Raw genomic sequence first — 72,089 nt, 5'->3', positions numbered from 1 at the left:
CAATAATCATTTCAATACCATAAGGTGGGGTTACTTTGGCCACCTGGGGTGACTTTGAACCATTAAGAAAAATAAAAATCAAGATAATACTGCGTAAATAATATATGATCTTTGCATTTTTCAACATAATTCTTGGTCCTAAACGATTTTACAATTTTACAGACACATTGAATTGCAGCAGAACACATTTTCTGTGGAGATTTTTTTTTTTTTTACATAGGATGGACCCCTGAGGGATACCTTCAATTTAAAATGGCTGCTTGACTGCATGATTTTCTCTGCTGAAATTTATATCTTTAAACTTCTGTGAGTACAAAAATATTTTTTATTGTTTTGTTAAGATTTGATAAGATTAAGCAGTAAAAAGGATAAACACTATGAAAATAAGTTAATTAATATGATAAAACACACTCTTGGTGAGATTTGGAGATGGCTAAAGTCACCCCCAGTGTGCGGACATGTGTGAGGTGAATTTGGCCACACCAGTTCTGCATAAAATTTAAAATTGAATATTTTATTTTGACAAAATATTTAATCTTTTAACTTTTATTTGTCTGTTAAAAATGGCAATAGTGTTTATACAATGATAATTTCTAGGTTTCAGCCAGAAAATACCAAGATCATATCGACCAGTACAAGGAGGGAGACGCTACAACTCAACTCTTCAAGAAGTGTGTTCAGTATCCAAAAAGAATTCGGCCCTGTCAGTGGGGCATTAGAATATGCCGACTGTCCCCCTTCAGAGAGTAAAAGTCCCTCAATGGGGGTCCTGGATATGACCTTAAACTATATCCAGTGGTGAGGCCCCAGCTTGTGGGCTTTGGGGAGTGTGGAGCCAACCTTTAATTACCATTGCTTCCAGGTCCACTCTGACCCGGAGTGGTAGTACCTGTTAGGGTCCCAACTATGGGTTAAATAGAAACTGACGTGAAAACAACAAATATATTCTATTCAAAAAAATTTTCTTCAAAATCTTTGGATTTGGCATTAAATAACCCGAAAAGGGTTGATATGCCGTAAAACAAAAACAACCAACCAACCAACCAAAAAGAATTATGAACAGTACAAAAAATTCTACAAGCCTTATACTAGCAGGAACAGTAACAGGACAAACACTGCCATCATACGTTGTGTACAAAGCAAAACTTGTTTGGTAAACATAGACTGAAGGTAGGCCAAAGTTCGCTATAATTGTTCCAAATCTGTATGGTTCGACCACATCACTTTCAAAGGTTGGATTGACTCGGTGGCACTTCCATACTGCATAAAGTTACAAGGAAAAAGTGGCCCTCATCTGCGACAACTTATCACACTTGAGCGAAGACATTCTTGGGCAATGTTAAGAGAATGACAGTCAATTCATTTGCCTTCCGCCAAATGCAACACTTGTGTCAGCTACTGGGTGTTGCTTTCTTTGCATCAAAGAAGGTGACGTGGAGTTGCTTCTCGCCATGATCATAAATGTACCCCAAAAATCTCAAAGCACTATTTCAAAAAACTTCTTCTCAAAACTTTTGAAGAACCTCATGGAAGAACTAAAAACCAAAAAGATCTTGTGGCGGTCTTCAAGAAATGTGGAATATTTCCTCTTGATGAGCATCAGGTTCTGAAACTCATTCCACAAATTCCATCTGATCGGCCGAAGTCAATCAGTGAGGTCTTTATTTCAAAGCTCAAGAGACTTCAGTATGGAGAAAAATTTGGAACAACGAATGCAAAGTGAAAAAAAAATGGAAATTGCTCCAGGAAAGAGCATTTCAACAAGGCCTGTAGCAACACCAATGAATAGCGGAGATGCTGCTCAAGATGTCCTCCGTGACAGCAAGTCTCCATCCCCTGGTCCTTCAGGGGTCAAAATAGTGCTAGTTCCCAGTTCTCCAGCAGCAGATCCAATATCTGAGATGGTTGTTTCCTCTTCAGATGCTGACACAAATACTGTTACCAGTCATACAGAGTCAGACGAATACGATTGGACACCATCCGTGAATGCTAAACCAAAAAACAGACAAAACATTTTCAACATTTGTGAGTGAAAAATGGCTGCTACCGTATCAGTATATATCACGTGTCAAATTTGTGCAGAATCAATAATGCTTGTGGTTTGTTAATAAATATGGAGAGTTCTGGTCATTTCAAAATATATACTAAAATCAATGCGTACACTCTAACTCTTGTTTTAATGTTTGATAGGTCAAAGTCACCCTATGCTGGGGTGACTTTACCCTCCTAGAATATCTGCCAACAATTGCTAAGCATGTAATATTTAACAAAATGTCCTTTGTTCTGCGTGTTTCTGTCCACTTTCTTTATAATTCAACACCAGCAAAAATTTTGTGTGTACCTTAATTAAAAAGATTACAGCATATTGTGCCTAATGTGGACCAAAGTCACCCCAGATTACGGTACCGTTATTCTATAAAGTAATTATGTCTATATTGCTTTAATTTTATAAGTATATATATATATTTTCTCCACGTTGCTCCCTTTCTGTCGAAAATAATTATTAAAGAGAACAACTTAGACACCGGTTAAACGCGATATATAAAAAAAAAAAAAAAAAAAAAATTCGTAATTTCACTTAATTTTATTATTTTTATTTTACTTATTTACTGTATTTTATTTTATCATTATCTATTTTTAGACTCCATTTTATCACCTCCTATTCTTATTTTGAGACACCATCTTTTAAGTTACTACGCTATTTTATCCCAATTCAATTATCTCTAATTTAAAAAAAAAAAAAAGAAAAAATTCTTTCGTAATCTCGTGTCATTTTATTTACTTAATCTATCACCGCTATATTTCCAAACACAATTTTTTTAATCTCTACGATATTTTAACTTTTAGATGTAATCCACTACACTAGTTTACTCTAATTTATTTTTTTTCTCTCATAAAATGTATATACATGTATATATGACATCTAATTTACATAAGGAAAACACGCTGCTCTCCCCCATCATTATATATAGCCCCAATCCTCCGACTCTCTCGTCAATGACCATCCCTCTTGAAGAAGCCCGCATAAATCGGGCGAAATGTTGAGTGTCCAGGTCCTTCCACCTCCATTTTATTTCATATATATATATATATATATATATATATATATATATATATATATATATATATATATATATATATATAGTTATATTTTTGTGAAAAAAAGGGTTCCAGCAGAGTGGTATATTATAATAAGAAAAAAAAATTCAAAATAGGAGCGTAATATATTTTTGTTTTCAGAAGTTTAGATAAGTCATCGGTACCATCTTATCTTATTCCCCGGGTTCTGACAGTCATGAAGGATGCACAATATACACCTCAGTTCATTCATTGTTGCTAATGTGTTTCTTTCATTTCAGCAGCTGACTGGCCTTTAGCCATCTAACTCCCTTTTGTCGAGTCTATAGTCCCACATTTGAATATGGCATGATGATGCAGGAGCGATGCTGAATGGAGACAGTTTTTTAGCGAGGCTAATATCCTGAACCCTGACTGTACCCAATATACAGACAATTACAATACACAAACCTTTGTAAAAAACCGTATCACAGAGAAAACCGTTCAAACACTAACTGATACAGTTTCGGTATTTGGTCTTGGTGACAGACTTGCTATCTTTGCTCTCACCTAAAACTATTCTCCGAAGATAGAGCTGTCCGTTGTTGTGAATTCTGAAACTTTCAAACTTCTCGTTGCCTCAATCAAACTTTATGACGAAAATGACCCATTGTCAGTTCTGAAAGTTTGTCACTGATTGGGGAGAGTACAAGAACATTACTAACATACACCCAACACAGGTTCAGAATCTTCTATACAGTTGGTGTGAGGATTCCGTACAGAATAGTGTCATTAGTTCATATCCAGCGTTTTTCAGCAGACCTAAAGCAACCCCCCCCCAAAAAAAAAACAAATTCCACGGATTAATATGGGAGGGGAGACTATCTTCAAATTCTATTCTAAACTGGGAATGAGCAAGGGACTTATACTAAGTAGATGTAAATAAGTCCCTCTTACCATTTTTTTTTTTTAATAGAGAGTAGATAATGCAGTGGATGTGTTATCAGCAGCTCCAGTAACTCTCGCTTCTCCTTTTTTGTCCCTCAGTCCTCATTTCTAATGGGTGATGTTTGTGACAAAGGGTGAAGAAAAAGCTGCTTCCCAGGTTGGTAGTACTTCGTGAATAGTAGTCTGAGATGCCGGAAATTTTCTGTCGGCCAAGTCACTAGTAAAGGTGCTGGAGGTAAACGTTTTCATCTGGGTTAACGTTAACCGCCTGATAGTCAGGGACCCGAACCTTGGAATAACCACTAAGGAGGCTGTCCTATCAGCAGGTGCAAAGTACTGGGGCTGCTGTATTGCCATTTGGTGAATGGATTCTGGACCATGCAGTGGTCTCTGGTGGGGCCTCTCGATGCCATACTAGTGGGTAATTGTTACGGCTTTACCTTATCATGTGCTACAAAAAAAAAAAATTTTTTTCGTCTTTCCTCTCTTACTTTCCCTCTCTGTTCTGCTCTAACCAAGTATGCTGACCTGTTCCACAAATCCCAAAATCCTCAACATGAAATATCTCAAAAAAGAAAACACGAATAAACCTAGAACCCCATCCTCCTACGTAGACCCCTACTACCATGTCTCCTTCTCCAACATCAGGGATCGACGTTCTAACCTTCCAGAGGTTGAAACCCAATTACAGGAGACAAAACCTGACATATTCTTTCTAAGTGAAACTGGAATAGGGCCAACCACCTCCCTAGATGAGTTCATAATTAAAGGATACTCTAACTTAACATCTAAATCTGACCCCCAAGATCGCCACGGGCATGGAATATGTGCTTACATTAAAGATGGCTTCCCATGTGGCAGGAATATCTCCAGAGAAGACCCTAATCTACCTTATATGTGCTTCCGGGTTGCACTTGCTTACACCACCGCATTTATATTTGCCCTCTATCGCCCACACAACAGCGGAGTTACTGTCTTTAAGAGTATATCAGAGAAAATTGACCACATCCTGTCTGCTCATCCCTCGGCTAACATTCACATTTGCGGTGACTTTAATGTCCATAATGTGGAATGGCTGACCCACTTAAATAAGACTGATAATGAGGGGAGGTTCTGTCCTGATTTTGACATTGCCTATGACCTCACTCAGATTGTCCGCGAGCCCACCCGTGTGCCCGATACTACCGGTCAGTACGCAAGCCTTCTAGACCTTTTTCTATCAACTTCCCTTGAGCTATGCTCATGTTCCATTCTATCTCTTTTGGGATCCTCCGACCACTGCGTCGTATCAGTTAAGATAAAAATGAAATATAATAAATCTACAGACGTACCTCTCCACCGTACTGTATACCGATACTCTACGGTGGACTGGGATAGCTTCCGTACATTCATATCTGATCTACCTCTCCATTCCATGTTTAAAAAGGATGTGTCCTCTATAGTATCAGACCTGACCGAATGGTTACTTGTAGGCATAGACCAATTCATACCATCCAAAAAATTCCCAAAAAAACCTAACAGCCAGCCATGGTTCTCCCCTGAATGTGCTGCTGCCATCACACAGAGAAATCACTTTCTCCGTAGCTACCAACGTAATAGATGCACTAAAACTAAAGCTGTTTTTAGGACCGCCAGCAACCACTGTAAAAGAGTAATAAAAAATGCAAGAGAACTATATGCTCAATCCGTTAAATCAAAAGTAGCTGAGCAGCGGCTTGGTTCCCACCAGTTCGTGCAAATAGCAAATAGGATCCTGAACAGAAACGTGCGTTCTATCCCAACCATTATCAATGGACCAGAGGTCATCTCGACAGCATCCGACAAAGCCAAACTATTTGCCAAAATCTTTGCGGCAAATTCTACCCTGTGCGACAAAGGCCATCAACTCCCCATATTTCCTCCTATAACAGACAACACGCTATGCAACATACAAATATCTGTGCGTGAGGTCGCCAAGCTCATCAAGAACCTTGACACCAGTAAAGCAACTGGTCCTGACGGTATTCCAATTATAGTGTTAAAAAAATTACTACCAGAACTTGTCCCCATACTTACCAAACTGTTTAAGCGTTGCCTTAAGGAGAAGTGCTTCCCAACACCCTGGAAAACCTCATCAGTATGCCCTGTATTTAAGAATTCAGGTGATAAGTCATCCCCCTCTCAATACAGACCAATAAGTCTCCTGTGTGTCATGAGTAAGTTGCTGGAATCCACAATAAATAGAGAAGTAGTCAATCACTTCAGCAGAAATAACCTTCTTAGTGACATGCAATATGGTTTCCGTTCTGCTAGATCTACAGCAGATGGGCTAACGGTTATATCTCATAGGATTAGCGAATCTCTTGACAAAGGCTTCATTTCTAGGGCAATTGCTCTCGACATATCAAAGGCCTTTGGTAAAGTTTGGCATAAAGGAATACTACACAAGATTTCCAGCTACGGTATAACTGGAAATATTTTCTCGATCATTAAATCATTTCTCTCAGATAGGCTCATAAGAGTAGTGGTTGATGGGCAGAAATCAAAGGCTCACAGTATTAATGCTGGAATCCGTCAGGGGTCCATACTGGGCCCAACTCTCTTCCTGATCTACATCAATGATCTCCCAAAACGCATACTAAAATCTTTCGTTGACATCTATGCTGATGACACGACCATCACAAAGGCCGTAAATGATGATGTTCTCTCTGATTCTCTCTCCTCTTATTTTGAGCGCGTAGTACAGTGGGGAAAGAGGTAGCTGGTTACCTTTAATGCATCTAAGACCAAGCTCCTATCCCTACATCATAAATGCTCTGATCCACATCTGGGGAGGCTTTTTTGATAATCTTTTGGGTTTGACCTTTACTCCTGATCTTAAATGGAACACATACATCAAGTCTGTGGCCAAGGTCGCTGGGAAAATGGTGGGATCCTTCTACCACTCCAGAAGATATCTCACTAATGGTGAAATTGTCTATCTATATAAGAGCCAAGTACGTCCAAAGATGGAGTACTGCTGCCACATCTGGGCAGGAGCTGCTAAAAACAGCCTATCCTGCCTTGACAGAGTACAAAATAGACTTCGTGGCTTAGTGGGGGATACCCTTTTCTCTACCCTGCAACCTCTTTCCCACAGAAGAGACGTAGCGAGCCTGTCGTAGTTCTATCGTTATTTCCATGGCAAGTGCTCGTCTAAGATCCATTCTCTGGTCCCCCCTTGCCAATCTTTTTCAAAAAACACCCGACTAGCTGAAACCACCGTCAATAATTTTCCCCACTCCTTATCTGTGCCTAAATCAAAACGTAGATTCCATGAACAAAGCTTCTTTCTTAGAACTGCACGCCTGTGGAACTCTGTTCCGCTTGCCTGTTTCCCTCCCGACTTCAACCTGGATGTCTTCAAGTCCAATACAAACAAATTCCTGATGAACCGCCTCCCCCTAAGTAATGACACCTTACCAATTCTCCAATACTATTGCTACACTATCCCTTTGATTACTGTACACACAATAACCCTTATATCCGAGTGGCCATTGGGCCTTGATAAGTGGTGAACTCCATGTAAAAAAAAAAAAAAAAAAAAAAAAGGCCAGAAGATGAAATCCTTGAGACAATTGAATCCTTGGTTATGCACCAACTCTGCTGTCCATCGCATGAATTTTGGTAACATCACTTAAGCTGAAAATGAATCTTTGAAGGACTTTTTAGTTCGTATGCGATTACTTGCGGTGGATTGTGAATTCGCTTGTCTTAGATACCATTTTAACATGTCTCTGATCAAGGACCAGTTTATTTGTGGGATAAACAATGCAACTCTCCAAACAAACATTTTGACTAAGGCTAGTCAGTTGCCGGCAATCAAAACAGTGGTCAGAGATCAGTCTCTGCCCAGCGAGTCATCTGATATTTGTGCTGTTAGACCAGTATCCAGCTATTGCAGAAACAAATCTCAACAACTCAAATCACCACAATCCTGTCAATGTGTGGTAGTATTTCCCATGGTATATTTGGCCGCCCCACTCTTCACCATACACATTGCCTTACCTAGGTTAAGACTTGCTCGGCGTACAGGAAACCAAACCACTCCAGTAATGTATGCAGATCTCCACAAATGTCTGAGAGCAATAGTCTGACAGCTCATGTACAGCTCAATAAAGACACTGACCTCTACACTGCCCTTTCCATTATGTTGATACCAAGGCATCAGTTTGACCAAATATGATTGGACAACAACCTGTTCTGGACATTTTTCCTGATAGTGGTGCAAACATATGCTTGGCTGGCCTGAAATAGTTGAGACAAATAGGGTTCAATGAATCTCAGTTGCTTCCTTACTTCAAAAGGGTGTTAGCTGTTGGCGGATTTGCCTTAACATGCAAGAGGTGGATCACTGCTGAGTTCAATATTGAGGGTCATCTCACCATGCAATCCCTCATTTTCTGTGACAAGGTTGATCACTTGTACTTCAGTAGGGAAGGGTGTATGAAAGCTAACATATCACCATCCAATGCAGGCATCACTCACTGTAAGAGTAGCCCAGCCATCTCGTGCTCCACCAGTCAAACCAGAATGCCTTTCGTTTGCACCAATTCCGGAGAATATGTCTAAACTTGAGATGGCCAGTGTTTCAGCCTTGAGCAAATTGAGTAGTATCACGTTTGATGATGTCACCAGTGCAGCACAGGCGAACTTCAACTATCAAGACCTGATTTTTCTCATCAAAATTGGCTTCCCTGATAAACGGAATCATGTTGTGGGTCACCTCCATCAATATTGGAAAGTTTGGCATCGGCTCACTACCTTTCATGATATTGTTCTTTTAGATCAGCGGTTTGTAATCCCACAAGCATTCTGCAAAATCGTCCTTGATAACTTGCATGCCACCAATCAGGGTGTCTCTGGCATGAAGTTTCATGCAATCAGTGTGTCTATTGGCCTGGTCTCGACTAGTATATCGAAAATTAAAGAGATCAGTTCATTTTTAGAATTTATTATATTGTTACTTTGAGGGGAAGTAATTATAGTTATAGCTTCGGTTGTGCAGAGGCGACATGACTTAGAGCCTGGAGTATAAGACTTAACTTTTTTATGATAGTCCATTTGATTGAGAAGGGGGTATTGTTAGAGTTAAGCTTTTTAATTAAAGTGGTTAGAGAAGTTCCTTTATTTTCTATTTATTTATTAATTAATTAATTTATTTATTTTCCATTTAGTGTTTTCTAACAACCTTTGCTGACCTTTTTTTAAGTGATGACCTGTACATTTCAGTTGACCTATATTATTTTGCCCTATATATATTTTTTCGCGCCTTTAACGTTTCCTGTCTGGGTCATTTTGACATTTGTTTCTCTATTTTATATTTAACTCTATCACCATTTTTTTCTCCTCTTTTTCTTCCCAGATCTTTCTTATTTATATTTATATCTCGGCAGTAGAATGAAAAGCATATCTTATTTTTCTTTTATTAATATTATTGGAATTTTTTCCTTTTTTCCTTGTACACATTTTTGTGAATTATTCCATGGATTTCTGCCTTTGGATTATTATGGACCATCTTCTTCACCATATTCCCTCTGCTTCACTTTTTTTGTTATCAAGTAAGATCTTTGGCTTACTTGTTGTTTCATCAAATACTTTTGCATGCCAAATCCGATCCCGCATTTTGTTAATTCCTACCCTCTGATGAGAAGGAAAGTATTTCTTTGAAACTCCGCGGAATAAGGACTATCCACGTATCTAGTGTTTCCTTTTCAGATTAAATATGTTTTTAACTCATTTCAAAGTGTTTTTTAACATGTTTTATTAACTTGTCGCGGCTTGGACGCTAACAACAACAGCACTACAGGCGACCAGCAATTAACAGCCTCCGCCGAAATCAGCAGTAGCAAGTAAACAACAACAACAACAACAACAGCACTACAGACGACCAGCAATTAACAACCTCCGCCGAAATCAGCAGTAGCAAGTAAACAACAACAACAACAACAACAACAACAGCACAACAGACGACAAGCCATTGACGGCCTTCGCCGAAATCAGCAGTAGCAGTAATGTCGGCGGCCGTCACGTGATTCCAGAGCCCCGTTGTAGAAAAGAAATTTAAAAAAGACATCTTTTCTACAACAAAAACAAAAACAACAAACTTTAATTTCCTGGAAAAACTTCGTGAAATACAAACAACGAACTCCTTCAGCATCGACTGTTTGTAAAGAACACATCCGGGAATTAATATTAACTGTTGTTTAGAAATAGAAACAAACTTCCTGCCCGCTCCCGGTGACTAGTAGCCCCCTGAATATTTTCGGCGATATTTTCACCACTCGGCGGCTTGGTTTTCGGCAAAGCTCTGCACTTGCTCACAGTTCTCTAACCGGTCGACGCTCGCGCAATTACTGTGACTCCAGTCTCTCCACTGTAGCAGTCCAGTCCACCACCACTACAGTGGCTCCGGTCTCCACGCCGGAGAAGTCCACCACCACTACCGTGGCTCCGGTCTCCACGCCGGAGAAGTCCACCACCACTACCGTGGCTCCGGTCTCCACGCCGGAGAAGTCCACCACCACTACCGTGGCTCCGGTCTTCACGCCGTAGAAGTCCACCTCATCACCACGACTCCGTCCTCCATGTCGTCCGTACCTCTCATACACTGACTCCTCCCTCAGTGTCAGTCCGATCCGAGCGCCCGTCCGTACCTGATGAATGCTGAACCCTCAGTGTTGCCAATTGTCCGTCCGTTCCTCTCATAACCTGAGGCTAATGCATCAGTACTATCCCAGTCGGACCCAAGTCGACCAATCACCCGCACCAGTTACCACGCCGATTCCTCCGACGTCATTCCAGCTTACGGCGAACCGACAAGCATCCTCCTGACAGAATACACCGGCGACGGATCCCGGACCAACGTCGCCCAGTGAGAAAATTCGCATTTGCCACCCTTTCGTTTGCTTAAATAAAAGGCGAATCTTCGTCTTTAAACTAAACTACCCGAGTTTGTCATTCTTCTTTGTCCTGTTGTTTTCTTCCTTGTCCTTGTGTCTGATGTTTATTTAGTTGCACGGTCAGTTGGCTAACCACCTTCCGGCCTCCCCGCAACAAACTGTTTACTCGTATTATAAGCTCTATATCCTATTTAGTTTTATCAAGCTTTTACATCTGGCTGAGATAACTTTATAAATATTAATTCTTTAATATTTATAATATACTTTAATTTTACCATCTTGGATCATTTTGATAAATTTAATTGTAATTTTTATTTTATATATATATATATATATATATATATATATATATATATATATATATATATATATATATATATATATATATATAGCCAGTAGAGTTTAGTTTCCTAGAAGTACATCCAATGAAACAACACGTGTCTACCAAAATAGTGCTCAATGAGTGAACAGAGCATGTATATTAATTTTATTTATACAAACATTAATGGCTACATATGTGCATACATGTTTCTGTAATCACCCACGTTGGGGGATTACGTCTTCAGGCCAAGAACCACCTTCAAAAGTGACATTTCCACCAAATACATTTTTCTACTTCGTTTATCAAGTTAAAAATACAACCTGGGTGGGAGTCAAAAAAAACAAAAAACGGTAAAAGGATGAGTGAGGTCTCTGAAGATGATAAACATCTTTTTTCTCTTTCCCTTCCCCCATCTAACCTAACTTTTGGCTTTTTATGACATAGGGTACTTGAGAGTTTAGTTTTCTTGTCTTAGAGTCTGTAAGTTAATAACCTTAGCTATGGTCAACCAAGTACTGACCGGTGCCTTTTAATCTACCTCCACCCACACATACACACAACACACACACATAACACATCCATACACAGACACTGCCAACACACACACACACACATTAATCAATATATTCAAAAGCGAATCCATGCTGAACACTCTTTGTTTTATTTACTGAAACTAGACAATGATTCTGAAACTACATAGAGGATAAAGTAAAAGTTACATTAAGGTAAATAAAAAAATATAAATGAATAAAAATAAAAATAAAATACATAAATAAATAAATAAATAAAAATAAATAAAAAATATAAAATATAATAAAAAATAAAAAATAAAAAAATAAAAATAAGTAAAATAAAAAAATAAAAAATAAAAAAATAAAAAATAAAAAAATAAATTAAGAATAAAGTAAAATTAAATTAAAACAAATAAACCAACAAAATGTGAATAAATATAAACCCGAAAGTTTTCTAAACCCCACATGTACCTATATGCGTGTATCAATACACTTATAAATGTCTAACATTTATCTACACCCGCGCATATATACACACACACATTACAGACATACAGAGACAAATAATAGTATTTTTCTTTACTTATGCAGCGTGGTAACATCTTCGTATATGCAATATTATGCTACCCGACTACAGACGGGTGTACATATATATACATATATATATACATATATATATATATATATATATACATACATATACACACATATACATAAACACACACATACATACATAAATACATACATATACATATATACATACATACATATAAACACACGCACACAACAGACATACATATACATATCAACACATACATACATATATAACATATATATAAACAACATTCGGACATCCATACATTTTTGTAATCTATATTGTTACAACAATTCTATACGAGGCCGCCTATTCTAATAGTTCAGAAATATACGTGTGTATACATACATCTACATACAATAGACACAGAGACACATCCACATACAAACATACACACCGATACATAGATACAGATATACATATATATATAAACATACAAACATACATGCATACGTAAAATACACCTATATATCCAAAGTCACACAAATATAGACATATATATATATATACATGCAAACCTGTACCGTGCCACCAAATGATACATCTAAAGTAGAAACAGACATGAATACACCTACTGTATAAATTCACTTTTTCTATCAAATTCCACATCTCTAGTTATGTTTCATGGCCCCTTCCGCTTGTTACACTTTCTTAAGTTGTAGGTTTTTACCGTAAAAATTGACACTACGTAAAAATTTATATTGAATTCAGTATGAAGTTCATAGGGTTATCCTCATATTTAACAAAGATTCTTTCGATGGTAAGGCAGATATACATAAGATGTATCACGACACAATAATAATATATAATAACATATGACAGAAATCAGAGTATTTAGGTTATATAAACCTAGTATATAAGCTTATATATTGTAGTACTTACCTTCATCTTTGCTTATTCACTCTAATACCCTTATTCCTTTCTCTTCCATTTACCCTTCATTCCTTACTTTCTTTCATCTATTTATTTCTTCTATTTTTTTTTTTTTTTTTTTTTTTTTTATATTAATAAATTATTTTTCCTACCCGGGTCTATAAAGATCATATATCCATACATGCACACACCCAAAAATATCCATATGCATACATTATTACGGGCTTCACTCAAAACGATCTATTACTCATTTAGTTCAAATATACCTTCATACAGGTGCTTATTTCGGCTAGTAATAACATAACTGCTCGATGAAGTAGAACATTAAGTGACTTACGTAACCCATATGGGTATGATTATAGTTGCGACCTCACTTATCCTCTTTTTTTTTTGGGGGGGGGTATTTGATGGGGGTTAGTTGTACTTATAGCAGTTCCATTATCCCAATTTAGAGTTCCTTAAGTGCATGTATTCTGAAATGTTTGCAGGATATAGCAGTTTCTTGTTTAATATTCAATAATTTTTCTCGGTCTTTAAACCTAGTTATCTCAAGTTTTTCTGATAAGCATAATAGACATGGTGAGTTTAATGAGTGGCAAGTATTGGCCCTTCTAATAATATTCCATTCTATACTAGGTGTTTTATTTTCTCTAACTAATTTCCAGTAATATAACGATAAGGAAGTGTCCTTTTCATATGTTTGATTATTCATCGAGCGTGTATGTCCATAGAATCTATTTTTGAAAGTCATTTGGGTACTCCCTATGTAGAATCTTTCGTCCCTTGGGTTCTCCATCGGGAATATCCTTGCTTGGTATACCACCGATGAGGTCAGACATTCATTTTTTATTGGGCATTCCTCAGGTTTTTTACAGTTACATTTATTCACCGCAGTGTTTGCACTAGTATTCTCCCCTTCTCTATTAGTCGTCTTTAAAATTCTTCCATTATGCTTTTTTATAATCCTTTCCAAATTATCACTACAGCTGTAACTTAATTTTAATGTATTTTTATTAAATATCTTATGTAATATATTATTTGGTGGGAAATGCTTATTAATAAGTTGTAAAAATTTTGCACCAAGTTTTGTTTTCAACATAATGTTAAAGGGGGGTGTGAACCAAATAATTTTCCTACCACGATTTCTAGATCCATTTGTGCTAGTGTTATTTATTTTATATTTTATCTCTATGTCCTTATATCCACTATTTTTAAGTGCTGTATTATAAATAGCTTTGCAATTATTGAAAGTTACTTCATTAGATGAATTGTTACTTATTCTACTTTCAATAGATAACGGTATATGTTTAATAATGGATGGTGGATGGTTAGACTGCGGGTGTATATAAATAGGATTAGCGTTATCCTTCATATATGGTTTATAAGCATTTAAATCCAGATCTAAAGTAACGTCAAGGAAATCAACCTGTTTTAAGTTAGCATTAACTTCTACTTTTAGGCCAAAATTTTTCATGTCCCTATGGATTGCTCTCCTAATTTGATCGCATTTAACACTTGTAGCATTCTTCACTATTATCAGCCCATCATCACGATATAGGCCCATGTCCCTTCTATCAATAATATTATCGTTCGTTAAATTATGAATGATATAAAGTCCAACGAGATCTGTTGCCTCTGCAGAGTCCAGCGATCCCATTGATACCCCGAAAAAGTTGTTTTGCCCATTTTTTGCCCATTGTTCCCCGTTATAGACAAGGACAGTTGTGCGGCATTTCATAATAATATCCAAATCCTCCTCGGAGACATTAGTATAGGTCTTGGCAAATTCAATTGCCTTTCCAAAGAGATCCTTTGTGATTGACGGGTAGTAATCCATAATGTCAAATTGCACAAAGGCGCAGTTTTTCTTGTTGGCAATGTTAAGAAACCATTTTACTGGATCCGCCGTATTTATCCATAGGTTCAGGTTGAACTGCCGTTTTAATTCTAGATTGATTTTCTCTAATATTCTTTTACTAATCTTTCCAATTTCGGGTCTGGTTGGGTTAATCAATCTTGTTGTTGGTTTTGTGTTGAAGCTAGGTTTATGATCCTTTAAAAGGATATACGCTTCGTTTTCTCTAAGTTTATTTACTCTATCGCTGATTTGTAATTCATCCGTGATTTTTTTACTGTCCTTATTTATCAAATGAATTACGTTGTGATAGTCTTTTTTCAAATTCTTCTGGACCAGGTCATTATATTTCTCCCTGTCTAATTTGTAAAAGTTTCTGGTCTTATCAGCCTTAACAAGGATATGTTGTGACTTGTTGATCTCCTTTACAATATCGTCGAGTTTTTTTTGGAATTGATTTTTAGTTTTGTGGAATTCTAAATTTCTAATTAGTGAATAGAGATCCTTCTAGATTAAAAGGCACCGGTCAGTACTTGGTTGACCATAGCTAAGGTTATTAACTTACAGACTCTAAGACAAGAAAACTAAACTCTCAAGTACCCTATGTCATAAAAAGCCAAAAGTTAGGTTAGATGGGGGAAGGGAAAGAGAAAAAAGATGTTTATCATCTTCAGAGACCTCACTCATCCTTTTACCGTTTTTTGTTTTTTTTGACTCCCACCCAGGTTGTATTTTTAACTTGATAAACGAAGTAGAAAAATGTATTTGGTGGAAATGTCACTTTTGAAGGTGGTTCTTGGCCTGAAGACGTAATCCCCCAACGTGGGTGATTACAGAAACATGTATGCACATATGTAGCCATTAATGTTTGTATAAATAAAATTAATATATATATATATATATATATATGTGTGTGTGTGTGTGTGTGTTGTAGTCTAAAATAAAAGGCACTGATATCACTTCCACAATATTCATATTAGACGTGTTCCTTTTGATGCCGAACATTTGATCCATTCTCTTCCACAATTAGTTCTTCTTATTGCAGTTACTCCTCTCATATGCATATATTTTGAAACTATACACACACACACACACACACACACACACACATACACACACACAAACGCAGTGCGCGCGTGTGGTTTAAAAATATAATTTGCATACACACACAAGAAAATATACACACAAGAAGTATGCACTCACACGCACACGTGTGTATTCTTCTTACAAAACAAAATTTAGTCTTTTCATTTCGAATATTTTGTGGATACAATTCCATTAATACTTTTTTGTAAATTTGTAAATACTTTTTTTTTTTTTTTCACAAAAGTATTAATGAAATTGTTTCAATCTGTAAATATTCGAAGTTGGCAAAATGAATTTTGTTTCTTCTTTTTAAATTCTTTGCTTTGATTTCTCTGCTTAAAACATTTGAATTGTTAGCGTGAATTTTCGTACAACCATCGTCAATATATTATTCAAGCCACGATCTACACAAGATAACAGTGTCGGCCTTCTTTTTATATAGGGACAATTTCAGGTGTAACACCGGTTTTTAATGACCGTCATACGCATGCGTTGTTTTGATTACACCGGAAATAAACTAACGATGGCTGACGTGGATTTTCTGACCGAACAGGTTAATCAATTTTTTACGATTTATTCTAATAATTAATTAATTAAACTGTTTTAACAAGTTTGTTTTGATAGAAATAAGATTTTTTTTTCAGGAATTTTTATGTGTTTTTATTTCATATTTCATGTATTTTTGAATGATATGAAAAATAATGATAGCAATTATTTGTTTGCAAACTATATAAACAAAATAAGGTCAGTGTGTTACTGCACAGTGCACTGCAGTGCAGCGCACTGTGCAGTAACACACTGCACTGGTTGCTCAACCTGGAAAGAGTGTTTATTCCGAAAGCCGTTCTTAACATGGGCAGATTGAAAATAAGAAAATACCTTTCAGAATAAACACCCCCAACCTCCCGATGCTAAGAACGGCTTCTTTTTTTTTTTTTTTTTACAAAGGCATAACCACTTATCAAGGCCCAGAGACCACTCGAGGATAGGGGTTAAGAGTGTACAGTAGTCAATTGGACAATATCGCAATCGTTAGTAATGGAAATTCAGTAAATTTGTTAACTTAAGTGGAACGACTCCTCAAGAACTTGTTTACGTTGGACTTGAAGACAACCATATTGTAATCAGCTGGAAAGCAGGAAAACGGAAGATAGTTCCACAGGCGTGCACGCGTGCAGTTATAAGAAAGAAACTTTGTTCATGGAATCTACGTTTAGGTTTAGGCACAGATAAAGAGTGGGGGAATTATTATTGATAGTGGTTTCAACTAGACGAGTGTTTCTTGTTTCTTGTGAAAGTTTGGGGAGGAGGGACCATAGATTGAAGCTCAGTCGAACGATAAAACAAAGACAAACTCGCTACATCTCTTCTGTGAGAAAGAGGTTGCAGGGAAGAGAAAAGGACATCTCCTACGAGGCTATTTTGAACTCTATCAAGGCAGGATAAGTTTCGTTCTAGCTCCTGTCTAGATGTGGCAACATATATCGTTGGAGACGTTGGATGTACCTGGCTCTTATATAGATAGAGAATTGAAATAAACACCCTTTGCAGGTTTGACAACCAGTGTAAGTGCGCATATAGACCCAAAATAATATTTGATTTGAAAAAAAGGTGCTTGTGAAGATCAGTTATATTTTAAGCTAACGCATTTCAGGTGGAAACATTACGTATCGTGTTGAAATTAATATAAATTACAAAAAAAAAGGGGGGGGTACATTTTTACGACGTGACCCACTGACCCAGCGTATTATAAACACCCTAACCTCCCCATGTTAAGAAAAGCTTTCGGAATACGCCCCCAACCTCGAAAGCTTTTTTTAACATGGGGTGGGGGTGGAGGGTATTTATTCTGAAATCCGTTCTTAATATGTGGTGGTGGTTGGGGGTGTTTATACTTCACTGATGCACTGAGGAGGCAGGTCGTAAAAAAATATAAATAAATAAATAAATAAAATAATCGAGTACGAAAATAATTACGAGTAAAAATAAAATTTATCGAATTTTATCGTATATTATAATGCGGAAAAGTTTTGCGACCAATTCTGTGTGATAAATTGGCGTGCTTATTCAGAATTGCACTTATGGCGGAAATTAAAAGCAACGAAAATACAGAAAAGGGTACTTTACTTATGCACTTATATTACCGTGTTGAAATATTATTTTGAAAGCCATTCTTAATATGTAGGAGGGTGTTCTTGTAACTATTCTGTACTTCCACCTAACAGTTTAATAATAAAAAAAAAAAATGCGCTTCTGCACTATTGAGACGAAATTTCGGAAATCGTAATAATGAATTTCGCAATGAAAACAATAGTATCTACGTATTTCCACACATATATATAAAAAAAAAAAAATTACGAAAATCGATAAGATAGAAAATTATTTATTAAAAAAAATAGAATTTGAAGAAAACGATCGTATTGCCTTATGTTAGGCACAGGAGAGTTCAAAAGGAAGGTAATTTTCTGTTTTGATTTAACCAAGATGGCCGCAATTTTTCACCTGTTAATACGATTAAAGTTGTTTTTCCTTAATTCAGTAATATTCAGGTAATTTCGACTGCATAATTTGGAAGCTAACATTGTAATTTATTAGAATTGACAAAAAATCAGAAATCATTGTTTTTTTTTTTTTTTTTTTTTAAATCTGAAAACTCGATTTATCGACTACAAAATTTCGTTCTGATAGTGTAGAAGCACCTACATTTTAAAAAAAAATATTTTTAAGTTAAATTCAATTTGAAAAAACAAAACAAAAAACTCTTTCCCCCTCCTACGTTAAGACATTATTTCTAAATAATAATGTTTTAAACAAAACAAATATAAAACAGATAAGTTACTCTTCTACCTATCTGAATAAGATTTTAGTGTTTAGCAGTAGCACCAACGCGTGAGCGCATGATTAATAATAATTAAAAAATAATAATAAAAAAATAATAATAATAAAATAATAATAATAAAGTATTAATAATAATAAAAAAAATAATAATTAAAAAATAATAATAAAAAAATAATAATAAAAATAATAATATAATAATATAATAATAATAAAAATAAAAATAATAATAATAATAAATAATAATAATAAAGAAATAATAATAATAAAAAAATAATAATAAAGAAATAATAATAATAAAGAAATAATAATAATAATAATATAATAATAATAAAAATAAAAATAATAATAATAATAAATAATAATAATAAAGAAATAATAATAATAAAAAAATAATAATAAAGAAATAATAATAATAAAGAAATAATAATAATAAAAAATAATAATAATAATAATAATAAAGAAATAATAATAAGAAATAATGATAATAAAAAAATAATAATAATAAAGAAATAATAATAATAAAAAAATAATAATAAAGAAATAATAATAATAAAAAATAATAATAATAATAAAGAAATAATAATAATAAAAAATAATAAGAAATAATGATAATAAAAAATAATAATAAAGAAATAATAATAATAAAAAATAATAATAATAATAATAAAGAAATAATAATAATAAAAAATAATAATAATAATAAAGAAATAATAATAAGAAGAAATAATGATAATAAAAAAATAATAATAATAAAGAAATAATAATAATAAAGAAATAATAATAATAAAGAAATAATAATAAAAAAAAGTAACAGTGCAGCATCTTTCCACCATCAAATAAACACGGTGGATCACTTTTCTATATTAATTTAACATAAAATGAGCACCCACTTTTTTTGTTGGAGGTGGGTTGGTCAATGTTAAATGGGTAATTGTGGCCTGGTAGACCAACACAAAACCTACTTTAAAAACTTGTTCTTAAGAGGTTTTCAGGTGTGCTGAAAACGAATCTGATCTCATCCCAGCTGTGCTATTAAAAAAGTGCTCAGCCGAAGTAGCTCCAGTTCTCTCCAAACTCTTCAACAAATGCCTTAATGAATCATGCTTTCCGGGCTGTTGGAAAACCACTTCTGTGGTACCAATATTCAAGAATTCTGGCAAAAGAACTGACCCATCAAATTATCGCCCCATTAGCCTCCTCCCACTTTTCGCCAAAATATTTGAGACCATAATTAACCATGCTCTAGTCCGGCACCTTACAGACGCTAAACTTCTGACTGACCAACAATATGGATTTAGACAAGCCCGTTCCACAGCTGACATTCTCACTGTAATCTCTGAACGTATATACCATTCACTGGATAAAGCGGGGGAGGGCAGAGCGGTAGCTCTAGATATATCTAAGGCTTTTGACAGGGTATGGCACAAGGGTCTCCTCAGGAAAATTAAATCATACGGTATCACTGGTAGAATACTTAGCATAATTGAATCCTTCTTAGACAAGAGAAAAATCCAAGTTGTCCTCGACGGTCGAACATCTAAACAGTGTGATATAAATGCGGGAGTGCCTCAGGGGTCTATTCTTGGACCTCTATTGTTCCTGATATTTATTAATGACCTCCCCGACAAAACTGCCTCTGAGATGGGTATATATGCTGATGACACTACACTCTATAAAAGGCATGACAGGAAAACAAATGAACACATATCTAAAGAAATGGCAAAAACATTAGAGGATGACCTCCAATCTGTAGTGGAATGGGGACATAAATGGATGGTCACATTCAATGCTGCCAAAACCAAACTGGTTTCCTTCAATAACTACAAGAAACCTTCTTTGCTACCAATAGCAATGGCCAGTGACTCCCTGTCTGAGAGTACATCTTTCAAACTGCTTGGCCTAACGTTCACAGGAAACATGAGCTGGAACAATTATATTGAAAACATTGCCAGGGCCGCTGCAAAAAAGGTAGGCTCTCTCTACCGTGCTAGAAAACTACTGACACCTGAAAGTACCCTGTATCTCTATAAGGCCACCATTCGCCCATGTATGGAGTATTGTTGTCACATCTGGGCTGGTGCGTCTACTACTAGTCTCTCGCTCCTAGACAATGTTAAAAAAAGAGTCGCCAATCTGATAGGCCCTGAACTGGCATCTAAGCTTCAGCCTCTGTCCCATCGACGAAACGTTGCACCCCTCTGCCTGTTCTACAAGTATTTTAATGGTGAATGCTCTGACGAACTGCAGACACTTGTGCCCCCACGTCGCAGACACCCTCGACAAACCCGACAGGCAGCTAAATCCCACCCCCACACAGTAGAGATTCCTAGATGCAAAAGATCCTTCTACTCCAGTAGTTTCTTCCACAGAACCGCTAGACTCTGGAATTCCATTCCAGGATCATGCTTCCCTAACTGTACTGACATGCAGAAGTTCAAGTGCAACGTGAACCGACATCTTGCTGCCCAAATCCCTACATAGTGCCCCCGTATTTGCTGACCCTGATAGTAGCCCCCTACACCTGAGTGGCAATGTGCCTTGTTTGGGGTGAAAATGTAATATAAAAAAAATTTAAATTTTCCGCAAATAAATATTTTCCAGATATTAAGCAATGTAATTGTTTGTTATAAGTAGTGGCCATTTTTTTATGAGAATTTAATTCTATAACGGATACGTACAATATAATTTTTTTTTTTCAATATTTTCATTTTTTAATTTCTTGATTGAATTAAACAAGTACCAAATTGTTAGGTGAAAGTGCAGAATAGTTACAAAACAACCTCCTCTCCCCATGTTAAATAATAGGTTTCTAAATAACTAACCCCAAAACAGAATACGTTCAACAACAAATACCCAACTGCTTATAGGTGGTCACCCAGCGCACTTGTACCGTCAATTTTTACTTTCCACCTTAACAATCCCCTTTATATTGACGAATTTTAAAGATTTTCAGGGGTGCTGAAAACGAATATCATATTTAGATTTTCTGCAAACAAGTAGTTTTCCGGATATGAAGCAATTGCACATACAACAATGATCACCACTGATAACATAAAGGAATCGCATTGCTTAATATCCAGAAAAGTACATTTTTGGGGAAAATTTAAATGCGATATTCGTTTTCAGCATACCCGAAAACTTATTCAGGTCGTCAATTTAAAGGTAAATTTTTTTTAAAGTGGAAAGTAATTGAAGATTTACCTCTTTAGTTTATTTTTAATTTTTTTTTTTTTTTTTTTTACATGGAGGTCGCCACATATCAAGACCGGAGGCCACTCGAGGATAAGGGTTAATGGGTGCGCTGAAGTCGTCAGGACAACAGTGTAGTAATTGTTTATAGTGGGAATTTGGTATAATTTTATTATTTAAGGGGACGGCTCAGCAAGAACTTGTTTACATTGGATTTGAAGATGACAATATTGTAGTTAGCTGGAAAGCAGGCCAGAGTTCCACAAGCGAGCAGTTCTAGGAAAGAAGCTTAGTTCATGGAATCCATGTTTAGTTTGAGGCACAGATAGAAAGTGAGGAAAATTGCTGATAGTGGTTGCAACTAGACGGGTGTTCTTTTTATAAAAGTTTGACAAGGTGAGGATCATAGATTGGAATTTAGACAAGCACTTGCCATGAAAATAATGATAGAGCAAAGAGAAGCTAGCAATGTCTCTTCTGTGGGAAAGAGATTGCAGGGAAGAGAAAAGAGCATCACCTATCGGGTTTTGAAACCGGTTTGGAACTCTATCAAAGCAGGGTAGGGTGCTCAAAGTAGCTCCTGCCCAAATATGGCAACAGTACTCCACTCTAGGACGTACTTGGCTCTCATACAAGTAAAGGATTGCATTGACAGTGAGATATCTACTGGAGCAGTACAATAATCTAACCATTTTTTTGGCGACCCTGGCAACGGATTTGATGTATGGACTCCATTTCAGGTCAGGGGTAAAGATCAGACCCAGAAACTTGTGAAAGCATGGTGCTTCCCTAAGACAAGAGCCATTCATTTCGATTGGAGTCATATGGAGGTCAAAGCGTTGATAGTGGAAAGAGAGAAGCTTGGTTTTAGATGCCGACTCTATTTGAAACAATGTAGCACTAAGAAATGTGTAATAACATTAATGCAAATACTTCTGTGACATTTTTTTTTTGTTACATAGGAGTCACCACTTATCAAGGCCCAGAGGCCACTTGAGGATAAGTTTTATTGAGTGTACAGTAGTCAATGGGACAATATCGTAGTAATCATTAGTAGTGGAAATTTAGTAAATTTGATTACTTAAATAGACGGTTCATCAAGAATTTGTTTACGTTGGACTTGAAGACGGCCAAATTGTAGTCAGCTGGAAAACAGGTAAAGGGAAGCGTTCCACAGGCATGCAGTTCTAGGAAAGAAGCTTTGTTCATGGAATATTCGTTTAGGCTCAAATAAAGAGTGGGGAAAATTATTGACAGTGGTTTCAGCTAGACGCATGTTTTTTGTGAAAGTTTGGCGAGGGGGGAGACCATAGATTGGAGCTCAGACGAACATTTGCCATGAAAATAAAGTTCAAGCATAGACAGACTCGCAACGTCTCTTGCAGGGAAGAGAAAAGGGCATCCCCCACTAAGATACAAAGTTTATTTTTAACTCTGTCAAGGCAGGATAAGTGTTTCTAGCAACTCCTAGCCAGATATGGCAGCAGTACTCCATCCTTGGTCATACTTGTCTTTTATATAGGTAAAGATTTGCATCAGCTGTGAGATATCTAACAAAGCTGTAGAAGGATTCCACCATTTTTTTCAGATCAGGATTTTCAGATCAGGAGTAAAGGTCAAGCCTAAAAGCTTGACCTTTACTCCTGATCTCAGTTGTTGCCAGATGAGGACCAGAGCGTTGATGATGTAAAGATAAAAACTTGGTTTTAGATGCATTAAAAGTAACCAGTCACCTCTTTACCCATTGTACCACGTGCTCAAGATCAGCGGAGAGAAAATCAGAGAGAATTTTGTCATTTACGGCCTTTGATGTGTTGTAATAGATGGTAGTGTTGTAAGCATAAACTTAGGATGTGTTTTGGGAGATCATTGCTGTAGATCAGGAAGAGAGTTGAACCCAGGATGGATCCTTGAGGAACTTCAGCATGAATACTGTGAGCTTCTAATTTCTGCCCATCGACTACTACTCTTATGAACCTATCAGAGAGAAATGATTTAATAATTGAGAAAACATTTCCAGTTATACCGTAGCTGGAGATCTTGTGAAGTAGACCTTTATGCCATACCCTATCAAAGGCCTTTGATATGTCAAAAGCAATTGCCCTAAAAAGGAAGCCTCCGTCGAGATTCACTAATCCTATGAGGGTATAACCGTAAGCACATCTGCTGTAGATCTAGCAGAACGGAAACCATATTGCATGTAACTAAGAAGGTAATTTTTGCTGAGATGGTTGACTACTTCTGTATTTAACAGATTCCAGCAACTTACTCATGAAAAAAAAAGAAAAATACTGATGAGGGTGTTGGGAAGTAATTCTAAAGACAACGCTTAAACAGTTTTGTAAGTATAGGAGCTAGTTCTAGTTGAAGCTTTTTCAGCCCTATAATTGGAATGCCGTCAGGGCCAGTTGTTTACTGGAATCAAAGTTTTTGATTAGCTTGGCAACATCATGCACAGATATTTGTATGTCGCATAGCGTGTTTCCTGATACAAGAGGAAATATGGGGGTTGACGGCCTTGGTCGTATAGGGTAGAATTAGCCGTTGCTTGGGATAGAGCATATGCTTCTGTTCAGGACCCTGTTTGCTATTTGCCAAAACTGGTGGGAACCAAGCCACTGCTCAGCTACTTTGGACTTGACAGACTGAGCATACAACTCTCTCTTTTACAGTGGTTGGTTTAGTCTCAGTACATTTATTACATTAGAAGCAATGGAAAAAGTGATTTTGTGCACAATGGCAGCAGCACATTCTGGAGAGAACCACGGATGGCTGTTATGTTTTTGCTGGAATTTTTTGGAGGGTATGAAGTGGCCTATACTTATAATTAACCATTCCATCAGGTCTGATACTATATACTTTTTAAACACTATGCAGAGGTAGATCTGATATGTAAGCTATCCCAGTCAGCTAGAGAGTATCGATATACTGTACGATTGAGAGGTACATCTGAGGACTTATTACATTTCGTTTTTATCTTAACTAATACAACCGAGTGGTCAGAAGATCCCAGTAGAAACAGAACAAAAGATGAACATAGCTCAGAGCAAGTTGTGAGAAAAAGGCCTAGGAAACTTGCATATTGACTGTCAGTGTCGGGCACACAGGTGGGTTCATGAACAATCTGAATGAGTTTTTTTTTTTTTTTTAAATTTATTGCAGACAGTTATCCTCATCCTCATTAGTTATTTCATGATGTTTCGGCCAACTTTTCCTCTAGCTTTTGTTAGAGGAATAGTTGTCCGAAACGTGAAACAACTAATAAAAGATGAAGATGATTGTCCACAATAAATAAAACAATAAATAATACTCATCGTAATGAATTCCAATTAAATAAAATAAATCTGAATGAGGTCATAAACTATGGAGAAATTGTGACAGAACCTCCCCTCATCATGTGTCTTGCTTGAGTGGGCTAACCATTCGATATTGTGAACATTGAAGTCTCCACAGACGTGAATGTTAGCTGAAGGATGAGCAGACAGGATATGGTCAATTTTCTCAGATATGCTCTTAAAGATAGTAACTGTTGTTGTGGGAGCAATAGAGGGCAAATATAACTGTAGTGGTGTGAGCAAGTGCAAGCCGAACTTGAGGCTTTGAGATTCTTGTTTGTATTGCCATTCGGACTTAGGGTTAGTGGTAGGGTTAAAAAAGGGCATATGTTTTGACATCTTAACAGGACAATGTAGCACTAAGAAATGTGTAAGAATATTGATGCAAATATTTCTTTGCTGTTTGTTCCATTTAGCTGACACTAAAGAAATTTCTCTACGTCGCTTGATAATAATGAATCTGTCATCTTATCGTTATATCCGCTTTGTACATATCTGCCCTATCTTTTTGCTTTTGGTATTGCCACTCAGACTTAGGGATATTCATAGCTTTAAGGAAAGGTATTTGTCTTATGTTTTTCATTTGACATTTTTTTCTGCTAAAGTTTGTTAACATTAACAATGAATTGTTCCTCAATATGACAGTCTAAAATCTGATTTTGAAGTCAATTCAAACATGGATTAAATTTTATTTTAACAAGTCATAAATAAATCAGATGCCCTACCTTAATTCTACCACTAACCCTAAGTCTGGTTGGCAATATGATAAAATAAATAAAAATAAAAATGATAGAAAAAAAGTGCACATGAAAGTTCAATTTGTCCGATCATATGTAGATGCACTAAATTTATAGAACGACGAAAATAAATTGTACATCATTCACTATGACTATGCCATTCATGCACTCACACACCTCGGAGCTATTAAACCTGGCATAGTGATATGGGACAAGGAGAAAGAAGCAACCTTAGAAGAAGTTAGTGTCCCCAATAGTGCTGGGTTAAACAGAGCTGAAAAGGTAACATGGTATTCCAAGATCTTCTGTACGACATGAAAAGAAATTGGAATCTTAGGAAGATTTCCAGCATTCCAATAATTATAGTAGCAACTTCACTCTTGAAAAAAAAAAAAAAAAATACCTGGCAAATATACTTGGTGAACCAATACAAACAATAGATCTCTGTCGGAATATATGAAACAGTGGGTGAATTGTTGGTATCTAATAGGATGCTCCATCCCTAGCTAGAACAAAATGATAAAAAAAAATAGAATGTTGAAATAAATCAATAGATTTTTTTTTTTGATACCAATATTTTTTTTTTTTTTTGATACCAATATTTTTTTTTTTTTTTGATACCAATATTTTTTTTTTTTTTTTGATACCAATATTTTTTTTTTTAATACCAATATTTTGTATTAAATACCAATATTTTTTTTTTTAATACCAATATTTTTTTTTTTTGATACCAATATTTTTTTTTAATACCAATATTTTTTTTTTTTTGATACCAATATTTTTTTTTTAATACCAATATTTTGTATTAAATACCAATATTTTTTTTTAATACCAATATTTTTTTTTTTTTTTTTTTGATACCAATATTTTTTTTTAATACCAATATTTTTTTTTTTTTTTTTTGATACCAATATTTTTTTTTAATACCAATATTTTTTTTTTTTTTTTTGATACCAATATTTTTTTTTTTGATACCAATATTTTTTTTTTTGATACCAATATTTTTTTTTTTAATACCAATATTTTTTTTTTAATACCAATATTTTTTTTTTAATACCAATATTTTTTTTTTTAATACCAATATTTTTTTTTTTTTTGATACCAATATTTTTTTTTAATACCAATATTTTTTTTTTTTTGATACCAATATTTTTTTAATACCAATATTTTTTTTTTAATACCAATATTTTTTTTTTGATACCAATATTTTTTTTAAATACCAATATTTTTTTTTAATACCAATATTCAATTCAAACAAAAATTGGTGATGTAAGCGCCTACTGCGAATTAGACCATGCTTACGGACAAAGTAGGGAGTTAAGCAGCAAGATATATTTTGTGGATAAACAGACGTGCACATACTGTGAATAAAGTAACCAATTTTTCCCCAGGTGGATAAAGGTTTGGAGGAAGCGTTGCTCTTTACTGAACCTAAAGTTCCTGGTGATGGTAGTAGACCACGTATTAAGGTAGGTGATATCATGAGTGTATGATCATTTCAATAACAATAGGCATGACTTTATTTTAATAATAATATTATAGATTATAGATATTGCAGCTAAACATTTGAATGGCTTTTCATGAAAATACAAAGCATGTATTGAGTTTGGGTTTTTTCTCTTTTTTACCCTTGTTTTTAATTGGCCCCCCCCCAAAAAAAAGCTTCACACACACGTATATATATAATTTATAAAATAAAATAGACGTTTTTTGTCTATGAATTCTATATCCGATCTTTTCCAACTTCTGGATAACAGTCTTCACTTCTGGCAGGAACTGGCTGATGTAATCACCATATTTATAAGTTTAAGAACTTTCTTTCCTAATCTTCAGGATTCGTCATCAGGAATAGATTAATCTAACTGGTTATGCACATCAGTCAGTTTCTGCCAGAAGTGAAGACTTATTTGGAAGTTTGAAAGGATCAGAAATAGAATTAATAGACAGAAAAAGTTTATTTTATTTGATGAAATTTGCTTAGAAGAAAAAATGCTGCCTAAATATCCAGTTCAGTTCTCAGTGCAGATGATACTAAGAATACACTTGCAAATTAAGACTTTTATCCAATCATGGCTGATGGCATGAGAGCAAGCTACCTCCATGAATTAAACATTCCATTCAAAATATGTATAGATTCCCAAGTTTGATGTCAAGTTTTTCAAATTTGACGAGATACACTAAAAGAATTTGTATTATTTGAATTATTCGGACTACGGTTCTCATCTCATAAAAAAAAGATGTTTTTGAATTTTGCGATAAAGATTGATTATTTGTTTTATATGGACTCTTCAGACTACTGTTCATAACTCGGAAAAAAAAAAACCCCAACAAAAACTATCTCAACTAAATACATAGCTTGGCATTAAATGACCCACAGTGGTTGATATGCTGTGAAGCCCCAATAAACTAACCAACCAACCAGACTACTGTTCTCATCTTGTTCTTTTCACAACGTTTCAATTGATGTAACCTTCGACTTTCTTCAGGTGTATCTTGTCAAACTTGGGATCTCCACATAATTTTGGTAAAGATTCCATCCTCGATGTGAGCGACACTCGAACTACCTAGTCATGGCTGACAGAACAAGAGCATGCAGCCCCCGTAGATTAAATAAAGAGTTCCATTCAATATTTTGTGCAGATTTCTGAGTTCAACAGAAACATTCCCAAGTTTGACAAGATACACCTGAAGAAGGTTGGAGGTTACATCGACCAAAATGTTGTGAAACTAACACTCAAGATGAGAATCTGTAGGGGTGCCACCCCAGCAATAATCTGCCGATTTATTTATCCTCATCTTCATAGTTGTATTGTTTCACCAATTTGACCAACTATTCATCTGGCCTTCTTCAGTTAACAGTGATGAGATAGGAATGCTGAATCTCTTAACTGTATTCTCATTAATTACTGCCTTGTTGTCTCACCATGTTTATTGGCCAACTAATCCTCTGGCCTACTTTGAGTAGGATTGAAACCGCTATCTTCAGACAATGCCCTCCTGGAACTGTAGAGATTCAATGCCTCTATCCACTGTGCCACAGGCCTCAAATCCGGCCAGAGGATTAGTTGGCCAAAACGTGGTGAGACAACAACTATGGAAGGTAGTAATTGGGATACAGATAAGACTCAGCATTCCTATACCATCGCAGTTAACGACCTGAAGAAGGCCAGAAAAATAGTTGGTCGAAACGTGGTGAACAACAACAACTATTAAGATGATAACAGTTTGCAAATAAATAAATAAATATACAAATTACTCATCTACGAAAGATTCCAATGAAAATAATACATAATTTGTTATTTTTTAATTTTATTTTACAAGATTGACTTGTTCTGCAACGTATTTGTCTGGATTGCATTTCTTTTTTTCTTTCTTCTCTATGGCACCCACTTCATGTTCCTCCCTCTTTTCTTGTTTTCTTTCTCTTCCTTTTCCTTTCTATGCTTTGAGCAAAAGATGTGGGTTGGAGGAGGCAAAATATTTTTGTTTAATCAGAAGATTTTGTCTCTCATACTTACACATACTTGGGATCTTTCTCTTGCTAACAGCATGCATTTTTTTTTTTGTTTGTTTATTCCTCAAAGTAAACATTTTTTTTAATTTCTGAATTTTATTGCAAAATAATCCTTGAATATTCGTTTTACACAAAACTTAATTTTAATCAAATTAAAATCGACTGGCTTTATTTGTGCCAATTAATGAGTAAGAGAGGGGGGGGGGCATCTCTCAGATGAATTTTATCCACACTGGCATTGATTTTTACATTGAAGACAACTTTGAGATATCTCAGTTGGGCTTTCAATACTTCCAAGTCATTTATATCTTTTCAACAAACTTTACAGAACCACCATGCTTGATAAGTCGAAAAATCACTCTCCAATTTAATGACTCCCACACTATCAACCAAGCTCTAATCCGTCACATTGCCACCAAGTTGCATTCCTATGCGAGTTTTACAAGTATGTGTACCTCGTCAGCATATGATTAGCCCATCTAGAAGCAAAATCCCACCCCTTCACTGTATAGACCTGCAGATTCCGGAAACAAACAGGAAAGGAATTCCAAAGTTTAGCATTTCAAAGGAAAAAACTATTAGAGTGCAAAGGTTTCCAACTTCTAGGGGCCTCAGCAGTAAAGCAGTGTGATTTTGTTGCTTGTCAGTGAAGGGGTGAGATTTTGCTGCTTGTGGGAGTATTTACATCGAGGGGGGCACAAGTGCTAAGAGTTCATCAGAGCGCATTCCATTAAAGTACTTGTAAAATGGGCACAGGATGGAACATTGCAGTGATGGAACAGAGCTTAGTTGCTAATAAAGAATTAGATTTGAGACTTTTTTTTTTTTTTTTTTTGACCCTGTCTAAGTGAAAAACTAGTTGCATATGCATCAGATGTCTTAATAATATTCTGTGCATCGACGGATTGTGGCTTTATAAAAGTCCTAAAATACTCTTTATTTTTTTTGCTGCCATTTTCTAAAATTGACATTTTTAAAAAATTTTTTTACTTGGGAGTCACCTCTTATCAAGGCTTAAAGGCCACTTGAGGATAAGGGTTAATGAATGTAAAGTGGTGGTGAAATAATTGTTAATGGTGTAAATTGGGTAGAATTTGATTATTTAAGGGGACGGCTTAATAAGTATTTGTCTACATTGGATTTGAAGGTTACCATGTTGTATTTAACTGGGAAACAGGCCAGCAGAACAGTGCTCCGCATGCGGCAAGTTCTGGGTAAGAAGCTTTGCTCATGAAATCTGCGTTTAGATTTAAGCACATATTAAGAGTGGGAGAAATCGTTTATAGTGGTTGTAGCTCGTTGAGTGTTTTTAGTGAAAGTTTGGCAAAGGGGAAACCATGGATTGGAGCCCAATCAAGTTCTTGCCATGAAAATAACAATAGAGCAGAGAGAAGCTTGCAACATCTCTTCTGTGAGAAAAAGTTTGCAGGGAAGAGAAAAGGGCATCACCTATAAGGTTTCGAAGCTGGTTTTGAACTCTATCAAGGCTTGATAGGGCGCACCGAGCAGCTCCTGCCCAGATGTGTCAACAGTACTCCATTTTAGAGCTCACAGATAGAGGATTGGAATGGTAGTGATCCATTTTCAATGCATTAAAATTAACCAGCCACCTTTTTCTCCATTGCACCACGTTCTCAAGATCAGAAGAGAGAGAATCGGAAAGATCTTGGTCATTGCTGGCCCTTTAAAGTGTTGTCATAAATTATGGTGTCGTCTGCATAAATGTCTACGAATGACCTAAGAATGTGATTTGGGAGATCATTGATGAAAATCAGGAAGAGAGTTTTGCCCAGAATGGAATCTTGAGGGACTCTAGCATTAATGCGATGAGTTTCTTATTTCTGCCCATCAATAACTACTCTTATAAGCTTATCAGAGAGAAAGTATTTAATGATTAAGTGGAAATTCACGTTATTCCATAGTTGGCAATCTTGTGAAGTAGATCTTTATGCCATACTCTATCAAAAGCCTGTCCAGATATGTCAAGAGCTATTGCTCTAGAAACGAAGCCCCTGTTGAGATATTCACTAATCCTGTGTGATATTACAGGTAGTACATCAGCTGTAGATCTCGCAGAAGAGAAACCATATTACATGTCGATGAGAAAGTTATTGTTGCTGAGGTGGTTGACCACTTCTCTGTTTATCACAGATTCCAGCAACTTACTCATGATGCACAGGAGACTGATTGGTCTGTATTGCGAGGGAGATAATCGATCCGTGGAATTTTTAAATACGGGGCAGACTGATGAAGTTTTCCAGAGTGTTGGAAAGCACTTCTCCTCAAGGCAACGTTTAAACAGCTTTGTAAGTATAGGAGCTAGTTCCGGTTGAAGCTTTTTGAGCACTATAACTGGAATGCCATTGAAGCCAGTTGTTTACTAAAATCAAGGTTTTTGATAAGCTTGCCAACATCATGCACAGATATTTGTATGTCACTTACTGTGTCTTTAGTCAGAGGAGGAAATCTGGGGTGTAGGTGACCCTGATCGGATAGTGTAGAATTAGCTGCAATGTTCTTGGCAAAGAGTTTTGCGTTGTTAAATGCTGACGAAATTACTTCAGGTCCATTGATGATAGAGGACACGTTTCTGTTCAGGAACCTGTTTATTAATTTAAATTTTAAATAAGAATCCATTAATACATTTACTAAATAATGAATAAAAATTTAAAAAAAGTAAAATTTAAAAAACTTATATAAAAAATTATTCAGAAAAATATTTATTGAAAAAAAAAAAATATATATATTCATGGGTGTTTCATTTTACTTTAGTCGAGTTCTCAGAAATCAAGAGACCCCTTTCCTGAGGCTAACACTTAATCTTTACATGAGATTTGTAGATTTTTGAATATTCCAGTAAAGTTCTCCTTTACCAATCAAACCCTAAGTTAGTAAAGAAATTGCAAACATAATTTTCCTCTCCGCAATTGACTGTATAAATATGTTATAGTATATCTTGTGGTCTATAGTCTATACCAGATTCCAGGACAAGAATTCATCTAGTCTTCTTTTTTTTTTTTTTTTATTTTTTTATTACATTTTCACCCCAAACAAGGCACATTGCCACTTTGGTGTAGGGGGCTACTATCAGGGGAAACATCTACTGGGGTACTATGTAGGGATTAGGGCAGCGAGATGTTGGTTCACGTTGCACTTGAACTTATGCATGTCAGTACAGTTGGGGAAGCAGTGACCTGGAATGGAATTCCAAAGTCTAGCAGTTCTGGGGAAGAAACTACTGGAGTAGAAAGATCTTTTACATCTAGGGATCTCTACAGTGTGGGGGTGGGATTTTGCAGCTTGTCGGGTCTGTCGAGGGTGTTCACGTCGTGGGGGCACAAGTGCTTGCAGTTCTTCAGAGCATTCACCATTATAATACTTGTAGAACAGGCAGAGGGATGCAACGTTTCGATGATGGGACAGAGGCTGAAGTTTAGATGCCAGTTTAGGGCCTATCAGATTTGCGACTCTCTTTTGAACCCTGTCAAGGAGCGAGAGACTAGTAGCCGATGCGCCGGCCCAAATATGACAGCAATACTCCATACATGGGCGAATAGTGGCCTTATAGAGGTACAGGATACTTTCGGGTGTTAGAAGTTTTCTAGCACGGTAGAGAGAGCCCACCTTCCTTGCAGCGACCCTGGCAATGCCCTCGATGTAATTGTTCCAACTCATGTTTCCTGTGAACGTTAGGCCAAGGAGCTTGAGAGACGTACTCTCAGATAAAGAGTCGTTGGCCATTGCTATAGGTGGTAGAGAAGGTTTCTTGTAATTATTGAATGAAACCAGTTTTGTCTTGGTGGCATTGAACGTTACCATCCATTTTTGTCCCCATTCCACTACTGATTGGAGGTCATCCTCTAGTGTTTCTGCCATTACTTTAGATATATGTTCATTTGTTTTCCTGTCGTGCCTGCTATAGAGTGTGGTGTCATCAGCATATATACCCATCTCAGAGGCAATTTTGTTGGGGAGGTCATTTATGAATATCAGGAACAGCAGAGGTCCAAGGATAGATCCCTGGGGCACTCCCGCATTTATATCATATTGTTTAGATGTACGACCGTCGAGGACAACCTGGATTTTTCTCTTATCTAAGAAGGATTTAATTATGTTAAGTATTCTACCAGTGATACCGTAAGATCTAATCTTCCTGAGGAGACCCTCATGCCATACCCTGTCAAAAGCCTTAGATATATCTAGAGCTACCGCTCTGCCCTCTCCCGCTTTGTCCAGTGAATGGTATATACGTTCAGAGATTACAGTGAGGATGTCTGCCATGGAACGGGCTTGTCTAAATCCATATTGATGGTCGGTCAGAAGTTTAGCATCTGTAAGGTGCTGGACTAGAGCATGGTTAATTAAGGTCTCAAATATTTTGGCAAAAAGTGGGAGGAGGCTAATAGGGCGATAATTTAATGGGTCAGTTCTTTCGCCAGAATTCTTGAATACTGGTACTACAGAAGCAGTTTTCCAACAGCTCGGAAAGCAAGATTCATTAAGGCATTTGTTGTAGAGTTTGGAGAGAACTGGAGCTACTTCGGTTGAGCACTTTTTTAATAGCACAGCTGGGATGAGGTCGGGTCCACATGCTTTGGAAGTGTCAAGGTTTTTTATGATAGCATGCACCTGAGCAGGGGTGATTTTCAGATCGTCTAGCGTGGCGTCTGTCCGCATAGGAAATTGAGGTAGGGGGTGGTTTAGAGGGTCCAGTGTGGAGCTTGAGGCAAATCGACTGGCAAGCATGTTAGCCTTCTCGGTTGCTGAGCAAAGAACCTCGTGATTGTTAGTTAGTGGGGGAATTGTTGATTGCCCATTATTTACTACACTGTTGTAGATTTTCCAGAAGTCACGAGTTCCTAGTTTTTGTGCGTCGATGCGTTTTTTAGTGGTTTCCGTAAATTCCCTCTTAGCTGTCGCTATTTCTTTCTTAACGTTACTTCTAGCTTCTATGTACTTCTGTCTGTTTGAACTGGACTTATGTCGGTTAAACCTGCGGAATGCATGCTGCCTTTGAGCAATGGCAGTTGCGCAAGTCGAAGTAAACCATTGGGGAGAGTGGGGCTTGCTATAGAATTTCCGCATGGGAACATGCGCTTCGATTGCAGTTTTGAACCATTCAGTGGTCTCGGTTGCACACTGTTCAGCAGGAAGAGAAAAAATATTTCCCCATGGGGCGTCTCTGATAAGATCTCTGATAGCTTCCCAGTCAGCCTTTTTATAATATCTCGTTGTTTTGAGCACTAGTGAATTATCCAACTTCATGTTGTTATTTGAGGCAGCACTACTTGGAAATAATGCATCATTCCTCATAAAAGCCAGTGTAGGTTTGCCGTAGCAAGATCTTATTTGGGTTGTAAATACTATGAGATTTTGAATATTTAGTCAAGGTTTACTTTCACGGAAAGTATACTCATGCCACGTTGTCTTGACCAAACCCTTGTATAGATAGACCTTAGACACTCGAGAATAGTGTCTAGTCCGCATAAAGAAAACAACACTACAACTTTAATTTAAAACTTTTATTGAAAAAATCAATTCAGGTAACTTGATTACATAGTAGAGCTGACATCTATTCAATGTAGCCTCCTTCAGCCTCACTCACAGTTTCAACACAAGTCCAAAACTGGGAGCATGCCTTTTCTGCAAGTATCTGCGAGAGCTCAACGAATACTTGACAGATGGCAACGATCAGGCTGGCTTTGGTGTTGTGGGAGGTCATGTTGGTGATGTTCTTGACATATGACCAAACAAAATAGTCAAGCGGGTTCAAGTCAGGGGAGGAGGGAAGGCCCAGTGAGAGAAGGGTACAAAGTCGTAGCACTCCTTCTGAAGCCAAGCTTGGATATCTTTGTACTTATGGGCTGGTGCTGAGTCCTTTTGCCACACCCTGAGTCTGCCAGCAGCCACCTGATTATGCTAGGAGATCACCACACTCTTCAGCACATCCAAATAAACTTTGATGTTGACTTTCAAGCCGATGTGCAATGGTATATGGTCCTCACTTGAAACCACACCAAACACCATAACCATGGGTCATCCGATGTGTTGAGCTGTGCTGTCAAGCGTTGAACTGTTTGGATCTGCATTTTGAGGGTGCTGGCAATGGTCCTGTTGTCATAACTTGAATTGGTAGAGAGCATGAGTTTTACAGCCGTGTACCTATTTACAATGCCTCCCCACAGGACAGAGTTAGATACCAAGGTCGTTTTTTAACGTGGAGAAAAGGTACAAAAATAAAAATTGTCTCAGTCGGGAAGGATTTCTCCTCCACTGAAAGAGAACGAGAAATGGAAGTGCCACATCTGAAGAACAGATACTACACTTTGATCTTGGCCAAATCTCTGGTCTTGCTTGTTGAACATTGTGTCACTTTCAGACATGATAAAAGGCTCCTATTTCTCTTGGGATTTGTACACAACTGGCCAACTAGTAGATGGTCTGCAACAAAAAAAAGAAAACCGGTTTTCATCAAACGGAAATGGAGTCATATCATCTTTTCTAGGGCGACAGTTTTATCATTCCAACTTATATATATGTAATTCAATATTAACATACACATATTTAAATTTTAAAGTGGATGAAACGTTAATGTAAGAATGTTTCAAGTTAAAAATGTATAGTTTTATTAATTATCAAAAATAAATTTATTACATGATGCAATAAAATAAACAAAAATAATATAATTATGAAAAAAAAACGTATAAATTATTATAAACAATATTTTTTTTTCTCCCTATTATATCTTATATTATACTAGCAGGCCGCCCGGCATTACCCGGTCGTAAAATATGCATAGATATTATATTTTAATTCATATAGAAACTGAGACACATGCATGTGAGTAATAAGTTTTTTTTTAAACAATTCATTTCTTGTAAATAAAATGAAAAAAAAAAAGAAGAAAATACCTGGGTTGAAATCGAAACCAAAACCTAAAGTAAAGTAGGATAGCCATTAAGTCAGGTTGACACGATCTTTAAAAAGTGTTTTCAAACCTAGAAATGACATATGAACCATTCACAAATGCGCATTTGTGAAACAGCTAACAGATAAAAATTTGACAACCCCCACGTAACAGTTTTTCAATTTTGACCACTTAGCAGCCCCGTTTCTCAGATGAAAACTGCTTAAAGTTTTCCACATGTCTGATTATCCTATATACTAAATTTCAAGTTTGTATATTAAAAATCCATTGAGTATATAGGTTGAGAAGTGTCCTCTTTCTCACACACTCACACATTCTCACTTTTATAGATACACTGGACTCCCCGCAACCTGTTGGGTCAGTATATTTTATGGCTAGCTATGGAATAGTGAATATTAATTATGGCAATAATATGCGCGCTTGTGCATGCAACAATGGCCACCACTTTTAACCTAAAGAATCACATTGTGTAATATCTGATAAACTACTTATTTGTGAAAAATTTAAATGCGATATTCGTTTTCAGCATACCTGAAAACCTATAAAAATCGTCATTTTAAAGGAAAATGTTAAGCTGGAAACCAAGTAGAAATTTGGCAAAACTTGTATTTTTATATTTGCTTAAAAAAATTATATACGGTATTAAAATTTGTCTGACGTCACTTCCGCCGAATGGCTTTGTAAACAAAGAAGTGCGACTCTTAACGAAAAGACTTACCACAAATCAACGACTATAACTTTTGCCGGCGCTGTTGCATATGTCGTCACTGATCTAAGGGAGATAACTCTATTTTATTATTATCATACAGTGATCACCCATTTTTTTGGCTACTTTTGCTCCCTATTTTGTATGATTGTTTTTGTCTTTATTCCTGTGAAAAACTTATTTTTATTTAAAAGAAAAAAAAGTTGATAGTTGGGTTTGACAATGAATTCTCTGGAAAAGTATGCAATGCAAATTGCAGTGTGAATTAATATTTATTAAACAAATTTGTCAAAAGTTTTTAGTATGATTCTTTAATTAAAAACCTTTTACTAATCTTTTTTTATTTAGTTATTTTTTGTCATATTTTTTTTTTTTTTTAGAACAGTTTGAACTTTTTTCATTTAGTTTTATTTAGAATTATTTTGATTTTTTTCATTAAAAGAAACAAACAATTTTGTTAACGTTTTTGTAATGTTAAATGTTTAGCATCTCAAATTAAATGTCTTGCATTTGTTTTTAGTGTTTCAAACTGTTGTATGAAAAACTGAATTAAAGAAGTTTTAAACTGTTAAAAAATGAAAATTTTTTAAAATTAATTAAAGAATCATTTTTTTTTAATTTAAGAATCATACTCCAAACTTTTATGGCATTTCTTTAAGAGTCTTGGATTGGATTCCAGTTGTTTCTTTTAAATAAAAATTGTTTGAAAACGATTCCAACTTGCAATGAAAGTTTATAACATTAGGTAAAAGTGAAATACCATCTAAAAATCAAGTTCTAAAAGGAAAAAATTTAGTTGGTCCTCTGGAGCATTTCTACCTAATGTTATAAACATTAAAACACATTAAAAAACAGTAACGCTGTAATTTTTTTTTTTTAATGAAAAATCAAAATCATCTTTAAGTTTTTTTTCTGGAACTTTCATTGGAAGATGGATTCCACCCAAGGTATCAAAACAAAAGTTTTACAGAAGTAATTTTTACTTTTTTATTTAATAAAAAAAAGTACATTACATTCTGTTTTCCAATGTGTTCATTTTAACTTTATGAAATAATTTTTTCATAAGATATGATTGTTTCTATTGAAAAAATTTTTTTTTTGACTTTCAAACAATGTCGTTAACTCCTATTCAAATGTACGCGTTAACCATGTGATGTACGTCAGTCAGATTTGATACAAGATTGGACGTTCAACTTTGTTTTAGAGCAATCGCTCATGAACTTAACCACCACCAAAAAGAGAAAAAAACATGTATTACATATTAGGATTCAGGTGGATTTCACTGAAAGTCTCAGACAAAAAGAAAAAATGATTTTCATTTTCCATTTAATAAAAAAACATTACAGTATTACTCGGTTTTCCAACTTTTTCATTTTAACTTCATGAAATAATTTTGTGATGTGGCTTGCTTGTTATTTAATTTATTTTTTTGACTATTTTTTCTTTTTTTTTTTCTTTTTCAGGACGAGTTAAATTTAAATGATGTTCCTTTGGAAGGAGATATCACGGTTCCAAAATCTTTTGAATCTGAAGAAGAAGATGTCATGTCTACGTTGGATGAGCCTGTCAAAGACACAATTGTAAGATTCATTTTGAATTTATTTTCTATCAAGAAATACAAATCCCCTCTTACACCCTCTGAGAAATCAGTATCTGCATATTTATATCATTGTTAAAAAACTCTTGTATCTTATGATGCAAGGTGTGTTTGTTCAAGATGTCAGGATCAAACAGTTTGATTATCCTTGATTTTTACAAACGACTCCTGTCAATCGCATGCTGAAAAACGTTTTTTTCAAAAAAATAATCTCATATATATATTACATGGGAGTCACTACTAATCAAGGCCTAAAGGCCACTTGAGGATAAGGATTAATGCATGTATCGTCGTCACTGAGACAACAGCATATTAATAGTTAGTGGTGGAAATGAGGTAGAAATAGATTATTTGGTGGGTGGGGGGGGTCTCAACAAGAACTTGTTTACATTGAACTTGAAGATGACCATATTGTAGTCAGCTGGAAAGCAGGTCAGTGGAATGGTTCCACAAGCGAGCAGTTTTAGGAAAGAACCTTTGTTCATGGAATTTGCATTTAGATTTAGGCACAGAAAGAGAGGGGAGGGGAAACTGTTGGTGGTTGTTGCACCTATTTACAATGCCTCCCCCACGGGACAGAGTTAGACACCAGGGTCGTTTTTTTACGTGGAGAAAAGGTACAAAAATAAAAATTGTCTCAGTCGTGAAGGATTTCTCCTCCACTGAAAGAGAACAAGAAATGGAAGTGCAGCATCTGAAGAACAGATACTACACTTTGATCTTGTTGTAGCTAGACAAATGTTTTTTGTGAAAGTTTGGCAAGGAGGGGGGGGGCATAGACTGAAACTCAAACAAACACTTACCAGATACATATATATCTATAGTTTAAGGAAGTATTTTATAAAAAAAGATAAAATAAAGAAAATGCAGTTTGAATTCCTGGGGATACTAAATTAAACGTATCCCAGACTTGGCACATGCATAAGCCAACTTACTAGTAGAAAATTTACAATTACAAAAGGAAATTTAATGATATAACAGTGAAAAAATACAAACAAGAAACTTTAGCTTTAATTGTTAAATATAAAATGAGGATTATCAGCTTTTTACCATGTAACTGTTTTAGAGATTTAAAAACAGAACAGGCGTTAAATTAATAACTCTTCGATAAAAAAAATACCATTTTCTCAATAACAAAAAAAAGGTAATCACAATCCAGTTAGTATTTTACTAATATATAAATTTAAAAAAATTAACATTATGTAATAACCACAGCAATAAGCACCAATGGTTGGCATGTGCCTTCTGGAAAGAAGTGCTGGCTTTCGAACCCAAAACCCGTCCTATATGAAAAATAAGGAGATAAATGCAAATTTAGGTGCTATTTTGGTTTGAAGTGACAGTATAAAAAGACATTTGTTTTTGCTCCACAGCAGTGACATCTATCTCCTCCATGTGAGATTGCTACAAGTTGGGAAGAGAACGAGAAGAGAATTACAATGGTGGTGGCATACAACATAATTCATGTTGACCCACCGGTTCCTGTAAGATCACCAAAGTTAAGCAAAGTTGAGCCTGGTCACTACTAAAATGAGTGACTATTTGGGAATTCCAGGTGCTGTATGTGCTCTCCGCTTATCTCGGCATTGTTTCCAGTCGTCTTGCACATTTCCTTGCCATTGGACTCGAGCAGTGCTGATTCCGAAGAGGTTAGGGATTGTGCAACCCTTGCTTTATAATTACACATGCAACTACCTTTACAAAGGTATCCATTGTCTCTTGAGACTAAATGGAGGCATTGCAAATGGAGACGAGAGAGAAGGAACAGAATGCTGATTATTAAGATGGATCATGAACCTGACCCCCTTTTTTTTTTTTCTATCACTGTTTTGAGAATAAAACGTTTTGTCGAACGCAAACAAGACTTGTACGTCAAACGAATTTAGGTGACTAAAATAGGGATTATTATAACATAATAAGTATAATAATATTGTTAAAACATTCTTAAGAACTATTCTGTGATAAATTCTATATGGATAAAGATGTATATAAAAAATAAGCTTAATTACCTTTGACACCAGATAGACAAATAGGTAAGAGAAAGGAAATCTAGCCATACAAATCTAAAAACTATATGTATCTCGCTCTCTCATATATATATATATACCAGATTAAAGGTATTCAGGACTGATAGCTAATGAATTTAACGAGGTAAGAGTGCTGAATAAAAGAAGAGCAAGATATATTTTTTATTAATATAAACAAATTTACATGGTTGCGACACTGGACATGCTACTGTTTCAGACAAATGATCGGTTAAAACCAAAAGTCCTTGTTAGGCGACTTAATAAATGGTTGCTTTCCACAAAAGAAACCAATCCTCAAAGTATTAATGCTGAAGTCCCTCAAGTGTTTATTCTGGGCCTAACTCTCTTCCTGATCTACGTTAATGATCTTCCAGATCACATCCTAAGATCATTCATAGACATTTATGCTGACGACACTATCATCTATAGCAACACTTCAAAGGCCGTAAATGACCAAGTTCTCTCTGATTCTCTCTCCTCTGATCTTAATCATGTGGTGTAATGGGGAAAGCGGTGGTTGGTTAATTTTATGCATCTAAAACCAAGCTTCTATCTTTCCATCATCAATGCTCTGATCCGCGTCTGACATCAATTGAAATGAATGGCTCTTGTCTTGGAAGGCTCCATGTTCTGAAAAGCTTCTGGGTTTGACTTTTACTCCTGATCTGAAATGGAACACATACATCAAATCCATTGCCAAGTCTGCTGGAAAAATGGTGGGATCATTCCACCACTCCAGTAGATATCTCACTGCTAATGCAATTCTCTACCTGTATAAGAGTTGAGTACGTCCAAGGATGGAGTACTGTTACCACATCTGGGCAGGAGCTGCTAAAAGCAGCTTATCCTTCCTTGACAGAGTTCAAAATAGACTTCGTAGCCTAGTGGGGGATGCCCTTTTCTCTTACCTGCAACCTCTTTCCCACAGAACAGACGTTGCAAGCCTATCTCTGCTTTATCCTTATTTCCATGGCAACTGCTCGTCTGAGCTCCAATCTATGGTACCCTTGCTCTAACTTTCACGAAAAACACTTGTCTAGCTTAAACCAATATCAATAATTTTCCCCACTCTTTATCTGTGCCTAAACCTAAACATAGATTCCATGAATGAAGCTTCTTTATTAGAAATGTACACCTGTGGAACCTTGTTCCGTTTTCCTGCTTTCCAACTAACTACAAAATAGTCATTCTCAAGTCCAACGTGAAAAGTTCTTGATGAGTCATCCCTTTGAGTAATCCAATTTACCAAATTTCCACTACTAACGATTACTATAATATTTTCCGACTGACTACTGTATACCATTAACCTTTATCCTCGAGTGGCCTCCGGGCCTTAATAAGTGGCGACTCCTTTGTAAAAAACAAAAAAAAAAAATGTGGAGCTTAGATACAAGAGGGAAAGATATCGACAATAGAAAAATATATACTGTTGCATGTAGATGTATTCATCAATTTGATAACAGCGACACCTTTTATTGTATTCCCTTATTTTAAATTGATTAATAAATCTATATGTAACAGTATATATTTTTCTATCGTCAATATCTTTCCCTCTTTTTATATATATACTAGCATGGGTGCCCGGCGTTGCCCGGGTGTTTGGAGGTGTATGCTGAGCAAAAAAAAAAAAACAGTCAATTTTTTTAAACTTTGACCTCTATTATGACCCCTTAACATTTATTGTTTTGTGCTCAAACTAAGTTATTAAGTTAGATCCATGTCCAAGGAACCTATATCTAAAATTTCAAGTGTGTAGACCCAAAATTGTCGGAGGAGTTTGGGAGAGTTCTCAAAGGTCAAATCGTTGAACTTTGACCCCTTAACTGCCAAATTTATGGCCGAAAACCGATCACAAAGATTTTCCCAAATCTCAGTACCCTGTATATTAAATTTCGAGTCTGTAGACTAAAAATTGACAGTTATTGCATAGGGAAATGTACACAGACACACACATGTTCACTTTTATTTATTTATATATATATATATATATATATATATATTAACTGTAATCTACCCGGTGTATTTTAGAAGTTTTCTTTCATTTTTGTTTCACCCTCTTTTACCTTTTTTCTTAATTGTATGAAGATGTTTAAATTATTGGAATTTGGTCTGGAGGTGAGGGGTAAATTCTTGTTAAATTGTTATTGAAAAATGACCCCCCCCCCCCCCCGTGTTAAAAAGTCACATCTTTCTTTTCTAACAATTCCTCGAAGTTGCGTTGGTTTCAGTGTCATAAATTCTCGAATTAAATAATGAACGAATCTATTGATAAAATGGAGTTTTTGACCTCCAACAATAATGCGTTATAGAAAAGTACCAAAAAGTGTTGTTTTCCTAATTTTATTTAAATAAAATGTTGTTTATTTAAAATTTAATTTAAAAAAAAGTTATTTAAAAATTTTTGTTATTTGTGTTAAAAGGACATTAAATGCAAAAGATCTAACTTTGTTAGACTAAATGAAATAAACATACGTTGAAGAGCCAACTTGGGATCCTGAAAGCGTTTGAAAGTTATGGTTAAGTAGTTATTGAGTTTGACGTCTAATAAGTATAAACACTCTTTTAGAAAACATGAATACTTATTACAATTAATGAAACACTGAGATAACAATTTTAAATTATTTTCTGATTAGCCAACAAAAACAACCAATGAAAACGTTATGGCGCTTTTGCATAATTCGCCATTTCTCTAAGAGGGATAACTCTGTTTTAAGAGAAAAAAACAAAAATGTCGGATGTTGAAACCAAGCAACGTTGAGAAATTATAAGAAAAGAAAGCTGAGACTATTTTTTTTTTTTCATAAATGTTCACCCTAAAAACAAAGAATGAAAAGATTACAAGAGAAAAAGAAGTTGCAACAATTTAAAAAAAAAATCACATAGTTTGATTTTAATAACACAAAAATATAGTCTTTATCATTACTAAAAAGAAAGGAAATGCGACAATAGTAGCAAAGGAAGTGGAGTTTTTATTAAAGAAATCTACGACACAAATTTTTTTTTACTGCATTTTTTTATTAAGAAATAAATGTTAAGATTTTTAAATTAAAAAAACAAAGAATGAAAATATTGCAAAAGATAAAGTAGATGTAACCTACTCTTTATAACATACTTCCATTCTTTTTTAATTGTTAACAATTGTTTTTTGTTTTAAGGTTAACATTTACACAAAAATAAAATAAAAAAAAAGTAGAAACACCTTCCAACTTCCTAAATTCTCTCTAAAAAAAAATCTCTTAGTAAAATGGAGTTATCTTCCTTAGATCCATAACAAACTATATTTCTGTTTAAATTACTTTTTCTTTACATAGCTGATAAAAGGTTGTTTTCCTAATTTTTGACTCTGTATTAAAATCTGAGCTAAGAGGCAATCAACCGCTAAAAGTCTCTAAGTTGTATACGTTTTCGGCGTCCCCGCTTTGTAAATGTAATCTTGTTTTTGTAGCATTCATAAAGAGTGAGTAATCTCCCCTTTATTAACAGCATTGGTCATTTAATATAACTTTTCGTAATTTGAAGTTATCTCCCTTATTTAGATTTGATCACACAACGTTTCTTGAACTCTTCATTAAGAGTCTAGATCATTTTTGAGGATGGCTTGCTCTCTTTCCTGTGCAATTCGAGGAGGCCCACCCTCCAAGACTTTACCTTCTCTCTTTTTTCTAATCGCCTGAGGTGCCTCTACCAGGCTTCCCACAGAGAGAGGAAGGTAAATACTAACTTCATAAACAAACACTTTTTGCCCACTCACACACACATATATATATATATATATATATATATATATATGTATGTATGTATGTATGTATGTATTAGTGGCCTGGCAAGGTCACAGGGAAGACAACCAAAGCTCGCCTGCCAGGACACTATATATACAAATGTAAACAAATTTGGGAATATTTTATTGGTTTGAAAATACGTTCTTTTTTACCAATTGTCATAAAATTTTAATCATAGAATAGTATTAAAATCTTCAAAAAGCCTGCAAATTTTCATGTAGTTTCGTCACATAGAACCAAAGATATGAGCATTTCAGTATTCAATTTGGCTATCAGTCTTGATATATTCATATATAGATATACCACCTTTTTTTTTTTTCAATTTTATAAGTTCCAAGTCTTAGCGACTATTGATCAGAATTTAACAATGGAGGCTCGTTGGAAAGATAATGACCTGAATTGTGTAGTGGGCTGTGTTACATTTGCCCTTAAGGTCGCATATTAAGGGGATCATCGATCATCCAGAGCCTATTTTCGGAACTTTTATACAGCCATAAAATGTTTCAATTATAGTCATTTGTTTTCCTAGTTTTGAAGCATAGTTATGGAGCACATGAATTACAAAATATCTGATATTTCCCCCAAACCTCTGGCCTTGATTGAGGAGAGACTAAAACTTGCTGCTATGGTTTTAAATGATCTGAAATAACAGCAAGGGGAGACTTGATTCCAAATATTTCTCATATGTTATATCTCCCCTCTTTAGTTTTCATACATAAATTTCAGTGTCTAAGGATTATTTGATATTGGAGATATTCATAATCGTACCCTATTTTCAAAAGAGAGGATATATAAGATATGAGAAATATTTGGAATCCAGTCTTGCTGTTATTTCAGATAATTTGGAACCATAGCAGCAAGTTTTAGTCTGCCCTCCATCAAGGCCAGAGGTTTTAGGGAATTAATATATATATGATTGTCTGCAACCTCGGACTATGTATATCTCCCAGGCATATAAAACCTCCTCAATTTAAATAAACTGTGTTTTTGCAAATAGACTAAGATAAGAGACAACAACAACAACATATGGACCATAATAAAAGTATATAAAGATATCCTACAAGCACGTCACAATTTTACTTTTCTAAATTGTTCTTTTTAGTTTAATCAATAATATTCAGATGAATAAAAACATTGTGTTATCCTTAAAATTTTGCTAATCCAAAATATTAATTATGCTGTATGTATTTTAATGAATAATCCGTTTTATTATAAAAGTTTAACCAATTGTATTTTGTTGATTGTGGTAAACTGTTAACATTGATTTGTGTACAAACAATATGCTCCCTGTGAAGTCCCCCACGTTATTTATTGGCAGGTGGTGCATGAACTCCTAGCACTAATATTGTCATAAAATTCAATCGTAAGATAGTCTCCATTATTTGTGAAAAAAAAAAATATTTGACTATATATTTTTTTATTTTTATTTTTTTCTAGTTACGTGACTTGAAGGCTGTAGGTGTGAAATTCTTCCATGTGCTTTATCCAAAGCAAAGTGAAATGCTGCTGCGAGAATGTAAGCATTCGTTATTTAAAACGTTACAATATTTTCTGATGCGTGACATACTTTAAATGGTTCTCAATCTGCACATCCCCTACAACAAGTCGTCCATAAATACCTGTCTTTGATATGCCCTTAAGATATCCAGTGGTGAGGTTCCATTTGGGAGGTGTCAGGAATCTGGAGTTACCTCTTAGTTACCATTGCTCCTGGGTCCACATTGGCCTGGGAGCAATGGCAGCTGGTGTGGTAATACTTGTTAGGCCATCTAGTGCTACCAGATCAGGCTGTCCGAAGATACTGGCTTCCTGACTAATTTAAATATGTATTCATTTTATTTGCAAACTGTTATCCTCATCTTTATAGTTGTTGTTTTACCATGTTTCGGACAGTTCATCCTCTGGCCTTCTTAGGTGATTAACCGCTACTGGATAGAAATGCTAAGTCTCTTAACTGTATCCCCAGTAATTTCTACCTTCCATAGTTGCTGTTGTCTCACTGGCTTTGGATAAGATTGAAACCGCTATCTTCAGACAATGCTCACCTGGAACCGTAAAGACTCAACACCTGTATCCACTGCGTCACAGGCCTTGAAGGGTGATTAAGGTTGGATTTTTTGGTCTTATAAATCCAAGTTTTCATAAGGATTACAATAAAAAACAGTAATATACAATTTTAATATGTTAAAAATAAACTTACATTTAAGAACAAAATCTGAATATGTTGAAAAAAAAACCCAGCCTAGTTTAAATGAAAAAAAGAAGACTTCCAAGTAATTTTTTTTTAGGAACAGCTGATACAAAATTTAATAAAAAAACAGAACTGACTCATATTTTTATTCACAAAAATATCATTTGATGAAAAAGAAGAGTCTGGTGTTACAAGATCAAGCTGTCTGAAGATATTGGTTTCCTGGTCTAAAATGCACGAAGCATTAATTTGATTGTTTTTTTCTTCTTTCTCTTTGGAAAACTCAATCATGTTCAACACAATCAAAAACAAAAACAATTTTCCTCTGCAAAACAGCCAACCCAAGCACCATGAATAAAGATATAAAGAATGTGAAGCATACAAACTTTTTTTTCCAAAATTACTAGATTTACCATTAAATAGCACAAAAGAAGATTTACCATTAAATAGCACAAAAGAAGATTTACCATTAAATAGCACAAAAGAAGATTTACCATTAAATAGCACAAAAGAAGATTTATCATTAAATAACACAAAAGAAGATTTATCATTAAATAACACAAAAGAAGATTTACCATTAAATAGCACAAAAGAAGATTTACCATTAAATAACACAAAAGAAGATTTACCATTAAATAGCGCAAAAGAAGATTTACCATTAAATAGCACAAAAGAAGATTTACCATTAAATAGCACAAAAGAAGATTTACCATTAAATAGCACAAAAGAAGATTTATCATTAAATAGCACAAAAGAAGATTTATCATTAAATAGCACAAAAGAAGATTTATCATTAAATAACACAAAAGAAGATTTATCATTAAATAACACAAAAGAAGATTTACCATTAAATAACACAAAAGAAGATTTACCATTAAATAGCACAAAAGAAGATTTATCATTAAATAACGCAAAAGAAGATTTACCATTAAATAGCGCAAAAGAAGATTTACCATTAAATAGCGCAAAAGAAGATTTACCATTAAATAGCGCAAAAGAAGATTTACCATTAAACAGCGCAAAAGAAGATTTACCATTAAATAGCACAAAAGAAGATTTACCATTAAATAACACAAAAGAAGATTTACCATTAAATAACACAAAAGAAGGTTGATATGCCGTAAAACAAGCAAATCAAACAACACGGATATTTTAAGTAAAAAGAAATGGAAGCATACAAACTTTTTTCCAAAATGACAAAAAGTTTTGGAATTTCTGCAAAAAATGTTGATATGCCATAAAATAAAACGACCAAACGTGTCGCAATTTGTTTACAAATACAATTTCTATTTTGTTGATGAGGAAACCTTTTCTTTGGGCAAGATCAACAATTCATTCTTCGTTTTCAATTAAAAATAAATTATTTAAATCAATGAGTTTAACTGTAATTTCTTCAATAACTAACATTTTCTTTGAGATGATAAAAAAAATTGTTCTTTTCAACATTTAACATACGAGGTGTCTTAAATAAGTTTCTTTTGACTTTTTTATATGGGTGCATTTATCGATAGTACACACGTGAAGCGCTAGTCCCCTTCAAAGTAATCTCCTCTGGCTGCAAATGCACTTGCACTTTCAACAACTTTTTTATGGAAGTTTTCTTGTGTGAGAATGTCAATGACTCTTGTCACAGACTCTTTTATCTCCTAAATTGTCTCATAACAACAGTCTCTAAGGTTTTCCTTGAGTTTAAGTTATAACTAAAAGTCACAGGGAGCAAGGTCTGGACTATAGGGAGGGTGAGGAACTGTCTTCAAGCCCATCTTGGTCAAATAGTTTGACAAGGATGGCATTTTGGACTGCACTCTTGGGACAAATTTTTTTCAAATCTTTCGTATCTTCAGTTCCTCATAAATAATTGTGTGCACAGTTCCCACACTGACATCAAACTGTGCACTTATTGTCTCTGTAGACTCAGGACGGTTCTTGTCCATGAAATTCTTTATTTGGCCAATCAACTTTGGTTTTCTTCCTTCATTAACTCCTTCCACACCTCTCACCATCCCTCACAGACTCCTTGTCTTCCTTGAATCTCTTATGCCACTAAAAAACTGTAAGAAGGTTCAAAAGCAGTCTGAAGCCTTCCACATGTTTCTGTGGTATTTTTACCAAGTTTAAAACAGAATTTTTATTGCATATTATTCTTCTAAAGTGTCCTCTTATCCAGATTGCATTTTTTAAATTCACCAGCTGTGACAATTGGGCTTTAGTAGGGTATATTCCAATTCCAGCTGTAGCTGTTCATTTGAATCTGAAATCATAAAAATTGGTCAGTCATCTCATAATATATATGACATTAACGTACTGAATTTTCAAGAGTCTACAACAATTTTAAATGCCTGTACAAAAAAAAAAAACCTGGAAACTTATTTAATGCTCCTCGTATTTTCTATTTTATTGACAGTATTTAGTTTTTTAATTTACAAAAATTGAGTTTTTATAATTTATTTTAAAATATTCAAATTTTCTGTATTAAATTATTAAAATGTTAATTTCAAACTATTATAAACACAGATTTGTAAATCTCAAAAGATTTTTTTTCTAAGATGTTCACCTATAACTGTGGTTGCTTTTAGATAAAAAAAAATAACTTGCTGTGATTCCTGACTCTTGCAAAATTTGCTGACGGAATCCTGGCTTGAGTAGTTTAATCTAAGTCATTAATATCTTGCTCCAACTGTGGGTAAAAAGCAACTTGGATTCAATGAAGCGTTTACTATAAATATTTTTAGTACTAAATAACTCCAAAATGTTTGTTATATAAATAAAATGCCATTTAATATATATATATATTTTTTTTATTCGTTTTTTAGGGGATTTGTGGGGACCGTTGATCCTCTGTGTGGTGATGGCTTTGTAAGTAAAATTTATTTTATTTTTTTTTTTTACATTTTCACCCCAAACAAGGCACATTGCCACTTTGATGTAGGGGGCTACTATCAGGGACATAAGCTACAGGGGTACTATGTAGGGAGTTGGGCAGCAAGATGTTGGTTCACGTTACACTTGAACTTCTGCATGTCAGTACAGTTGGGGTAGCAGGGATCCAGACTGGAATTCCAAAGTCTAGCAGTTCTGAGGAAGAAACTACTGGAGTAGAAGGCTCTCTTACATCTAGGGATCTCTACTGTGAAGGAGTGGGATTTTGCTGCTTGTCTGCTTTATTTACGTCGAGGGGATACAAGTGCTTTTTCCTCATATTAAAAACCGACTTTGTGGCTAACTCTGCCCTTGTGGGGAGGTAAGTACGGTGAGACAATCAAGTGATATCAAATTCCTCGTTCTTTAATTTTTTCTTTGTTATTATCTAAATTTTCAAAGACAGTGAAAATTGAGTTTTGCTAAATTGGCTTAAGATTTTCAGTTTTCAGAAAATAATTATCTCCCTTGTCACGATTTGAACTCTGTTTTTTGTTTTAGCAAAACTCAAAACTATTTTCATTAATAATTAATTTTCTACCTAATCATGTTTCATAATTTTGGGATATTTTCATTACTATGACATGACAGTTAAGTAGATATGATTGATTTTACTTTAAATTCAATATTTGGATTTTTAAATTTCGTTCTTACAACAAAGAAGCAGCAAGAAATAATTTTCAAATGTAACTTCCAACCGTCTTTGCGTGTATTTTTTTAAACTGTACAGAAACAACTAGTAAAAAAGTATTATTTTGTGTTTTGAAAATTGAAAAAGTAAACAACAATTGCTAAACAAAAATATTGACTTGAATTTGGGAATAAAGAAAAAAACAATTATTTTGCAGAAAGTAAACAAAAATAATCATGAAGGATTTCTAGAAAATTTGAAATTCTTGGCAAATGAAGCTTCCTGGTCGAATAAATATTCTGGATTGCAAAACAAAAAAAACAAGAAAATGATCAGAATGCCTATCCTGTAAATATTCTAATCCATTAATTTATTTTTAAAACAAGATGACAAATAATGAAAATCTCAACTTGCCAGTTTTATTAATAGAGTTGCCACCCCTGTCCATCATTTCCTGTGCAGATTTGTTAGGATTTTCTGATTCCAAAATTTCGACTTCACTCCCACTAACCTCATAGCTGCGCATGCCGATTGACCCCATAAGCTGTAACAAACTCAATTTTGGTTTGCTATGTGAAAAATTTTCTATCCTAAATAAATGCCATCACAAAAAAATATATCCACAACAGTCTTGCCTTGACAGAATTCAAAATAAACTTTGTAGCCTAGTAGGGAGTGTCCTTTTTTTTTTTTTTTTTTTTTTTTACACAAGGTAGTCACCACTTATCAAGGCCCGGAAGCCACGCATGTACAATATGTTAGTGTTGAGATTTAATAAAGTGTCTGCTTAAGGGGGGGGGGCGGTTCTCAGGAATTTGTTTGGTTTCAGCTAGACGGGTGTTTTTGTAAAATGTTTGGTGAGGGGGGACCAGAGATTGGAGCTCAGACGAGCACCTGCACTGGAAATAACGATAAAACAAAGATAGGCTTGCAACATCTCTTCTGTGGGAGAGAGGTTGCAGGGAAGAGAAAGGGGCATCCCCCACTAAGCCACGAAGTCTATTTTGTACTCTGTCAAGGCAGGATAGGCTGTTTTTAGCAGCTCCTGCCCAGATATGACAGCCGTATTCCATCCTTGGACGTACTTGGCTTTTATATAGATAGAGAATTGTATCAGTAGTGAGATATCTTCTGGAACGGTAGAAGGATCCTACCATCTTTCCAGCGACCTTGGCAACAGACTTGATGTACGTGTTGCATTTCAGATTAGGAGTAAAGTCAAGTCCAGAAGCTTGTCAAAACATGGGCCTTCTCCTAGACAAGAGCCATCCATTTCAATTGATGCCAGATGGGGATCAGAGCATTGATGATGTAAAGATAGGAGCTTGGTTTTAGATGCATTAAAGCCATGTCTTCCCCCACTGAACCATGTGCCTGTGATCAGAGGAGAGAGAATCAGAGAGAACTTTGTCATTTACAGCCTTTTAAGTGTTGCCGTAGATGGTCGTGTCATCAGCATAGATGTCAACGAATGATTTAAATGTGTTTAGGGAGATCATTGATGTATATCAGTAAGAGAGTTGGGCCCAGGATGGACCCCTGAGGGACTCCAGCATTAATACTGCAGGCCTCTGATTTTTGTCCATCGACCACTACTCTTATGAACCTATCAGAGAGAAATGATTTAATGATTGAGAAAACATTTCCAGTTATACCGTAGCTGGAAATCTTGTGAAGTAGGCCTTTATGCCATACCTTGTCGAAGGCCTTTGATATGTCAAGAGCAATTGCCCTAGAAAGGAAGCCTTTGTCAAGATATTCCTTCTCTCTTCCCTGCAACCTCTCTCCCACAGAAGAAACATTGCGAGCCTGTCTCTGCTTTATTGTTATTTTCATGGCAACTGCTCATCTGGTCTCCAATCTATGGTCCCCTTTGCCAAACTTTCACAAAAAAAACACTCGTCTAGCTGAAACCACTATCAATAATTTCCCCCATTCTTTATCTGTGCCTAAACCTAAACATGAATTCTATGAACAAAGCTTCGTTTTTTTTAGAACTGCATGACTGTGGAACTCTCTTCCGTTTCCCTGCTTTCCAGCTAACTATAATATGATCAGCTTCAAGTCCAATGTAAACAAATTCTGAATGAGTCGTCCCTTTAAGTAATCCAGTTTACCAAATTTCCACTACTAATATTGTCCCATTGACTATAATGCACTCATTAACCCTTATCTGTGAGTGGTGACTCCTTTGTAAAAAAACAAAAAAAGACACTGGCATAATGGATACAGTTGCAGATTATGAAATCTATCTCACATTCATATTCAACGACCTCTGACACAGCTTGAGTAGGTGCCATTGTACTAGTTGGGCATACAACTTTGACCATTAATTCAACAGTGATTTTATTGCTGTCGGGCTGAGGTATGATTCCGTTCAGTTCTGGAAGGTGCACTGTCCCAGGCTTTATCTTCTCTCACTGAGAAGGGCTTAGTTTGTTGCTGATCGTCTGAAGCACTTCTACTGGGTAATGCTGACTGGGTTTTTCAGGAATTTTTTGTAGAACAGAGTGCACTTCACCTAACTTTTCAAAATCCATCCTTAATCTGCAGAGAAGATAAATAAACACTAATTGTGTTTGTAAAGACATGAACATCCGATTCTCCCCCATGTATAAAAATAGCAACTTGCGTTCAATTAATTGTACTAGCAAAAATATGCAGATGATGTTTTTATATAACAAACGAATATATACTATGTTGCCCCCTCTCCTCTTGACATAAGTTCCTGGAAGGATGGTCGCATGACAACAGAATAGATACTACACTATCCTCCCCTCCCCCAAAAAGGTAATCCCTGGGAATATAGGATGATGACAATACAACAAATACTATATTCCCCCCTCCTCCACACACACAAAAAAGGAGGAGATAATGTTTGGGTGGATGTTCTTATGATTACAGAACAGATGCTACACTACCCTAATTAATAAAAACAGATACTGAGTTTATATATGTACAAGCATAGACTTTATTTAAAACAAGTAGAAAATATTTATACATTTTTTAAAGACAATATATTTTGATGGAAAACGTATAAAACCATGTGTGTGTATGACATACGTGTGCATTTGTTGATCTCTGCAGAGTTTGTTTATAATTTTGCAAATGTTTAGCTTACCTCGGTAAGGCTGAATCAGTATGCAGAATTTTTTTCATCACAGTCAGTTTGCATGTGTAAACCAAACTTGGAACGTGTGGCACACTATTCGTCATGTTATGTGCCACAGGGAAAAAAGAGAAAGAAAAGGAGAGAGATGGAAGAGGAAAAAGATTTAAACGGAAGGTAGTGTCGATGCCTGTTTGTCAGAGATGAGGTCAAAAAGGCGATAATTGCTTATTCTTTCCATTTTGCAAATTGTGTCTATGTGTTTGAAACTGTTTGACAGACTAGTTTTTGCAAATGTAACTTTATATGCTTGGCTGAAATTGTAAACTGAATTGAATAATAAATGAAAACAAAATTCTATTATTGAATGGTGGGGGGTATTTCAGTCATTTACAATAGGTGTTGTTTACTGGCATTAAACAACCTCAAAGGGGGGTTGATATGCTGTAAAACACGAATGAAACGGAATCACATTAATGAAAATTGTTCATGTTTAATTTTCAGAATGTTACAAAGTTCACCTGAAGATCTCGATAAGAAACAAGTTGGTGGTCCAGAGTTTTCAGAAGTGTTTGTCATATTTTGGGCGGGATCTGTTATTGTGACGCTCAATTCCAAACTGCTTGGAGGAAAAATGTAAGTAAGAAATTCTACTTCATATTATTTGGATTATTCCGACTACTGTTTTCATTTTGAATGTTATTTTCACAACTTTCTTTCGACCTTCTTCAGATGTATCTTGTTGAACTTGGGAATCTGCACAAAATTTCGAACGGAGCCCTATATTCAACCCCAGGAGTATCATACTCGTTTCACCAGCCTGGGTAGAAGTCTTAAGTAATTTGCAATTGTATTTTGAATGTCACCCGCACTGAGGATTGAATTCTTCAAAAGGAGTGTAATTTATGACTGAATTTTGCCAAATACTTTATCCACTATGCCATGGGCCCTTGCATAAGATTTTTAAGTTAAAAAAAATGCAACAATTCTAGTAAAAAGTTTGAGAGCTTTAAACGACTTACCACCATACATTACTATTTATTGTTACAGATTACTATTATATATATATATATATATATATATATATATATATATATATATATATATATATACATATATATATATATATATATCCACTCTGATTTTTTTTCACACTTTATTTTCCTACTTTTACTCATGACTCCGGGTTTGATCCTTCCTACTTACCTACCATAACATTTTTTAAAACTCCCCCCCCCCCCCGTCCCAGAAACAAACACTCGGGCAACGCCGGGTACCCCCGCTAGTATATATATAAATATAAAAGCGAAAATGTATGTATGTATGTTTGCTTTTTGTGCATGTCTGTAAAAGGCTTTTCTCGCTGGACTTCTCAGTCGGCTCATTCCTTCTTAAAACTTTGTATATCACGTTTAAATGATAATATCTAAGAGTTATGAACAGGGATCGCCTGTCTATTTAATTTTCCCAACTTTCACGCGTTATTTTTTTCCAGATTTTTAGAGCGTCCCATGTATCTTTCGCTTTTCAGTATAAAACAAGCGAAAACTGGCTTGCAGCCGCGTCATGTTTCAAGGTCAAACATCACACGACTTAAGTTTCTCGCACCTGTCAATTTCATTTTATAAACGTTAAATTAAGATGCTTTTCATCCCTCTTCTCTCGTGGCCGAGATGGCTAGGTCCCAGGGTTTTTTTCCATTTCGTTTCCACCTCCACGTCAAAAGTTTTGGGGTTCAAGCCAACTTTCCTACTAAAACTTATTTTTTCTTTTACGCCTCCAAACACCCGGCCAACGTTTTTTTTTTAAAAACAGGGTTGTTTTGATCATCACCCCCCCCAACGCACACACCTACAAACACCCGGGCCACGCCGGGTACCCCCCCGCTAGTCTATATATATAAAAGCGGAAATGTATGTGTGTATGTTTGCTAAAAACTTTCGACAGACACGGCGAAAATTCACAAACTTGGTATCATATCGAAGCCCCATCCTTCGCTCGAAAAATATCGAAAAATTGGCCAAAAACCTTTATTTTTCACCCCGAAATCGACAATTTTCGACAGGGGGGGGTCAACAAAAACGATCTTCCCGTGACGACGAGCGGTTCTACGCATGCGCCAGATGACGTCATGACCTGATTTACTTTAAATAGTTGAAAAACTGAACAAATTTCATGTACATCGCGTTAGGTCAGTTGATTAGTGCGTTGGTTCATTATCTAAATGTTTTGGGTTCGAATCATGGTGTGAGATGTCTTCTTTTTTTTTTTTTTTTCGATTTTTAAATTTAAATATTGAACCAGTGTTATTTAAGCCATTTTTCACGTAACATTCGTTTTTCTGTTTTTTTTTTTTACTTCGCTTATCCACCCCCAACCACACACCCAAAAACACCCGGGTACCCACCGATTTTTTAAATTTTAATATCGAAACAGGCTTATTTAAGCCATTTTTCATGTGTTCGTTTTTCTGTTTTCATCGTTCGTTTGCCTTACGTTTTTTTTTGATGTTTCATCCCCCCCCCTGGTTTCTTTTTTATTTAACACCACACACACCTACAAACACCCGGGCAATGCCGGGTACCCCTGCTAGTATTATATAAATCTCGAACGATGGTTTGTTTGTGTGCTCGTATGTCTGCTAAAAACTTTTGTCAGCTGCATCTGACCGGGTTGAAACGAATACCATCTGAAAGAACGATGCATCCTATGTGAAAATTTGAAAAAAGGATTAATTCTTTGGTGATCAACTGGACCATTTCTTGCAAGGAGGGGTCACTTTTTGATCCAGCATTTTCTCAAGTCATGCAAATTGAAAACATTTTGGTCATGATGTTGTAAGTCGCTGTGGCCCAGTGGGCAAAAGTGTTTGCCAGTAACGTTTTTCCCTTCTTTTCCTTTTTCGCATTTCAGGTTCAAGCCTGCCTACCGAGGCTAAGTTTTTATTTTTTTTTGGTCGCACAGGCACTCGCAGCTATTTTGATTGAAAGAAAAATTGTTGGTTCCCCAATTTATCGGAGAGGAACCTACGTTTTAAGTGGCGTCCGTGCGTCCGTTATTCTGGACAGTTGCCAGATAACCGTTCCTTACTTTTTCGTGAAATTTTGCCACAAATTGTATTTCATTAAATAGATGTGCACATTTTTTGCGAAAATTCCCGTTGCAACTCCACAGGCTCAAGAGAGGTAAAAAATGCTCCAAAATGGCCAAAAATGACATGTTTTGAACCATAACTTTTAATCCATCTGTTAGATTTTTCTGAAACTTAGCCAAAATGTGAAGCCCATTGTTCTTAATATAAATCCAGTATTGGTGACCCTGACAAAATTCTGTTCGCGTCCCCAGGGACTTTCAGTGCTAAAAATGCCCCTTTTTATGGCTCTTTCTTCATATTTCTCAACAAAAACTTGATATGTCTCACTATATAGTGGTTTTTCAAAGTAGTCAACTCAAATATACATGTGTCAAGGCCTGAAACTGCACTGTTATCCATTTACAGTGGGATTTGGCATCCCCAGGGACTCAAAAGAGGTAAAAAATGCCACTTTTTGCCCCATAGTGTTTGATCCATCCATTAGATTTTCTTGAAATTTGGCCAAAATGTGGAGGCCATTGTTAATATAAATTCAGTATGGGTGACCCTGGCAAAATTCTGGTTCACATCCTTCTGGGACTTTTAGGACTAAAAAACAAGCAATTTTGGAGCTCTTTTTTCATATTACTCAAAAACTTGATATGTATGTCTATATAGTGGTTTTCTATGGTGCTGAATTTAAATATACATAATTTTTTTTTTGTGTATTGATATTCATCTAAAAAACTTTTTTTTCTATTAATTTAAAAAGGAAATACAACTTTGTTATATACGGGTTGTGGAATTGCATTCATCTGCAAAAGATCTAGCTAATTTGCATATTTTTTTAAACATTCATTTTAATTAATTCACTATTTTTTTTCAGTTTAATCGGGGGCTGATCATCTTCAGTTAACTATTACGTGTAATTATATTAATGCAGTTGTTCTACATGATTTATACTTGCATAGTATTAGCGTAAAAAGGTTATAGTAATCACAAACCTCTTTCTATATATATTTATGTATGCATATATATATTTGTTTAAACAATTTTACCTACCAAACTCCTCTGTCAGTTTTTGGTCTATAGACATGAAACTTAATATATAAGATATCGAACCCATGCAAAACTTTATATTTGGGTTTTAGTCAGGGAAAATTAGTGCAAAAGTGTGAAAATATAAAAAAAAATGAGATTTGCCAGGTGAAGGTCGAATAACAGCATTACGAATATGCATGCGCAACGTAATAGCTATTGGTTTATATTTTAATTTTTAGCCTTGCAGCAAACATGTCTTCATAGTTCGGGCATTAATGTCAAAGGAAAAAGTAAATCATAAAGTAAACATTTTGGTTTTGATTCTCAGTGGTGGTGCACAAGTAATTTTTTTAAACTTTCTAAATCATTACTGTATATTTTGGGTCCAATATAATACAGTACTAAATACAAAATCTGCATTAATCAAAGTAACATATTTAAGTTTATTTTACAACTGGGCAATGCCAGATGGCCTGCTAGTCTTATATAAGTTTAGATAATTTCAACTTCATCTCACATATTAGTTGCTTCCCCCAATAGAGTATTTTTCTGAACCCTCGGAAAAACAAAATCTTAATTTTGAATATTCACTGTGAGTGAATAAAAGAAATGGAATGGCCGCAGGTTGATGACACATGGTTTGTTTCGCCAACAACATGTACAACATGTACAACATGTACAACATGTACATACACAACATATACAACTTCTACAACATCTACAACATATACATGTACAACATGTACAGCATATACAACATGTACAACATGTACAACATGTACAGCATATACAACATGTACAGCATATACAACATGTACAACATGTACAGCATATACAACATGTACAGCATATACAACATGTACAGCATGTACAACATATACAACATATACAACATATACAGCATATACAACATGTACAGCATATAGAACATGTACAACATGTACAGCATATACAACATATACAGCATATACAACATCTACAACATATACATGTACAACATGTACAGCATATACAACATGTACAACATGTACAACATATACAACATGTAAAACATGTACAACATATACAACATATACATGTACAACATGTACAGCATATACAACATGTACAGCATGTACAGCATGTACAGCATATACAACATATACAGCATATACAACATGTACAGCATATACAACATGTACAGCATATAAAACATATACAGCATATACAACATGTACAACATGTACAGCATATAAAACATGTACAGCATATACAACATGTACAGCATATAAAACATGTACAGCATATACAACATGTACAACATATACAACATGTACAACATATACAGCATATACAACATATACAACATGTACAGCATATACAGCATATACAACATGTACAACATATACAACATGTACAACATGTACAGCATATACAACATGTACAACATGTACAACATATACAACATGTACAGCATATACAACATGTACAGCATATACAACATGTACAACATGTACAACATATACAACATGTACAGCATATACAACATATACAACATATACAACATGTACAACATATACAACATATACAACATGTACAGCATGTACAACATGTACAACATGTACAGCATATACAACATGTACAGCATATACAACATATACAGCATATACAACATGTACAGCATATACAACATGTACAGCATATACAACATATACAACATGTACAAGATATACAACATGTATAGCATATACAACATGTACAACATGTACAGCATATACAACATGTACAGCATATGCAACATATACAGCATATACAGCATATAAAACATGTACAGCATATACAACATGTACAGCATATACAACATGTACAACATATACAACATGTACAGCATATACAACATGTACAACATGTACAGCATATACAACATGTACAGCATATACAACATGTACAGCATATACAACATGTACAGCATATACAACATGTACAACATATACAACATGTACAACATATACAACATGTACAGCATATACAACATGTACAGCATATACAACATGTACAACATGTACAGCATATACAACATGTACAACATGTACAGAATATACAACATGTACAGCATATACAACATGTACAACATGTACAGCATATACAACATGTACAGCATATACAACATGTACAACATGTACAGCATATACAACATGTACAGCATATAAAACATATACAGCATATACAACATGTACAACATGTACAGCATATACAGCATATACAACATGTACAGCATATACAACATATACAACATGTACAGCATATACAACATGTACAACATATACAACATGTACAGCATATACAACATGTACAGCATATACAACATGTACAGCATATACAACATGTACAGCATATACAACATATACAACATGTACAACATATACAACATGTACAGCATATACAACATATACAACATGTACAGCATATACAGCATATACAACATATACAACATGTACAGCATATAAAACATGTACAGCATATACAACATATACAACATGTACAACATATACAACATGTACAGCATATACAACATATACAACATGTACAGCATATACAGCATATACAACATATACAACATGTACAGCATATACAACATGTACAACATATACAACATGTACAGCATATACAACATGTACAGCATATACAACATGTACAGCATATACAACATGTACAGCATATACAACATGTACAGCATATACAACATGTACAGCATATAGAACATGTACAACATATACAACATGTACAACATATACAACATGTACAGTATATACAACATGTACAACATGTACAACATATACAACATATACAACATGTCCAGCATATACAACATATACAACATGTACAGCATATACAACATGTACAGCATATACAACATGTACAGCATATACAACATGTACAGCATATACAACATGTACAGCATATACAACATGTACAGCATATACAACATGTACAGCATATACAACATATACAACATGTACAGCATATAGAACATGTACAGCATATACAACATATACAACATGTACAACATATACAGCATATACAACATATACAACATGTCCAGCATATACAACATATACAGCATATACAACATGTACAGCATATACAACATATACAACACATACAACATGTACAGCATATACAGCATATACAACATGTACAGCATATACAACATGTACAGCATATACAACATGTACAACATATACAACATGTACAACATGTACAGCATATACAACATATACAGCATATACAACATGTACAGCATATACAGCATATACAACACATACAACATGTACAGCATATACAGCATATACAGCATATACAACATGTACAGCATATACAACATGTACAGCATATACAACATGTACAACATATACAACATGTACAACATGTACAGCATATACAACATGTACAACATATACAACATGTACAGCATATAGAACATGTACAACATGTACAGCATATACAACATGTACAGCATATAGAACATGTACAACATGTACAGCATATACAACATGTACAGCATATAGAACATATACAACATATACAACATGTACAACATATACAACATGTACAACATGTACAGCATATACAACATGTACAGCATATACAACATGTACAGCATATAGAACATGTACAACATGTACAGCATATACAACATGTACAGCATATAGAACATATACAACATATACGGCATATACAACATATACAACATGTACAGCATATACAACATGTACAACATGTACAGCATATACAACATGTACAACATGTACAGCATATACAACATGTACAACATGTACAGTATATACAACATGTACAGCATATAGAACATGTACAACATGTACAGCATATACAACATATACAGCATATACAACATGTACAACATATACAGCATATACAGCATATACAACATATACAGCATATACAACATATACAGCATATACAACATGTACAGCATATACAGCATATACAACATATACAACATATACAGCATATACAACATATACAACATGTACAGCATATACAGCATATACAACATGTACAGCATATACAGCATATACAACATATACAACATATACAGCATATACAACATATACAACATATACAGCATATGCAACATATACAACATGTACAGCATATACAGCATATACAACATGTACAGCATATACAACATGTACAACATGTACAGCATATACAACATGTACAACATGTACAACATATACAACATGTACAACATATACAACATGTACAGCATATACAACATGTACAGCATATACAACATGTACAGCATATACAACATGTACAGCATGTACAGCATATACAACATGTACAACATGTACAGCATATACAACATGTACAACATGTACAACATATACAACATGTACAGCATATACAACATGTACAACATGTACAACATATACAACATGTACAGCATATACAACATGTACAACATGTACAACATGTACAACATATACAACATATACAACATATACAACATGTACAGCATATACAACATATACAACATGTACAGCATATACAACATGTACAACATATACAACATGTACAACATGTACAGCATATAGAACATGTACAACATGTACAACATATACAACATGTACAGGAAAAACATCCAAGATAACTGATAGGGTTGGGGTATGAAAAAAACGATATCTGCATTTCAGTGGCATAAAACAAAAATATGTAGAAAACGTATGCTGATCTAATTTATAAAACTCACTATGTTTGTTTGTCTGTCTCCATATTTCCAAAATCTATCTCCTATGAAAAAGCCTTTTATAGTCTTTAATGGGTTAAAATAATTTTTAAGAGGTCAAAATTGAAAAAAATCGTTACACATTTGGAACATTCATCTTAGTTTATTTTAATCAGTTCATATGCGTGTCCCGTTGGTACAGTGATGATGTCATTCGAATTTGAACGCTACAGTTTTGATTTCAGCTGTTATCCTAGCTGATGGCACCCCAATTTTTTTTTTTACTTTTGAAATCACGTTTATAATAATATATATACAAAATCTGGACAAATTAAAATATCATACTTAAGCGTATTTTACAACTGAGCCAAATCGTACCCCCCCCCTGCTTGTTATTAATGTTTGATCACTGTTAAACATTTTACTGTTTAACTTTTACTTTCTAAAAATTGTAGTCTTTGTAATGATTTTTTTTTCCAGTTCGTTCTTCCAAAGCGTCTGTGTCCTCGGATACTGCGTCTCGCCATTGGCCCTCGCGCTTATCATTTGCCGTCTCATCCTGATGTTTTCAAATCAGAATGTTGCCCTCTTCATCGTCCGTTTTCTTGTCGTCTGCTTTGCATTTGCATGGTCAACATTCGGTAAGTAATCCACACGCATTTTTTTTCGGCCAGATCAAGCTGTCTGAAGATTTTAGCTTTCTGACCTAAAATCAAACGAACATTCATGTTATTGATTTTTTTTTTCTCCTTTCGTTATTCAAAACTTAATCATTAGGTTAAAAAAATAATTTTCTAATACAAAGCAACTAAACCAAACTCAACGAATAAATAATTCCTTTGTTTTTTGTTTGTTTAAAACTTAATTTTCCATTACTGATATACTATGGATATTTATTGATTAAAACTAAAATCTGTAGACCCCTCCCCCGACACACACACACACACATCTCGAAGTGTAGTTTTACATTTGTGAAACTATATGCACATACATGAAATGCATATATATATACATATCTTGTATGTACATTTGTGAAACATACATACATATATATATATGTGTGTGTGTGTATATATATATATATATATATATATATATATATATATATATACATATGCACATATTGCATGAGTTTTTATGGAAATTCGGGGAAAAATATTTGGAGATTTTAAAAGCATCTGAATCAGAATCTCTCATTGTATTGGAATTGGGAAAATATTGGAATCGTCCCGTCACTAATAGTTTCTTTTTTTTTTTTTTTTTTTTTTTTTTTACTCACGTTCATCCCTGACAAGGCATATCACCACTTGGACATAAGGGGCTATTATTTAGGATCATGCCTAGGAAAGATTAACAAGATGTTGATTTACATTACATTTAAACTTCTGCATATCAGTACAATCAGGGAAGCAGGTAGCAGGAAGGGAATTCCAAAGTCAAGGGAAGAAACTATTAGAGTAGAAAGTTTTCTAGCATTTAGGGACCGCAGTGAAGGAGTGTGATTTTGCTGCTAAGCGGGTTTGTCAGGTTATGTACGCCGAGGGAGCACAAGTACAATGAGTTTTGATGAACTCATTGTATTAAAATATTTGTAAAACAGACACAGAGATGCAACATTGTAGCGATGGGACAGGGGTTGGAGCTTCGTTAACAAAGTGGGCTATATTAGATTGAAAACACTTTTTTAGACGCTGTCCAAGAGGGATAGACTAGTGGTAGATGCACCAGCCCAAATGTGGCAGCAATACTCCATGCATGGGTGAATGGTGGCTTTGTAGAGATACAGGATACTCTCAGCTGTGAGTACTTTTCCAGCTCGATAGAGGGAACAATTCTGCTAACTGACAAAAAAACTGTAGATTAAATAAAGGGTTCAATTCAAATTTATTTATAGGTTCCTGAGTTTGACAAAGATTTTCAATTTTTAAAAAGGTGAAGAAAATCAGAAATGACATCGGCCGAAACCTTGTGAAAATAGAAGTGTTAAACCCTAACCGACCTCAACGGTGTCCTTTTTTTTTTTTTTTTTTTTTACAAAGGTATCACCACTTATCAAGGCCCAGAGGCCACTCGAGGATAAGCGTTAAAGAGTGTACATTGGTCAAAAGGACAATATCATAGTAATCGTTAGAAGTGTGAATTTGGTAAATTGAGGGGAACGGCTAATCATGAACTTGTTTACATTGGACTTGAAGGTAGCCATATTGTAGTCAGCTGGAAAGCAGGTAGACTGACGAGAGTTCCACAGGCGTGCAGTTTTAAGAAAGAACTTTTGTTCATGGAATCTATGTTTAGGGTTAAGCACAGATAAAGAGTGTGTAAAATTATTGAAAGTTGTTTCAGCTATGAGAGGAATATTTTTCGTGAAAGTTTGGCGAGTGGGGGAACCATAGACTGGAGCTCAGATGAGCACTTGCCATAAAGATAAAGCAGAGACAGGCTCGATAAATTTCTTGGGAAAGAGATTGCAGGACAAAGAAAAGGGCATCCTCCCACTTGGCTATGAAGTCTATTTTGGTCTTTTCAAGGCAGGATAAGATGCTTCTAGCAGCTCCTGCCCAGATGTAGCAACAGTACTTTATCTCTGGACATACTTGGCGCTTATACAGGTAGAGAATTGCATCAGAAGTGAGATATCTACTGGAGTGGTAGAACAATCCTACCATTTTTCCAGCAGCCTTGGCAACGGATTTGGTGTACATGCTTCATCTCAGATCAGGAGTGAAGGTCAGACCTAGAAGCTTGTCAAAACATGGAACCTCCCCAAGATGAGAGCCATTCACTTCAATTGATGTCAGACAGGGGACCAGAGCATTGATGATGAAAAATAGAAGCTTGGTTTTAGATGTATTAAAATTAAACAGCCACATCTTTGCAGTACGTGATCAAGATTAGAGGAGAGAGAATCAGAGAGAACTTGGTCGTTTATGGCCTTTGAAGTGTTGCCATAGATAGTAGTGTTGTCAGCATAAATATCTATGGATGATCTTAGGATGTGATTTGGGAGATCGTTAATGTAGATCAGGAAAAGAGTTGGGCCCAGCATGGGCCCCTGAGAGACTCCAGCATTTAAACTGTGAGCTTCTGATTTCTGCCAATCAACTACTACTCTTATGAGCCTATCAGAGAGAAATGATTTAATAATTGAAAAGACATTTCCAGCTATACTGTAGCTGGAGATCTTGTGGAGTAGATTTTATGCCACACCCTATCAAAGGACTTTGATATGTCAAGAGCAGGTGTCCTAGAAAGGAAACCGTTGAGAGATTCGCTAATCCTATGAGATATAACTGTTAGCACATCTGCTGTAGTTCTAGCAGAATGGAAACCATATTGCATGTCACTGAGGAGGTTACTTTTGCTGAGGTGGTTGACTGCTTCTTTATTTAACAGATTCTAGCAACTTACTCATTAAGCACAGGAGACTTATTGGTCTGTATTGAGAGGGAGATGAGCGATCACCTGAATTTTTAAATAGGGGACAGACTGATGACGTTTTCCGGGGTGTTGAGAAGGAGTTAACCTTAAGACAATGCTTAAACAGCTTTGTAAGTATGAGAGCTTTCCTGTCTTCTGGGTTGGAATCCATATAACATTTATCGTTAGCTAGTTTTTAATCTTGAAGTGGTATTTTTTTTTAGCTTCTGACATCAAGTGGCTTTTTATGCCTTGTATGGAGTGATTTCCATTAAGACATGAGACATAAAACTGAATATAATAATGATGATGATAATAACTTGTTTTCTCTTTTTCTTTTCAGCATCCACTGCCTTCCTTGCTACAAACCAACCGTACAGCAAGAAATACCTCGCCATGTACCCAATTTTCCTCTTCTACTTTGTCATCAGCTGGCTCATCATCTCGCACACGTAATATCTCGTCCGCCCAATTTCAACCAAATTAACGTCACTGATTGATGTCCACCTGAAAGAACTCGTTTCTCTTTTTCTCTTTCGCTTTCTCTCTCTTGCAAAGACAGCTTTTTGCAAAAAATAGTTTTTGTCCATAATTCCCTCTATGTTAAAAAAACCCCCCCAAAACTAAACAAAAATCTATATGATGCATGTACCCGTTACAAAACAAAGTATCAAATTCCAAAAATCATGTAAATTAATCAAGTTTTATTTTTAAAAAAGAAAATCAAATTTTATGAGTATCCAAAGAGTGACTGCCTCTGCAACACTTTTGGAAATAATTATAAAATCAAATAATTCCAAATTTGTGAGATTTGTTGTAATGCCCACAAATTCCTATTAATCACTTAAAAATAATTTTCTTAACAAAAATCATATCACTTGATCAAGTGATATGATTTTTAGAATATATTTTCGTTTTGTCACGAATACATGCATCATGTAATTTTTTTTTTTTAAATTTTATAATAAAGATGGGAATTCTGGACAAGAACCAAAAACTTCTCCTAAGAATTCCTAGATTATCTCCCTTGGTATTTCATGGAATCTAATTGCTTGGACACTCGGACGAAAGAATTGACATTGTTGTCTGCATCAGACATTTCTGTGCTTGTAGGAAGACTTATGCAGGCAAAATATGGGAGTTACAAATAAATTTAAAGAAAAACTCTTTGATATATTTTTTCCCTCAGTCAAAAGTAGGTATCTACACCAAAAATTATGGAAAATCATCTCGTAAAATTTTAATTATCAAACATACAATAAAAATAAATATTGTTCAACATTACAGAAATCTATAAATCTATAAAATTGAGAATGTGTGTGAGCACACTTCTCAACCTATATACTCAATGAATTGTCGGTCTACAGACCTGAAATTGGGTAGATAGATTATTCAGACATGTGGAAAACATTTTAATTAGATTTCATCCGCAAAGAAAAGGATTGAAAAGAGGTTTAAAATAAAAAAATTGGTACATGGAGGTCATCGGATTTTCATCTGTTTGGCTTACTGTTTTATAACTGCACACGTGCAAATCATTCACATAATAGTTTCCTTATGTTAAGAATAAAACACTTTTTAAAGATCGTGGCAAGCTGGCCTAATAGTTATCATACTTGACTTACTGTCTTTAGGTTTTGGTTTCCATCTTGGCTTGAGCATTTTTTTTTTATTTACAAAAAGTAAAATGTTTAGAAAAAACATAATCCTCGCATACCATGTCTCAGTTTCTGTATGAATTAAAATATAATATTTATGCATATTTTACGACCGGACAACGCCGGACGGCTTGCTGCTTGTTCCAGCCTGCTGCTTGTTCCCGCCTTAGTTCATTCGTACATTACTTTGAAAAAAGGCCAAATAAAATTTTTGAGAAACAAAAAAGGCCAAATTCACAAAATTTGGTTTTAAAAAGGTCAATCTGGCAACACTGTCCAAAAATATGAGAGTGATCGCCTTCTGATGTAGCCTTGTTTTCAAAAATTATTCTAATAAGGTATGATCATTATTGTAATCATGTGAAAATGGAACTCGTAGCAATTTCGACGTGCAGCAGTTCTTCACCGAAGAAAGGAATCAGTGAAAATGGAAATAAAGTAAAAGAAGAAAAACATTGTCTGCTTAAAAGTGTTGGACTTATTTTGATTGAACTATGTAGCACAATATTATTTTCTGAGTATTCTTACTAATTTATTATCATTTGACTCAATTTTATATTTAAAATTCTATGGACATTATTTTCATAGAAATGTTAATAAACTTATATTTGCTGCGTGTTATTGGTTTGTTTCGACCCCAAAAATTATTTTTTGCTACCCAGAAAAATATCAGCTTTATCAAAACATTTGTTGATTGGATATATTTCTCATTCCGTGGAATTTCCATGGGTCCTGTTTGTAAAATATTAATGCATAAGTTATGCAGAGGCAAGACACACTACATACATACATACATACATACATACATAAATATATGCACAAACACACACACACACAAAAATATACAAACACGCATACAAACACATAATTATACATGCACATACATACATATGTAATGTTGCCACTGACACGTATGCAAATTGTGGCAAAAGCTGTGAAAATGAGGGCTTACCGTTCAAACGACCTAGGTGTGCGTGTGTGCTTTGTCATCGCTGCGAAGCTAGGATAGGAAAAGAATTCCAAGATGGCGCCGACGGTGTTTTGTAATGGTATGATCTCGGAAACTCTCGCAAAATCTTGTGTATATATGCAAATCAATTGGTCTTCGACAACTATGAATTCAGGTCGTTTTGGAAGACAAGGGGCGAGGAAAGAACGGCCGGTTGGTAATTGTGTACGCTGGTTCGTGTTGGTGGCATGTCACTGTGTGTGTACTGATCGAACCGCTTTCCTGTCCCTTGGACTTTGAATTTGTTTAGATTAGACTTCAACTTCACAAATTTTGCTAGTTAAGAAATAAATTTACCATTAAATAAATTGAAGAGTGAAAATATAAATCGGTTTCATCTAGTTCTGATTCTTCATTGGCACAAACGCAGTTTTCGTCTTTAGAATTTAGAAGAGTTAGGAAAAGGGAGAACAGGGGTAATAACTCTGTCAGGCATAAAATTTGTTCATACAAGTGGAGAATTGGAAATGTACGATAAAACTGGTATTTATTTTTAAGCAAATTCGACTCAATAATTTTCCATAATTTTTGGTGTAGACACCTGTTTTTTCTGATACATAAGTATTAGTATTTATACGATTCCAATACTTTTCCAGATTCTGTACAAAATTCCTGTTTCCAATACAATTATCAATTCTGATTCTTTATAAATTTCTAAACTATAAAGTTATTTTTTTTCTCCAATTATTATAAAAAAAAGAATGTTGAATGTACATATATATTTTTCAAATGTAAAAACACACAATTGTGAGGATGATCTATAGATTTTTGTTTGACTGGTTGTTTAAAATCAATATTTATTATTTTATTATTATTACCAGCAATGGAAGATTTTGTTTTAAACAAAATCAAATAAAAAGATAAAGGAATCGTTTTTGGCATTGGAAAATAGACTCCAAATAAGTATATCAGAGTTTTCCTGTTTATTTCTAACCGTCACTTTTAACATGTGTATTTTATATCTACAAGCACTGACATTTCTTAACAAACAGAAATATCACTTTGAATTTTTTTTTTTACGTCAACTTTTAACGATGTCAAACGAAATGGTTTTAATTCGTTCTTATTTTCTGGCCAGGGTTGGTTTGCAATTTCCAGATTGGACATTTAAATTAAAAAAAAAAAAAAGCATTGATTATAATCTATATATATCTATAGAAGCAAGAAAGTGTGGGTGAGGACACTTCTAAACCTATATACTCCATAAATTTTTTGATTTACAGACTTGAAATTTGGTATATAGAGTATTCAGACATGTGGAAAACTTTTTAATTAGTTTTTATCCGGACAAAAAGGGGGCTGTTAAAAGGTCAAAATTGGAGAAATGTCATTTGGGGATGATCGGGTTTTATCTGTTTATCAAATGTTTTATGACTACGCATGTGCAGCTGAGAAACATGACAGCTTCCTTATGTTAAGAATAAGTAGGTTTGAAAACACCTTTTAAAGATCGTGGAAAGCTGGTGTAATGATGTGCTTGACTGTCTTTGGGTTTTGGTTTTGACCTCAGCTTGAGTATTTTTTATTTTTTTATTTTTTCACTTACAAGAAGTGAAAAAAAAAAGTGAACTTTTTAGAAAAAACAATACTCGCATGCATCAGTTTTTTTCTGTTATTTTTTTCTCTTTGACTTCATTTTTTTTTTTTAAGGAATTTAACATTACGTTTAATACCTATGGTATCTCTATAATAAATTTGAGAACTGTAGTAACTAAAATCTAATATTTATACATATTTTACGAACAGGCAATGCCGAGTGGCCTGCTAGAATTAACTAATGGGACCTATGGAAATTCCGTGATTACTTCATTTTTTTTTTTTTTTAAGGAATTTAACATTACGTTTAATACCTATGGTATCTCTATAATAAATTTGAGAACTGTAGTAACTAAAATCTAATATTTATACATATTTTACGAACAGGCAATGCCGAGTGGCCTGCTAGAATTAACTAATGGGACCTATGGAAATTCCGTGATTACTTCATTTTTTTTTTTTTTTAAGGAATTTAACATTACGTTTAATACCTATGGTATCTCTATAATAAATTTGAGAACTGTAGTAACTAAAATCTAATATTTATACATATTTTACGAACAGGCAATGCCGAGTGGCCTGCTAGAATTAACTAATGGGACCTATGGAAATTCCGTGATTACTTCATTTTTTTTTTTTTTTAAGGAATTTAACATTACGTTTAATACCTATGGTATCTCTATAATAAATTTGAGAACTGTAGTAACTAAAATCTAATATTTATACATATTTTACGAACAGGCAATGCCGAGTGGCCTGCTAGAATTAACTAATGGGACCTATGGAAATTCCGTGATTACTTCATTTTTTTTTTTTTTTAAGGAATTTAACATTACGTTTAATACCTATGGTATCTCTATAATAAATTTGAGAACTGTAGTAACTAAAATCTAATATTTATACATATTTTACGAACAGGCAATGCCGAGTGGCCTGCTAGAATTAACTAATGGGACCTATGGAAATTCCGTGATTACTTCATTTTTTTTTTTTTTAAGGAATTTAACATTACGTTTAATACCTATGGTATCTCTATAATAAATTTGAGAACTGTAGTAACTAAAATCTAATATTTATACATATTTTACGAACAGGCAATGCCGAGTGGCCTGCTAGAATTAACTAATGGGACCTATGGAAATTCCGTGATTACTTCATTTTTTTTTTTTTTTAAGGAATTTAACATTACGTTTAATACCTATGGTATCTCTATAATAAATTTGAGAACTGTAGTAACTAAAATCTAATATTTATACATATTTTACGAACAGGCAATGCCGAGTGGCCTGCTAGAATTAACTAATGGGACCTATGGAAATTCCGTGATTACTTCATTTTTTTTTTTTTTTAAGGAATTTAACATTACGTTTAATACCTATGGTATCTCTATAATAAATTTGAGAACTGTAGTAACTAAAATCTAATATTTATACATATTTTACGAACAGGCAATGCCGAGTGGCCTGCTAGAATTAACTAATGGGACCTATGGAAATTCCGTGATTACTTCATTTTTTTTTTTTTTTAAGGAATTTAACATTACGTTTAATACCTATGGTATCTCTATAATAAATTTGAGAACTGTAGTAACTAAAATCTAATATTTATACATATTTTACGAACAGGCAATGCCGAGTGGCCTGCTAGAATTAACTAATGGGACCTATGGAAATTCCGTGATTACTTCATTTTTTTTTTTTTTTAAGGAATTTAACATTACGTTTAATACCTATGGTATCTCTATAATAAATTTGAGAACTGTAGTAACTAAAATCTAATATTTATACATATTTTACGAACAGGCAATGCCGAGTGGCCTGCTAGAATTAACTAATGGGACCTATGGAAATTCCGTGATTACTTCATTTTCTTTTTTTTAATATCTTCTATCGACATAATAATTGTAGCTGTCTTTCCCTTAGTTATTATGACGCTAGAGTTGCTGATATTTAGTA

General features: G+C 34.8%; 2 protein-coding genes across 3 annotated transcripts; one reads left to right on the top strand and one right to left on the bottom strand.

Annotated features, from left to right (window-relative positions):
* Positions 1-16,580: 16,580 nt before the first annotated feature.
* Positions 16,581-69,731, top strand: LOC145256367 (protein YIPF6-like). 2 transcript variants are annotated; one of them, XM_080115191.1, is made up of 8 exons: positions 16,656-16,721; positions 27,659-27,736; positions 38,879-38,995; positions 46,256-46,334; positions 49,823-49,865; positions 54,173-54,304; positions 62,995-63,155; positions 66,275-69,731. In XM_080115191.1, exons 1-8 carry the CDS (start codon positions 16,656-16,658, stop codon positions 66,385-66,387), a joined length of 789 nt encoding a protein of 262 aa, XP_079971317.1. In that variant the 3' UTR covers positions 66,388-69,731. The 2 variants fall into 2 exon arrangements, with proteins under 2 accessions (XP_079971318.1, XP_079971317.1); XM_080115192.1 differs by lacking the exon at positions 27,659-27,736 and having other exon boundaries at positions 16,581-16,721.
* Positions 46,860-49,012, bottom strand: LOC145256066 (uncharacterized). The gene is made up of 3 exons (XM_080114649.1): positions 48,969-49,012; positions 47,450-48,224; positions 46,860-46,940 (listed from the first exon to the last, which is right to left on the bottom strand). Exons 1-3 carry the CDS (start codon positions 49,010-49,012, stop codon positions 46,860-46,862), a joined length of 900 nt encoding a protein of 299 aa, XP_079970775.1.
* Positions 69,732-72,089: the final 2,358 nt, after the last annotated feature.

This window comes from Euprymna scolopes, chromosome 32 (assembly GCF_053919585.1).
Source record: "Euprymna scolopes isolate OS-2025 chromosome 32, ASM5391958v1, whole genome shotgun sequence".
In the NCBI taxonomy this organism is placed as follows: domain Eukaryota; kingdom Metazoa; phylum Mollusca; class Cephalopoda; order Sepiida; family Sepiolidae; genus Euprymna; species Euprymna scolopes.
Note: the sequence above shows the minus strand (reverse complement) of the source record. Positions and strands in the feature narration are given on the sequence as shown.

What these genes read in the sequence shown, in the direction of transcription:
- LOC145256066 (XM_080114649.1), bottom strand. Translation starts at nt 49,012, where the DNA reads ATGGTGAGAGGTGTGGAAGGAGTTAATGAAGGAAGAAAACCAAA. An exon ending in AATGAAGGAAGAAAACCAAA is followed by an intron (nt 48,225 to 48,968) that starts GTTGATTGGCCA and finishes CATTTTTTGCAG; the next exon opens with AAATTCCAAAACTTTTTGTC. An exon ending in TTCTTTTGTGCTATTTAATG is followed by an intron (nt 46,941 to 47,449) that starts GTAAATCTTCTT and finishes TGGATTTATAAG; the next exon opens with ACCAAAAAATCCAACCTTAA.
- LOC145256367 (XM_080115191.1), top strand. Translation starts at nt 16,656, where the DNA reads ATGCGTTGTTTTGATTACACCGGAAATAAACTAACGATGGCTGACGTG. An exon ending in GTAGTAGACCACGTATTAAG is followed by an intron (nt 27,737 to 38,878) that starts GTAGGTGATATC and finishes TTTCTTTTTCAG; the next exon opens with GACGAGTTAAATTTAAATGA. An exon ending in CTCTGTGTGGTGATGGCTTT is followed by an intron (nt 49,866 to 54,172) that starts GTAAGTAAAATT and finishes TTTAATTTTCAG; the next exon opens with AATGTTACAAAGTTCACCTG.